The sequence below is a fragment of the Chelonia mydas genome, chromosome 4 (assembly GCF_015237465.2).
Source record: "Chelonia mydas isolate rCheMyd1 chromosome 4, rCheMyd1.pri.v2, whole genome shotgun sequence".
NCBI lineage: Eukaryota > Metazoa > Chordata > Testudines > Cheloniidae > Chelonia > Chelonia mydas.
Window position 1 is genome coordinate 5,365,926 of NC_057852.1, and position 72,089 is coordinate 5,438,014.

Below are 72,089 nucleotides of genomic sequence, written 5' to 3' on the forward strand. Positions count from 1 at the left end.
ATGTTTTACATTCCTCAAATCAGTTTTCAGCCAATGCATGCATAGCTCCTATGAAAAAGTCAGTGTTTTCCCCTGGTCCTTGAATTTTCTGGTTGAAATCATGCTCTTTCATAAACCACATTTCTCTGAGGTAGAACGTATATGTCAAATATAGCCAGACTCCTTTCACAGCCATCTTTTTGACTCTCTTCAGAAAGGTCAAAAGATTTAAAGGTAATGCTCTGCCTACTTACGTGTATATCTTCAGTTTACATTATGGGTATCCTCTTCAGTTTCCCCTTATGGAGTTTTGTAGTAATTTGAAATCTTGCAAAACACAGCTGCCAGCCTGTCTGTTCTGTTGGTTTCATTGAAAAGTCTCATGTTGATGAGATCCTGAAACTTTGGTTGCACTATTTTTTTCCGTCTGTTTTGGAACCTTTGTTGTTCTTCTTCCTGCTGTCTGTTCTCCTCTGGCACTAGTTTGTCAGAAGTAATGTCTTGTATTACAGAGCTTCCTTCTCAGAGAAAGACACAAGATGTGTTCACTGTCAGGCCCTTTAGTATATTGCCAGGTATAGTTGAGGTTAGCTTAAATAGGCTGTTTAGCATTCCATTACAATGAGGAAAGGCTAGACAAAACTGGCCATGTTTAGTCTTGAGAAAAGAAGACTGAGAGAGGAACCTGATAAGTCTTCAGATATGTTAATGGCTGCTATGAAGAGGACTGTGGCCAATTGTTCTCCCTGTCCAATGAAGGTAGAAATAGTAATGTGCTTAATATGCAGTGAGGGAGATCTAGGTTAGATAGGAGGAAAAACTTTCCAACTCTAAGGATAGTTAAGCTCTGCCATAGGCTTCCAAGGGAGGTTGGGGAGTCCCGCTCACTGAAGATTTAAGAGCAGGTTGGACAAATGCCTGTCATGGATGGTCTTAGTTTACTTAGTTCAGCCTCAGTGCAGGGGGTTGGACTTGATGATTTCTCAAACTCATTTCCAGCCCTACATTGCTATGGTTCTATGCTGGCTTTTGTGTATCCCATGCTGAGGTGCCTCTCTATCCCTATGCATTGTACAGAGAGCTGAGGCACTGAACTCAGGCTTTGTGAATGCCAGTGATTTCCTTAGAACAGAAAAGGTGGGTGCTGTGATGCTCAGTGTCGTCACACCAGTGTTCCTTTGTGAATCTCGCTCCTTGAGACTGAGCCACTTTTCAGCCTATTTTGAATAGACACAAACATCAACATAATTTTTTAAAGAGCATAATATAACATGAAGACTGGTAATGCCACTTTAAGTACTGAGACTCCTAGTACAAAAATCAGTCTGGATTCTGCCATGCCTGCTCCGACTGCTTAGTACCTTCCTGTGCAAGGAGTCTAACTGGCTTTACCAGGGTTCCCCTGGGAGTAAAATTCTACGCATCAGGAATGAGTCTAGCAGGACTTCCACCAATAGACATCTCTTGGACTTTGTAATAACAGTGGCACTAGAGCTGAATGACACTCTAACTCAGTTTTGTTTGTTTGAGAGATAATGGGGCAGAGGGAGATGACTTTCTGCTGGAACCTTACTTGGTTTTGGACCAGCTATACAGACTGGGGGGGAAAAATTATCTAAATATTTCAAACTTTGATAGGAAACATGTTCCCCTTTTATGACCTGCTCTTATTGCCACCAAAGAGAGTTACACTTGTTTTGCTTCTTTGAGATAATTATAAACAACCTACTAAATGCTATACAAATCCTAAATGCTGACCATGGATGTATAATCTCATTTATGTTTTCCTTTCAGGGAAGCTTAAGAAGAGCTATACCATGTATAGTCCTATCCTATATGGTGAACGTGGTGTAATAGAATGGAATTTTCAAAAACTCAGCATTGGCCTAACTTTGCTCCCATCGGAGTCAATGGCAAAATCCTCACTGATCTCAATGAGAGAAGAAGCTGAACCTTTAAACAAGGCATTGTTTCTTTGGTTAGGGCTCTCTTTGATCCATACAAAAGACTTGTGGGATGTGGAAATGCTTTCACCCATCATTAGCACTCAGAAAGATGAAGTATTATTCCAAACTTGCTTGTTTACATATTTGACAAGTAGATAAAAGATGTTCTCTTTTCTGTGCAGTTAGTTCGGAATGCCCTGGTCTGATGATACTGATCTCTTCAGAGAGAGATGACCTTCCAAACCAGTGTGCTTGCTACCACATGCTGCTCTGAGAATGTTTCCCTTTAACATATTAAATTAGTTCTAGGACTGGTGAGAGGTCCTGAAAGTCACTTACTCAAAATCTTGCAGCAGCTTAGGAGAATCAAGTGATTTTTCGTAATGAATTTTAAATAAAGTCATAAAGGAAAACCTATCTTATTAAGTGCTTGAAAGGTGCCTGTTCTCCATGCCAGTTCTCTTCAAAATGTACATGCTGAAGGTATAGAAATACATTTTCCCAAAGCAAGCCCTGTCATACTCTATTTAGGAAATTTGTTTTCGGTGGATGTCAAATAGAGCTAGCAACATTATTTGTTTCAAATAAATTCTCGATGAATCCCCATTTGTTTTGATGAATACATCATTTGTGAATTAGTCTTATTGTTGAAGGCCAAATAATGTTTGGAGGATAGTCTCCCCTGCCACCCCCATGCTCTTGTTTAAAATAAGCGATTTTATAGTTCATTGTTGAAATAGATAATGCACTGGATTGGGACTTGGGAGACCTGCATTCCATTCTTGGTTTGTCCACTGGTGACCTTGGACACCTTCCCCTAGGCCTCATTTTCGCCACTGTAAAATATAGGTGACGTTACTGATATCCTTCAAAGCACTTTTAGATCTATGGTGAAAAGCACTGTATAAGAGCTCTCTATTTTTATTAAAGACCCTTCCCCTTCCAGAGTCCTGGGGAGTGTTGTGCACGCAAGCCCTTGCACTTGCAGGGAGACCCATTGATTTCCACCATTGCAGAGCCCCTTGCTGGATCAAGGCCTGGGACATGAGTGCAAATCTTGCTTACTGTGGCAGAAACACAAAACCAATTCCATCTTAGGTAGCTTATATGAAGCCTGTTGATATGTTCAGTTATAGTTGTTATGGAAATGTCCCTAATAAATCAAGGCCCTGATCAGCCAGCCCTTAAGCATGTGAATTGCTTTACTCACACAATTAGTCCAATTGAAGTCAATGGAGCTGCTCACATGAGTAAAGGAGACTTAAGCGTTTGCTTGGTTATGGCCCAAATTTGCTTTCTTATTGGCAGTCTCAGCAGAGTTGTTGATTTCAGTGGGAGTTAGCCATCTAAGTACTATTGAGGATGTGCCCCCTGGAGACAGTTCAGAATACTTCCTGCAGCTGTGAGAGTTTGCTGTTCTCTGTGACCTTTTCATAATGATTTAACTAAAAACATCCTGCAGTAACATCAGGAGTCTCTCCACTATCTCCTCTTCTGGAGCTTGTCCCATTAATATATTTTAAGTTAAACTTAAAAATAGCAAACATTGCACCTACTATATGTATGGAATCTCTCAGATCAACACTACTTCACTGCACTGAATTCTGGAATTTCTACAAATGAAAGCCCTAGCAATGGGACTGCTGCTGTGGGGAAAAGTTAAGCACATAGGCCCTGACCCTGCAAAAATGTATTTCAAACAATTTGTAGTTATTGCAAAACCTATAGCATACCTCTATGCCTATGTCTCCTAAACTATTCTATTCTGGTTCTTATTCCAAATTTCATTGCCATAGTATCTGAGTGACTCAGGGTCACACTGAGTCTCTCAACATCTAAGAGACAAGGTGCGAGTATTATCCTGGAATTGAGGGGTGTTCTACACCAGAATTTTATCAAGGTAATTGCAGCCATACTGTATGCATTCAGGCCCCACGGATTAATAAAATAGAGCGCCACATAGTCTCCGACTCAAGGAATATTTCTAACACACCTCTGAACAGCACACTAACCCACAGAAACCTTTCTACCAACACTACAAAAAGAAGGATTCTGCATGGACCCTCCTGAAGGTCAAAAGACTGGACTTCTACATAGAATGCTTCCACCGACATGCACGGGCTGAAATTGTGGAAAAGTAGCATCACTTGCCCCATAACTTTAGCCGTGCACAACAACGCCATCCACAGCCTCAGGAACAACTCTGACATCAAAATCAAAAAGGCTGACAAAGGAGGTGCTGTCGTCATCACGAATAGGTTGGAATATGAACAAGAGGCTGCTAGGCAGCTCTCTAACTCCACATTCTACAGGTCATTACCCTCTGATCCCACTGAGGGTTACAAAAGAAACTACACCATTTGCTCAAAAAACTCCCTGAAAAAGCACAGGAACAAATCTTCACAGACACACCCCTAGAATCCCGACCAGTGGTATTCTGCTACCCAAGATCCATAAACCTTGAAATCCTGGATGCCCCATCATCTCAGGCATTGGCATCCTGACAGCAGAATTGTCTGGCTTTGTAGACTCTCTCCTCAGGCCCTATGCTACCAGCACTCCTAGCTATCTTTGAGACACCACTGACTTCCTGAGAAAACTACAATCCATCGGTGATCTTCCTGATAACACCATCCTGGCCACTATGGATGTAGAAGCCCTCTACACCAACATTCAACCTAAAGATGGATTACAAGCTATCAGGAACAGTATCCCCGATAATGTCACAGCAAACCTGGTGGCTGAACTTTGTGACTTTGTCCTCACCCATAACTATTTCACATTTGGGGACAATGTATACTTTCAAGTCAGCGGCACTGCTATGGGTACCTGAATGGCCACACAGGATGCCAACATTTTTATGGTTGACTTAGAACAATGCTTCCTTAGCTCTCGTCCCCTAATGCCCCTACTCTATTTACTTTACATTTATGACATCTTCATCATCTGGACCCATGGAAAAGAAGCCCTTAAGGAATTCCACCATGATTTCAACAATTTCCATCCCACCATCAACCTCAGCCTGGACCAGTCCACACAAGAGATCCACTTCCTGGACACTACAGTGCTAATAAGCGATGGCCACCTAAGCACCACCCTATACCAGAAACCTACTACTACTATTCCTACCTACATGCCTCCAGCTTTCATCCAGACCACATCACACGATCCACTGTTTACAGCCAAGCTGTAGGATACAACCACATCTGCTCCAACCCCTCAGACAGAGACAAACACTTACAAGATCTCTATCAAGCATTCTTAAAACTACAATACCCACCTGGTGAAGTGAAGAAACAGATTGACAGAGCCAGAAGAGTACCCAGAAGTCACTGACTACAGGACAGGCCCAACAAAGAAAGTAACAGACTGCCACTAGTCATCACCTTCAGCCCCCAACTAAAACCTCTCCAGTGCATCATCAAGGATCTACAACCTATCCTGAAGGACAATCCCTCACTCTCACAGATCTTGGGAGACAGGCCAGTCCTCGCTTACAGACAGCCCCCCAACCTGAAGCAAATACTCACCACACACCACACAACAAAAACACTCACCCAGGAACCTATCCTTGCAACAAAACCCGTCGGCAACTCTGTCCACATATCTATTCAAGGGACACCATCACTGGACCTAATCACATCAGCCACACCATCAGAGGCTCATTCACCTGCATATCTACCAATGTGATATATGCCTTGTGCCAGCAATGCCCCTCTGCCATGTACATTGGCTAAAGCGGACAGTCTCTACGCAAAAGAATAAATGGACACAAATCAGACATCAAGAATTATAACATTCAAAAACCAGTCGGAGAACACTTCAACCTCCCCGATCACTCAATTACAGACCTAAAAGTTGCAATTCTTCAATAAAAAAAACTTCAAAAACAGACTCTAACGAGAAACTGCGAACTGGAATTAATTTGCAAACTGGACACCATTAAATTAGGCTTGAATAAAGACTGGGAGTGGATGGGTCATTACACAAACTAAAAACTATTTCCCCATGCTAATTTTTCCCCTACTGTTACTCATACCTTCTTGTCAACTGTTTGAAATGAGCCATCCTGATTATCACTACAAGTGTTTTTTTTCTCCTGCTGATAATAGCCCACCTTAATTGATTAGTCTTGTTAGAGTTGGTATGGCAACACCCATTTTTTCATGTTGTGTGTGTGTGTACTTCCTACTGTATTTTCCACTGCATGCATCCGATGAAGTGGGCTTTAGCCTATGAAAGCTTATGGCCAAATAAATTTGTTAGTCTCTAAGGTGCCACAAGTACTCCTCATTCTTTTTGCTGATACAGACTAACACGGCTACCACTCTGAAATATAGTTAAGGGTTAATTAGGACAAGCAGGGCTTCTGGAGGCAAGGTCAAATACTAGCTGGAGGCTTGCAGTTTCTGCTAATCAGAATGGGAAGAGGGGAGGAAAGAGTCAACAAATGATGAGTCTGAAAGCAAATAAGTGGATGGAGACCTTGAGTTTGTGCACCTTTGATATAGAAGCTTATGGCTTATTCTGAATGTTTTGTTGACAAGTAGTGGATTGAACATAGAATTGATGACCCAGTAGGGGACACTATGAGCTGTGTGTTTTGTTCAAATTAGTTATAAAAAGACTAGATAATAGAGTGTACTTTGGAACAGTTCTCTGAAGCTATCCTGAGAGACTTTTTCCTGATACCATACTCCCCGGCAGGGAAGCAACTGGCTATCATGGATCTGTTACTTGGTAACAAGTGAGGTAATATCTTTTATTGTCTCCCCAGCAGAAGATGGTCCAAGTTTTTGAGCTTACACAGAGCTGAAGCAGAGCTCAATATAAGCTTCTCTGTCACCAACAGAAGCTGGTCCAATAAAAAAAATACCCTCCTGCATTACTCTAACATTCTGGAACCAACATGGTTATAACAGCACTGTGACTAACGTCTGTCATGTGAGTTTGATTATTTTTCTCATCCTCTCCCCAGTGGGAGGACTGGGTGTGCAGTGGAGTGTGGTGGTTTTGGTTGAGTTTTCAATGCCCATGCTGCTCTCTATTTATGATAGAGAAGGCCAGTCAGAAGTGCACCTTGCACTGAGAGTGGAAGCTGTGGAGGCTTGTGATGGCCCTTGGTTCCTGGAGGGGTTCGTTCTGCAGGCTGGGACGGGCCCCTGAGAAAGCGTCTCCTGACAGATGAGCTTGAGCCTGGTGGTAGAGAATTCCCTTGTGTCAGAGGAGGGGCATTCTTGACCAAGCTAATACTGACATCCCCAAGAGGAAAATAATGGTCTTTTTTCATTCAAAGAAGTGCGGGGGGGGATAGTCCTCTTGGAGACCCTTCTTGTTACATAAAGTGTTCAAATCTCACCCCCACCCCATGCCTTCTTCCCCCATTCTCTCCATTTTAGCCTTAATTTAGGACATGATCCTGGTACAGAGTTGCCCCTTTATCTCTACCTCTGGCACTAAGGAACAGATTCTCAAGAGTGGAGTTGGATTTTCAAAAGAGTGCAGCTCCTGTTAAAGCACAGTAAAGAAGGGGCCAGATTTTCTGGGAATTCCCAATTTTCTCTAAGCTCTGTTGAAAAGACAACAACTTCTGTAGGCGCCTAACTAGAATCTGCTGATTGCTGATCCCTTTTAAAAATCTGGCCCATACAGTACCTAACAGTGGGGAAGTGGGCTCTATTAATGTCGTTTGTGTAAGTAATTATTGCACTGTGATAGCTGAATAAAACCATCACACAGTGTTTTCCCAGAACTCTCACACAAAAGCAGTACATAAATCCTAGATATTGTCAAATAAAATTACAGAGCAAGAATTTCTAAAATGGATGATTAAGTTTAGGCTCCTGAATTCATTTAAAGACTCCTACATAAGTGACCTTTCATTTCAGTGGGAGCTCCTGGGTGATCAGCAGCTTTGAAAATCTGGCCATTTGCTTACTCGCCTAAATATGGATTTAGTATGGATTTAAACACCCATTTTTTTGAAAATCTTGCCCTTTGTCTAATGATGGGCAGTTTTCCTATCCCACAAAAAAAATTCAAGATTTTGAAAAGTTTTCCCACCCCAAATCAGGACTGAAATTTGAGATCTTAACATTTTGCAAACCAAAAATCTGAAAAAAAAACTTTTCCTCAGGTCAATTGAAATGTTTCATTTTGATAACTCTGAAACTTTTAGTTTTGCTTTTTTAAAAATATAGTTCCCTATAATTAGTTTTAAAAAGTCACGAAGATTGGAATTCTTCATTTAAAAAAATGTCCATTTCATTTCTAAAATTTTGAATTTTTTTCATTTCCCCCCCTACATTTTACAGCTCTAAATTTTTGTTTTCAGATTGAGAAATTCATCACTACCAACCCTTTCCCCATGAAAAGTTTGTTTTGACCAACTGACATTTTCCAACAAAAAAAAAAGTAGTGAAAGTTCTTGGCCAGCTCGAATAATAATCCATCTGATCATGCAAAGGTGGAGTAATAGACCATTTGCTGCTATAAATTCTGGACTGAAACTCTGCTAGGGTAAAAGGATGCCCTGGATCTTAAACTTCCAAATTCTTAATATTTGATATAATACATTGGCACTATTCTGTGATTCTACCAAGAGGTGATGGGCACTATGTCAAAATATTCCTTTTCACAAGAGCACCTTCCCTATCAATTTCCTGGTTCCTGCTTTTTAGAGCTGTGAAATCCAGAAGTCATTAGAGTGCACAACAATCACTTTGTTTATAAGTTTGTAGAAACACTAAAGTTACGTCATCTTCTGTGCCAGTCGATGGCCTTCTTCATATGATCTACATATACTTTCATACAGGTTAAGTCCAGAAGGGACTATTGTGATCATCTTGTCCTCTGGCTGAGCTACAGCATATATATAACTATCTTTTTATTATTATTTATTATTCAATTAATTTTCAGGCCAGAAAGGTCCATTAGGATGCAAGCAAGAGAATTCAGCTCGCTCATTCCTGCATCAAGTCCCTGAATTCTGGTTGAGCTCGAGCATCTATATGGCTATATCTCTTTTATGGTGATATTTCAGCTTGGAAAAGAGATGGCTAAGGGGGGATATGATAGAGGTCTACAAAATCATGACTGGTGTATAGGAAGTAGATAGGGAAGTGTTGTTTACTGCTTCTCATAACACAAGAACTAGGGGTCACCAAATGAAATTAATAGGCAGCAGGTTTAAAACAAATAAAAGGAAGTATTTCTTCACACAATGCACAGTCTACCTGTGGAACTCCTTTCCAGAGGATGTTGTGGAGGCCAAGACCATAACAGGGTTCAAAAAAGAATTAGATAAATTCATGGTGGATAGATCCATCAATGGCTATTAGCCAAGATGGGCAGGAATGGTTTCCCTAGCCTCTGTTTGCCAGAAGCTGGGAATGAGCGACAGGGGATGAATCACTCGATTACCTGTTCTGTTCATTCCCTGTGGGGTACCTGGCATTGGCCACTGTTGGAAGACAGGATACTGGGCTAGATGGACCTTTCGTCTGACCCAGAAGGGCCATTCTTTCGTTCTTATAGTGAAAGACTTAAGATTTAAGAATCACAAACTATTTAGCTTATCAAAGAGAAGGTTACGAGGTGACTTGATCACTGTGTAGAAATACCTATATAAAGAGAGGTTTCAGAGTAACAGCCGTGTTAGTCTGTATTCTCAAAAAGAAAAAGGAGTACTTGTGGCACCTTGGAGACTAACCAATTTATTTGAGCATAAGCTTTCGTGAGCTACAGCTCACTTCATCGGATGCATACTGTGGAAAGTGTAGAAGATCTTTATATACACATAAAGCATGAAAAAAATACCTCCTCCCACCCCACTCTCCTGCTGGTAATAGCTTATCTAAAGTGATCACTCTCCTTACAATGTGTATGATAATCAAGTTGGGCCATTTCCAACACAAATCCAGGTTTTCTCCCCCTCTCCCCCCACCCCCACACAAACTCACTCTCCTGCTGGTAATAGCTTATCCAAAGTGACCACTCTCCTTACATTGTGTATGATAATCAAGGTGGGCCATTTCCAGCACAAATCCAGGGTTTAACAAGAACGACTGGGGCGGGGGGGGTAGGAAAAAACAAGGGGAAATAGGCTACCTTGCATAATGACTAAGCCACTCCCAGCCTCTATTCAAGCCTAAGTTAATTGTATCCAATTTGCAAATGAATTCAAATTCAGCAGTTTCTCGCTGGAGTCTGGATTTGAAGTTTTTTTGTTGTAAAATAGCGACTTTCATGTCTGTAATCATGTGACCAGAGAGATTGAAGTGTTCTCCGACTGGTTTATGAATGTTATAATTCTTGACATCTGATTTGTGTCCATTTACTCTTTTACGTAGAGACTGTCCTGTTTGACCAATGTACATGGCAGAGGGGCATTGCTGGCACATGATGGCAAATATCACATTGGTGGATGTGCAGGTGAACGAGCCTCTGATAGTGTGGCTGATGTTATTAGGCCCTGTGATGGTGTCCGCTGAATAGATATGTGGGCACAGTTGGCAACGGGCTTTGTTGCAAGGATAGGTTCCTGGGTTAGTGGTTCTGTTGTGTGGTATGTGGTTGTTCGTGAGTATTTGCTTCAGGTTGGGGGGCTGTCTGTAGGCAAGGACTGGCCTGTCTCCCAAGATTTGTGAGAGTGTTGGGTCATCCTTCAGGATAGGTTGTAGATCCTTAATAATGCGTTGGAGGGGTTTTAGTTGGGGGCTGAAGGTGACGGCTAGAGGCGTTCTGTTATTTTCTTTGTTAGGCCTGTCCTGGAGTAGGTGACTTCTGGGAACTCTTCTGGCTCTATCAATCTGTTTCTTCTCAATCTGCATTCTTACAACTACAATACCCACCTGCGGAAGTGAAGAAACAGATTGATAGAGATTGATAGAGCCAGAAGAATTCCCAGAAGTCACCTACCCCCAGACATTCTTGTTAAACCCTGGATTTGTGCTGGAAATGGCCCAACTTGATTATCATACACATTGTAAGGAGAGTGATCACTTTAGATAAGCTATTACCAGCGGGAGAGTGGGGTGGGAGGAGGTATTTTTTCATGCTTTATGTGTATATAAAGATCTTCTACACTTTCCACAGTATGCATCCGATGAAGTGAGCTGTAGCTCATGAAAGCTTATGCTCAAATAAATTGGTTAGTCTCTAATGTGCCACAAGTACTCCTTTTTCTTTATATAAAGAGAATATTTCTGACAGTAAAGGGCTCCTAAATCTATCAGACAAAGGCATAATAACATCCAGTGGCTGGAAGCTAAAGCTAGATAAATTCTGGCTAGAAATAAGGTGAAGAATGTTAACAATTGGGGGGGCAATTATTGGAACAACTTACCAAAGGATATGCTGGGTTTTCCAGCACTTGAAGACCTTAACTCTGGAATGGATGTCTTTCTAAAAGATGTGCTTTATTCAGGAGGTCAGACCACGCCTCCATTGGTGCTACTGTGGCTACGCTGCTATTTATACTTGTGTTAGCTCTCATCAAGACAGCACAAATATGTGATTCCCCAGCTTTTGTACGCACCCTTGCTTGTAGTGTAGACTGAGTAAACCTGGCAGAGCCATGTAACCCAAAGGGCCATTTTGCAGTTGGCAGCTGCTGGCTGCACTCATTTCCCTCTTTTTCCTCCTGTAAGTTCCGGTCACGTTTTCTCCTATGTTCCCCTCTCTTTGTGCCGTCTCCTCAGAAATTCTCATAAAGGGTATCCAACTTTGTGCCAGCTGAACCTATGCCATGGTGCATGCATTGTTTTAGCGCCTCATGCTAGATTTCAAACCCAGGTGGCTGAGGTTAAAGGGGAAGAGAGCTACATGCCATTCCACATCTGGGCACAGTTGTTCTGTTCATATATCTTAGGCAAGGAGCTCATGTTTCACTTTGATTTTGCTTGTGGAGGCTTTTGCTTGTGGAACAACTTTTTAATGTCATCCCTATTAAAAAAGCACTCAGAGAACCTTTCCTAAGTACTAAGCTTTGTAGCTTTCTTGCCAGTTACCTTGTTCGTGCTTCAGTAGAACATAAAAGCTCCATCCTGTCAAGAAAATGAAATGTCATGGTAATCAGCATATATGAGACAGCTTTCCCATCCAGTACCCTACTGTTTGAAATCAGGAGATGTAGGTTCTGTTCCTAGATTTGTCATTAGTCTGCTGTGTGACTTTAGGCAAAAGTGCCTGTTCCCCCTTCCTCCTCTCTGGGGCAAGGACAATCTCTTATTGTATGTACAGTGCCTAGAAGAACAATGGGGTGCTGATAGCAGTTGTGGGTCTCAATGGACTGCTATAATATGAATTATTATAAGGATGGGGTATTAACAAGCATTGCAGTTTGTACATGCCCAGCCTTCACACTTACATTGGAGAGCACATGTTCACCCCTTCTCTTGCACACGTGTATCTGTGCAGAGAAATTGGAGGTACATATGAACACCCTTCAGCATATGCACTGCTGAAAATCTGACCGTATTTTGTGGTCCATGGATGTTTGGAGAATTGTGTTGTTTTTGTCCATGCACCACTGAGTTCATCTAGGATCTGGTCTTCTCAACTGATTTTTTTTTTTAAAATTACATTTGGGGATTGGTCCTGCTTTGAGCAGGGGGTTGGACTAGATGACCTCCTGAGGTCCCTTCCAACCCTGATATTCTATGATTCTATGATTTCACAACCATTCTGTTTGTTTCCTTTAACTCTTGTCGGGAAGGCACCGATGAGCAGTGCGCACTCTCAGGCAAACAAGCTGCGTCTTTCGGCTAAATGCAGCATGTCCAGGGCAATTCTCCAGCCCCATCAAAAATGCCAGGAAACTGCTGTTTCCCAGGCTGCTGCTGCTATTGCTCTAGTCTCACTTGCCAGTGGAGCCCATTATTATTGTTTACTGGTTTTCACTGTGAAAAGTGATCTCTCCAGCCAAAGCACTGAATGACCCTAACCTCCCAGTAGAAAATCATCCCTGTGACAAAATTCAAGAGCCTGTGTTGCCCCTCATGCTATAATCTTAATCCTTGGTGTTCGTGAGTACGTGAGTATTTATACAAGAAGAGATCTGACAGTAGAGAGCTATTTAATTTAGGAAATGAGGGTCTAACAAGTCCCAGGGGCTGGAAGTTAAAGCTTAAAGAGCGGCTGAAAAGCAGGCTTTGCTTTTGCTGAAGAAGTCAGGGTAATTCACCATTGAACAACATCCTTGAGGGTATGATAGACTCTCCATCCGTTGGTTCTTTAAGTCGAGACTGGATTTAACCAAACTCGTTGGCAGATCATGTTGTGACTTGATTTCCCCCAAAGGGCTAGTGGGTGGCACACAGTCTAGGGTATCTCTCAAGCATTGGAGACCCTGTGTGCTGTTTGCAGCTCTGGTTTGACCTCTCTGTGGGCCAAAAAAAAAAAAAGCCAAAACATGTCAACTTAAAACTCCCCCGAAACACAGCCTGTCTTGAGGTGGGGGCATGTTTCAGGAACCTCTCGTCAAACGGCCCTGAATGTGGATCATTGCCTGAACCCTGCACTTCCGAGGCTCACCCAATATCAAGGCAATTGGAGTGCATTTTAGAGCACCTAGAGCTGAGTTTTAAACAGAAAGCTGGTCGTAACCTTCAACTGCAGCCAAGCTAGCTCTCTGCTATAATGTTCTAGTTCTACCACATTTTATTGCTGGGTGGAATTCTGTCCGCTTCTGATGCAGGAGGTCAGAGTAGGCGATTATGGTCCCTCCTGGCCTTAAAATCTACAATTTTTTCTTTCTCTTCAAATTCTGAGTAGGTTTAGTATTTCTCTACAGGTTTGTGGGGCTAAAATCTCCAGCACAACAGGATTGAGCTGTGTGATTTTTTTTTTTCAAAGCCATTAATTGAAATCTGTGCAAACTGCAATTAAAAAAACAATACCTCTATTGGCCAAATTCCTCTGAGCAACACTTTTTCAATCCAATTGATTTCACTGGGTGAGAACAGATCAGAGATTAGCACTGATGTGCCAGTGCTCTTCCAAATCTCTATGGTGTGCAGAAATATCTTGAGAATACAGGCATCTTAGTACAGGCACAAAAGGCCTGTACTGTGGTACCAAACAGGGCTATATTATGGCTTTTAAACTGCAAACTACCATGGTGTATGTATGAAGGAGACTCTGGCAGTCTCAGCATTCCTATGGAGGACCTGGAAGAGTATAGACTGGACTGGGAGTCCTGCACTGGGTGAGCAATGGTGAGTGGCCTGAAGGAGCCAAAGCTGAAGTCCTGACCATACCCTTTTGGAAGATTAGTACCAGGCAAGGACTTGGGCTGTGGCTCATCCTTTCTCAGGGTTGTAAGTGGGGGGAATGTCTTTGCCCCTACTCCCTGCCCCTTGTGCTCAATATCTGTCCTTGAGTGTGTGTGTGTGAGACAATCTCAGATAGGGATGCTATTGTTATATGCATGTATTAGAGGTTTCTCTGGGTCACGCTGTATAACATTTTAACATTTCCTTCTCTTGTTGTGATGCTATTAGGAAAATGTATTATTGGCTCTGCAGAGCCAACAGTGGTAATGCTGTAGCTGTGAAAATGGAGTACTGAAGAACTGTCTTCACAACGTAACATCACATTTACAGAATGAATCAGGAAACCAGCATTAGGAACAAAATGGGCCATAAAAACTGAACACAAAGAGTGCTATTATTTGGTCTCCGATGTATGCGCAAATGAGGTGTGGAGACAGTCACTGATTGGCTGTGATCACAAGTAAGATTGGCCATTGAGTAACTGGTCCAAACAAGCACACTTTGCTCAGCATCCGTGAGAGTCAGAGTTTTGTCAGACAAAGGCCTGCAGTTCCTAGAGGTGAGGAGGCTATGTGGGGTTTTTCTCCTGCTAGATGAAGGCATTAAAACAGGGTAGGCTTTGGAGGCTGGATCCTCTGCTAATGTGAATTGGCATTGCTCATTTTATAGTCAATGAAGCTATGCTGACAGAGAACAGCTGAGGATCTGCTCCTCTTCTAAAGCAACTGGCACATAACAACAATTCTCCTACAGCTAAGTAGCAAAGCTGAGACTTATGAATCCATGAAATCTCAGTTCAGTTCCTAGTAGGGATGGATCCCTCGCCAGACCTTCTCTGGTCATTCTGCTGTGCTCCCTGGAGCAACTGACCCTCCCTGGGGAGAGAGCATCCATTAAATAAAAGCGAATTCTTCCTTTTCACTCCTAGTTCTTCCAACAGGAAGGCCACCCTCACCTGCTGGAGAAGCTCTCTAGTCATGCACATTTCTGACATCACAGCACTGTCTCCAGGACTGTTTGAGGCAATAGGTATAAGGAATGGAACGGGAAACCCACTGAGCACTAGTCCCACACTGATACCTATGGCTAGGACTTCTGTAAGCATCAGATGGTAGCTAACGGGGAGGGGGTAGACATTTCTTTCCCATTCCTGTTTCTTCTTGAGTATTAGGTTAAACACTGGGCACCTCTCTCAGAAGAAATTAATAATGCATGTGATTTGATAAAGAGACTACTTTGACTTCAAGAGTGACAAGAGGTGGGTGCTTAGTCTAACATTGTAATTGGTGTAAAACAGCATAGCTCTATCGACTTTAGTGGGCCTATGCCAATTTACACCAGCTGGAGATCGGGCCGAGGCTGGGTTTTGTCCTATTCATTATCTGTTTTAAGAATTTTAGGCTTTCTCCCTTCCCCCAAATCAACCTGAAACTACTATATTGGCTGCTTGCAACCAACCAACTGCAGATCTACTCTACTGAATGCACTGAGACCATCCACTCCAGGAAGCATATGTAGCATTTTGGCTGGATGGGACTCTGAGGGGAGGGGCACCTGGCTCATTAAGTGGTCCCCAATTTCCAAGCCTTTCTTTCAAGAAGAGACGGCAGTGACAGGAGTCTAGAGCAGTGTTTCCCAAACTGTAGGCCACAGAAAATTTCTAGATGGGTTGCAGGCCTGGTGCAGAGAGGAGATTCTGGGGTCGGGGGTGTTGAAGAGTGAGGCCACCCTGCAGTGGCAGCTCCTGTCCTGGCTCCCCGCTCTGGACATTGCAACCTGGTGCACAGGATCACAGTACTTATCAGGTTTGGCCTGGTTGCCCGTCTGTTATGATAGATGGGCAGCTGGACCAAATTTTAGTGAATAGTGTTGTGATCTGGCATGCAGAAGGGCACTGGGCCAAATCTGAATGGTGCTTGAAACCCTGTGCGCCAGGTCATAACACTCAGAGCAGGGAGCCAGGCCCAGCCCTGAGGCTCAGGAGCCACCACTGCGGGGCGAGTGTGGGCAAGATCACACTTTAACCCCTGCCCCACCCCAGACCTCCCCTCCAGGATGGGATTAGGCTGGTAGTGCTGTGGTGGAGGGCACTGCTGGGGGTGGTCATTGCCCTCTTGGCGAGGCGAGGAGGAGGAGGTGGTGGAGAAAGAGAAGGACACTGGCCTGTGATTTTGGGGGCCCTCCCCAAATATGGAGCCTTGGTGGGTCACAAAAAAGACAAAATTCAGTTGGTTGGTCACCTTACTTAAAAGTTGGGGAACCACTGGTCTAGAGGATGCCTGAGGCTGGGTGGGAAGGGGGAGGGAATGTTCTGATAACGGAGAAGGAAAGAACTGTATGCAGGTGAAGACTATCCCCACTCCTTTTCCTCATATATGAATGCATAGTAAAGCTAGTACTTCCTCTCAGGGCATTGATGGCAACTAAAAGCACTATTGCAAAGCGATGTTATCCTGCTTGAGCGAGGCTAATATACAAACCAAGGGCCCCTTTAGAATGGGTCTGAATAGGACTGAGCAGGGGAGTGAGACCCCCATTCCATGTGTCCTCATCAGCACTCTGCCATATGGCAGCAGGAGAGCAAGTGGGTGAGACAGGCAGAGGTTACACCAGCCAGCCAGCACAGCTTTGCTGGCATGAAGGGAAGAAGAAAACTGTGCCTTGCAAGGGGCAGCAGTAACGTACACTTCCTCGCAGGGTGCAGAGTCCTGGCCCTTGCTGGAACAGAGCTCAGTCTAGCCCTAAATTAGAGCCTTCTTCCCACTATCCCTGACTGAATTGGGGCTGGGCTGTAGGAACCTGCAGAACTAGAACCTTGGGCTGGAGGTTCTGGGCTGCAGATACTCCTTCTGCATCACCACTGGGGGCGTGAGCTGGGTTTCCACTGGAGGGCTCTGTGAAGCTAGGCTCAACAGAGTGTACTGCCCAGCAGTGTGCCAGTATTTAAAGTAGGAAGACTGTATTGTGCTAGCCGCTTAAGGGGCCCAATCAGGGATCAAGGCCCCACTGTGCCAGGTACTGAACAAACCCAGAACAAAAAGACAGCCTGTCCCCTGAAAAGTTGTCATAAATATAAAGGGAAGGCTAACCACCTTTAAATCTCTCCTGGCCAGAGGAAAAACCCTTTCACCCGTAAAGGGTTAAGAAGCTAGGATAACCTCGCTGGCACCTGACCAAAATGACCAATGAGGAGACAAGATACTTTCAAAGCTGGGGGTGGGGGGGAAACAAAGGGTTCTCTCTGTCTGTGTGTTGCTTTTGCCGGGCCCAGAGCAGGAATGCAGGTCAGAACTCCTGTAAAGCGTTAATAAGCAATCTAGTTAGATATGTGTTAGATTCTGTTTTGTTTAAATGCCTGATAAAATAAGTTGTGCTGAATGGAATGTATATTCTGGTTTTTGTGTCTTTTTGTAACTTAAGGTTTTGCCTAGAGGGATTCTCTATGTTTTGAATCTGATTACCCTGTAAGGTATTTACCATCCTGATTTTACAGAGGTGATTCTTTTACTTTTTCTTCAATTAAAATTCTTCTTTTAAGAACCTGATTGCTTTTTCATTGTTCTTAAGATCCAAGGGTTTGGGTCTGTGTTCACCGATGCAAATTAGTGAGGATTTTTATCAAGCCTTCCCCAGGAAAGGGGGTGTAGGACTTGGGGGGATTTTGAGGGGGAAAGTTGTTTCCAAGTGGTCTCTTTCCCTGTTATTTGTTAGACGCTTGGTGGTGGCAGCAATAAAGTCCAGGGACAAAAGGTAAAATAGTTTGTACCTTGGGGAAGTTTTAATCTAAGCTGGTAAAAATAAGCTTAGGGGATTTTTCATGCAGGTCCCCACATCTGTACCCTAGAGTTCAGAGTTGGGAAGGATCCTTGACAAGAGTTTACAATCTAACAAACCCAAAAACTGCAGCACCACAGTCTTTTGGAGCAGAAACATCCTTGGTCTGCTGGCCTAACTGACATTGTTTTGCATTGAGCAGCATTTATTTTTTAAGTGGCCAGCAGATATGATGCTAGACTGTAAATTTATTTGTAGGAAGCCTTGACTTTCAGAATGAGAGAGTCTGAAGCTAAGCAGAGTTTATGAAGTGCAAAGCCAGGCTAATGTAGCTGCACTCTGCCAGTTTCTGTCAGCAATAGGTATGCACAGAACCTGAACAAAACCAAGATCCTGGCCCCACTGAAGATATCCTGCCTGCCATGATCAGCAGATGAAAATTCCACCTAAGCTGTATAAACCCAGCAGGATCCATCTGCTGAGCCATCTGTGGGACTACTCACTAAAATTATATCCCATCTGTTGTTTCACTGCCATTATGTTTGCCAGCCTTGTCCTCACTCCATTATCGGAATATTTTTCTTTTCCCCCAGGCCTCCTCTGTACTCTTTTTGGTCACTGCCTTCCCAATCTGGAAAGGAGGCGCATAGCTACATTGACTTCAGTGGGGCCATGTGAATTCATGCCAGCCGGAGATCTGGCCTGGGGTGGGTGTTTGTTTAATTATTTTAAAATTTGAGGCTTTATTCCTTCCTCCCATCCTCCATCAGCTTGAAATTAGTCTTCCTGGCTGCTTTCAGCCAGCCAACTGCAGCTTACCATACTTGATGCTCTGAGACTGCCCTCCCCACAAAGTGTATACGAGGAAGGGCAGGTACCTGGTTCATTAAATCAACCCCAAGTTCCATGCCAGGCACTTGGGAGTGGAGGACCAGGAGTGTTCATCCTGGCCCAGAGAGCAGACTTGGCCAATCCTCCAGCCTTGGGGTCAGTCACCACTCTGGGGCCAGCTCATCTGTCTGCCCATGTCAGGGCCTGGCTGTGGGTCCTGCTGTGTCCCAGGCAGCTGCTAAGTTGCCATGAGGAGATGAATAGCTGTCTCAGGGTTGAGCAGGGTCACGACATCAGGAAGTCGGGGTCAGGTGCCAGGTTACAGACACCAATTGAATAGCAGCGTCAAGGACAAACCAGAGTCAGAAGCTGGAGTCTAGGGTCTCCCACGGGAAGGTTAGGGTAGGCTTCTGCTTAAGGGGCAATCAATCCTTTCCCTTCCCTCCCCCTTCACAGGGAGGAGAAGGACCATGCAGGCCGCACCATCCATGGCACTTGCTTTGGGGCATTATGCATCCTTACTGACACAAGGAAGTCCCAGTCCCTGGGCTCCCTCATGGCTAGGCAATCAGGTGAGCTTGAGATCCCAAGCTGTAGTGTCCACACTGTTCATCTCAGCATGCTGGTGTGAATCTGCCTGCTCGGGCTGGGAGGCTTGCTCCCAGCTGCAATGTAGACATACCCCATACTTGGTGACACTTTAGTGACACTTTTTTGATTGTACAAAATGTGAGTATTTCCATGCAGGCAGCATTCCCTGCTCTTTCCCCTGACTGGATGAGGCTAGGGTTTGTACTCTGCCGGTGTGTCAAAGAAGGCTGTGCATTACAAATGCTGCTTGGGCAGCACTTTGAAAACAAAGGGGCCAGATCTCAGATGGCATAAATCAGCCATACTTCCTTCCTCCCACTTGTTTTTCTTATCTGTTTAGATTGTAATCTCTTTGGAACAGGGGCTGTGTTTGTACAGCACCAAGTACAGTGGGGCCCCAATCTCGCTTAATCTCACTACTTGTATTACATCAGTGCCTAGACAGCGATAGCAATATCTTTGGGAGGTCTTAAACTTAGTACAGCATCATTATGGGCCAGGGATCATATATAATTCCATGGGTGGGGGGACAGCAGTTCCTTCTGGACCCAGCAGAGAAGGAGATATACACAGAGGGAACTGACACAAATGCTGCTCTGTGCTGTTCTTGCTGCAAAACTGACACTAACATGAAAGTGAGGCTTTGCACTGGGGAGGGGAGATGGCTCAAACATTTAAAAGGACAGGGCATCACATTCCTCCACCCTACTTTAAAAAACTTTCCCCAGCACACAGGCGTTATTATTTGAATTGCTAACATAAAAAACTATATAACCCAACTAAAAGTTGTGAGTGGACTACCACCTTGCAAGGGAGTACTCTGCCTTGGAATAGCAACTCACTAACTAACCAGCTTCCATTCAGCTGCACACCTGGGGTTTCACGCTCTTGGGATAACAGGGGGATGGTGGTGCAGCAGCATCCCAAATAACAGGAACAGTCAGCGGTAAGGAAACAACTGGAGCTGGTACTAAAGTCATTGAAATGAGGGGTTGTAACAGCAGGAGGTTTGATCACAAGAACAAAAAAGCCCTACTGGAACATTCCTGAACTCCAATATTTGTCGAGGCTGTGACTGGTCCATATGTTTCCATAAAATGCCATTGGATAGTTTTACTATGAATGAAACAGGTCCCATGCACTTTACAATTTCTCCAGGTACCCATTTCACTTCGGAGCTGTAGTTGCAAGTCCACAGTAAAACAACAATGAGAAGTCTCATGTTGTCCATCAATTTGCATAGCTTGAGATTTGGCTACATGTGAGGCAATATCAGGATGTAGCAGGTCCCAACAGGTACACAAAGATTGCTTCAAGACAAGAGTTACTGGTGACTCCTGGATAGTAGCATGTGGTATATTCCTGTAGGCAAGCAAGAGAGTGTCCAGTTTCGGCTGATGACTCACAATAGAGTGTAGGCTCTTAAGGCATGCTTCCATTGAATGCATCCGATGAAGTGAGCTGTAGCTCACGAAAGCTTATGCTCAAATAAATTTGTTAATATCTAAGGTGCCACAAGTACTCCTTTTCTGTTTGAACAAAGCATTCAGCTACTCTGTGGCAGGATGGTATAGAACTGAGCTGAATTAATTTGAAGCTCGGAACCTCCAGTTTTTCAGAACTGAGGTCTATTATCACTCGCCAACTGTCATAGCAAATCAAATTGTCTAGTCAAGCTACAAAAATGTCCAGTGGTCTTGGTCTCTGTAGTAGAAGTCATTCTGGAAACTTTTGGCCTTTTTGAATGGGCACAGACTAAGACCAAAAACCTATAACCATCTAAAGATCCTGAGAAGTCCATGTCAATGCATGTCTAGGGAGTATAAGGCCATGACCAAGGGTGTAGACTAGCTGGGCCAGGATCATGCTGTATTTGCTGTCATGTACAGCACTTCCCTCTCAATATTCTTGTCAATGCCTGGCCATCAGACATGACCCTGGGCTATGGCCTTCATCCATACAATGCCAAAATGAGCTTTGTGAAAAAATTCCAAAACATGAAATACACTGGCTTATCACTGAAATGATTTTGAAATGATCAATTGCACTTCACAGAAGATGCAACTATAATTCACAGATAATTCACATGTAATTCATGGTGATGTACTCCCTTACAATTTGTGTAAACTGGGGATTCTTTTAATCTAACACTATACCTTGTAGTACCATCCACCTCACAAGAGAAAGCACATTATCCTTAGTGGTTTCTTTTATGTCTGTGCTAGTGATGAGTATCCTATCCATCAAACTGATATACAACACTTAATCTGAAGTTGCTTGAGTCTGCGAGAGCTTGGCTGTGCCAGGCACAACGTCTGAGTCTCTGTATGGCATTGAATAGTACAGGAATGAGCTGAAAGTGGCAATGCCTATTGTTGCACATGAGCAGCAGCTAATGACAGAATTCCATGTTTCAATCAAACCACTGAAAGTAAGGGGCGATAATCCTTCAGCAAGGTAAAATGTCTACCGTACAGATAGGTATGAAACTGCCAAATTCCAAAGATAACCCTGAGATCTTCTATGTACAGTACTTCCTTGTGTAAACTAAACTGATGTAAGCATGATGACAAAACGCTAATGAATCGGCCATTAGCATATTGTGTTGAAGCAGGCTACGGGTCTTTTGAAATGCTCTGGTATATGGCCTGTAGGTTAGGAACCCTTGTTCCAAAGAAACTTGTGACAACATCTGGTGATAGGTAGGTGCAGAAATTAGCAAGATGGCAGCTCCAGTATCAAGCTCTGTTCTTGTAAGAACTTCTTCAATCAAGGGCATGATCCAGATGCCATCTCTGACTCTAGCTTTTGATAACTCATGCGGTGCTATGTTTTGATCAATGTGACTAGAGCTCTTCTCATGTTTCACATTATGAATTCCCAACTTCTATCCTTTCAGTAACACCTCCAGAAGGCTACCTCACAAGGAGAGTGCTGGCATATACTAGTTCAAACTGGATTCTCCAGAGACCAGGAGACAAAGAAAGGAGTTTGGGATAAATAGCCTGATATTAAACAGACTTGGTGCGTTCATTCTGATCCAGCAGATGGACAGGACATTCTTCCAAGAGGGGACCCCAATCCTTCTTGGGAAAGGTTGGAAGGGCTTTGGAATTCTGAGGTCCCATAAGACTGATAAGCTTTTAGCAAGTGTATAGGAACTTTTATTATTTTTTTGTTTGTTTGTTTGTTTTAAATATTTTCTCTATAATGCTCTTGCTTATAAAGGGCTGTGCGGTAACTTGTGACGACTGGCAATTAAAGCTGTTCATAACCTGTGAAGATAAAGCAAAGCACAGAGTCTGGCCTGTTCAGGCAACCTGGCTTGCTGGGGATATCACAGTGTAGACAGGGAATTGTGCAGTCTGAGAGAAATGGCTGAGGAGCCGGGAGCCTAGAGTGGGAGCCCTTGAGGGACCAGGGAGGGAAACACAAGTGTGGTTGCCCTGAAAAGTAACAAGTCGCTCCATTGAATTGAACTGGCTATGGTGACTTACACCAGCTGAGGATCTGGCTCATTGCTTTGCTTTGATTATAGCTACAAAGACTGGAGAAGATCCCTTCCTAGTCCAGGAGGAAGCTCAGATGATGCGGTAATCCCTACTATAGTAGGAGAGCTCATGAGGGAGGCAGAATCTGCCCCTCCCCCAGCATTTCAAAGGTGTGGTAGGGACCATGTCCTGACCTCGATCAGCATTAGGGATGGGAAAGGGAAAGGAGACAGCAACACATCAGAAGAAGAGAGCAAGAACCCTGGGGGCTGGCCCTGTTAGCAGCAGCCCTACTTCTAGGATGGGCTCTGTGTGCATGTACCAGTTTCCATGGCAGGTGCAGGGAAAGCATGGAACTTCTAGGAAGGCAGAAGCATCCTTAACAAATGTGCTGTGCCAGGCCCGATATCAAGACAATGTATCCAGGCACAAGAACCTGCAGAGACTAGAGTCGTTCTGCAGTTTTCTTTTTAACATTACAAAAACAACACACACTGATCTGCTGGGCAAGGTGGTATCAAATGCCAGCTGCAGTGCCGTAATACCTACAGCTCATCAGTGACCTTAACTGAAATGAGCATTTTTCTACATCTGTCTCTCTCTAGAAAATGGAGAACAAGCTTGAAATAAAGGGTGTCAACTGGGCACTTCAAGACATCAGTATTGAATGACTGGTAAATAGAAAAGGATTTTAAATACTGCCAAACTTAAATTCCATTGGTTTCATCATGGGTATACTATTAAGTATCCGTGCGTATCATGGCACCTTCGAGATTAAATTTATCAGCTCTGCAATAGCTGTAGGGAAGCTGGGAGGTGAATTACTGACAGAAAGAGTTGAGCTCTGGTGTGATAACTGGGCATACAAATTTACCCTAATTGTGAGTTTAATTGTAAAATGCGAATGAACATTCCTCAGATGTCACAATAACCTGAAACAATAAATGTTGATGGGAAAAGGTCCAAAAGGGAGACAGGCTGAATTAGTCCAAACAAAAAGGGCTCCTGATCATTCAAGGACAGTGTTAAGATCATGCCTGGGAAATAAGAACAGTGAGTTCAAAAATCAGTTAGCCCAAATTGATGTTGTACATTAGGCTATTGACAGGTTTCAGAGTAGCACCCTAACACTAACCCTAAATTGGTTAGTCTCTAAGGTGCCACTGGTACTCCTTTTTATTAGGCTATTGGTATACAAAATAAGGTGGGCATGAGCTATCCCAGCCTTCACTCCCTTTTTGGGTCCTTAAAGAGACTTGTGGAAAAAATTGGTACTGGAGTGAACTTCACCATCATGACTGCCCCTTTCGCTGTTTCCTGGGACCCAGGGCCTCCTTCATCCTAATCCTAAGAGATGTCCAGATCAGACTGGGTCAGAGAGATGGACTCAGATGACATCACAAACTCTACCAGCTCTGGATGAATTCCCAAACACCCCTCGCATGTGAGACTGTCTCCACACCCCGACCCTGCAGTCAGTGCCTTTCCTTACCTACCTTATTTCTTCTTTCCTATCACTCTCCTTTTTCCTTCTGTCTAGTAAGGATCTGGCTTAGCTGGTCAAGTCTGTATATGTTATAACACTGCTATGAGCCGGTGACCAAAAAAGCAATTAAAAATAGTGCCCTAAAGAGCCCGATGCTGGTTAAAGTTTGCTAAGTCTCAGAGGGGCTGATAAGACCATGGGCTGGGCCTGTGTTTTTCCAGCAGCAAGGCTGCAAGTGAGGGTCAACACCAGAGACAGAAGCTGCATTTTCTCTTTGCTGTTCTTTTCTCTCCCATTTTGTGTTTCTTGTTTTGTCATCTTAGGACTTCAACAACAACAACAACAGCAATAACAGTGCCAGCCCATCTCAGCTAAGCTCCTTTCCCCTAAAAAGGACAGTTATTACCATCTTTTATACCAATTAACAGGCTGCCAAATGGGGGTGGTGTGTGAATTCCTTCTAAAAACTCTCTACAGCTGAAGGGAACATCAGGAGTTGTTAAAAATGACAGCTTTATTTAATAAGTTATATTTTAGATACTTTAGCTGTTTTCCCTTTTCTGTATCTTTAATAGAGGGTGTGACAAAGCTCTGTCCTTGCCTCCGTGGGTCCCGCGTTTCCTGGCGGATTTCGCTAGCCTCAGAGGCTCACTGTGACCCGCCACGTAACTCTTCTTTCTCTAGAGACAATGGTCACAGTCTACTAAGCCATTTTCATAATAAGCCAGCAAGGGAGGTGAGGAGAAGTTATCCTTCCTTGCACAGTCTCTGTTGTCTCCCAGTCTCAATGATTAATCAGGGGGCAAATGTGTGGGGGGAAGCCCGGGCCCGTCCTCTACTCCGGGCTCCAGCTCCTAATAGTATCAGCTATGGTAGCTGACCTTTTAGAAACATGACATGTACAATTCTCTGGGCTACTTCCCCCACAGCAGCCCTCACTTCCTCAAGCTCCACTTCACCCTTACTTCAGGGCTTCCTTCCTTGTGCCTGATATGGTGTTTACTACTCAGCCTCTCCAACAGCACAACTTCCTCCCACACCTCCTGACATGCACGCCCACCTGACTGGCTGGGAGGCTTTTAACTAGTTTCAGCCAGCCCCTGATTGGCTTCAGGTGTCCCAATCAACCTAGCATTCTCCCTGCCTTCTGGAAAGTTCTTAATTGGCCCCAGGTGTCTTAATTGACCTGGAGCAGCTTCCATTTCACTTAACCTGGTACCAGGGATTTGTTTAGCCTGGAGCTAATATATCTATCTCCCACTACTTTTCTATAGCCATCTGGCCTTGCCCTGTCACATGGGTTAACATGATGTTTAATGGTGTGTTTTCCATGGTATTAAGCTGGCTGAGAACTCTGCATACCAAACCTGAACCTTGTTTAATATTGCTTGATGTTGGACAGTAACTGGATTATGTTAACACCTTTGACTCTTTGGGCCTAAGTATTCCATCTAAATTAATACAACAGATCATACATGCAGGATCCAAGAGATTACTAATGAGGGCTTAGTCCTAAATCTCTTGCAGTGCCAGGAGAGAGGAAGGCACAAGACAGAGCAATGGTAACACACAGGAAGGTGGGTGGTGAAAAAGACAAAGCTCTGAAATATTGAAGAAGGACCTAAAAACAGTTGGAGTGGCAGCAGGATTAAGTCAAGGAGTCTCAAGGTGTGTCTGGGTCAACTCAAGCAGGCCTGGCCTAAGCCTGAAATAATGTACAGATATGATGGCAGGTTCACAGATTCCAAGGCCAGAAGGACCACTGCAGACATCTAGTCTGACCTCATGTATAGCACAGGCCAGAGAACTGCCCCAAAATAACTCCTACCACAGATCTTTTAGAAAAAAAAAACCCATCCCATCTTGATTTTAAAATGTTCAGTAATGGAAAATCCACCATGACCCATCCGTGCTGTTGCAACCCCATTGCTATTTTTAGGCATTAACTGGAGTAGAGCTAGCATGTGTCTCTGTTACGAATTACACCTTGTAGGACACGCACACAACTGCTGCGAATTATACCTGGTAGGACACGCACACAAGTGCTACGAATTACACCTGGTAGGACACGCACACAAGTGCTACGAATTACACCTTGTAGGACACGCACACAAGTGCTGCGAATTATACCTGATAGGACAGGCACATCAATGCTGCGAATTATACCTGATAGGTCACGCACAGTTCGAATCTAGGCTGAGGCACAGAAATAAAGTCCACAACTGCAGAGTTCCCAAAAGACACTAAGTTTATTACGCTCGAGCGTGGTGCCCCCCTGCTAGCCAGGAGGGGACCCTGAATGCAAATTATACAAAGATTATATACCTTTTAGCAAAGCATGTTGCCCTCGTGCATCGGAAACCTTAGTCAATAAACAAACCCTTGTCTTATTTACCACCTATTCCTGCTTGGTGCATTCCTCGTGCTATACCAGTATGTTAATTACACAGCATGGTCCTAGAGCCATGCATCAGTAACTTTTATTATCAGGATGGGAGGCCTCACATCAAGGCCAAGAGACAGGGAGTTAGAGACTGACAAAAACCAGATACTGGGAATCAAGGCAGGCTGGAGACAAGGAGGAGGATTTTCACAGGGATTCAGTATCTAAGGATTACTCCTCCTGGTGTATGATGTGCTGGCATTTAAACAATGGTGGGCCCCAAACCAAAATGGAGTCACATGTGCTAACTTTTGCTTAACAGTCCTCCCTTTTTTTTTTTTGTACGTCAGTAAGCTATATCGGGGCTGAGTAACCGCACTGCAGGGTTAGCAACTGCCGACAGCACATACTGCAGCATTGTAGGCATACAAAAAATAACGCAAAAACAATAACAGTCAAAAAAAGTAAATACAAAATACGCCGTCCCCAAGTCCCCACATCCGGTAGCCATGAGGTGAGCCAGTCCCAGACCTCCTGGAATCCGGCGCTGGTAGGGTTGAGGCTGATGTGGTGGAATAGGGCTGCCTGTTGCTTGAGGATGTGGATGTCAGTTTCCACCCTATGGTGCTGATTTACAAAAACACAACAGCTTGAGTTGACCAGAGCATAAACCCCGCCTTGATTTGCAAGGAGATAATCCAGGGCTAGGCGGTTTTGCAATGTAGTTTGGGATAGCTGAGTGACTTTAATTTGAAGGGCAGATAGAGCATCTGCAGTAGCATTTGCCATTAATTCCAAAGTAGCTGAAATGTTAACTATAGCTTTTTTCAGCTCACTTACTCCCAACCATGGCAGAAACCAATGCACAAAGGAGTGAAAGCCTTTGGGCCGATAAGAAAGGGGGTTTAAAGGAATACTTCGTCAGTCCCTCCATACTTGATTGCGGATCTTTCCCCGGGTCAGGTTCTGGTGTACTGTCACGGCGGGTACTATAGCCCCTAAGGTACATGTACCACACCATTCTGCTGGGAGAACCTTATAGGCTGTGTGATTGCATAACCAATACCAGCCAGACCCCTCGGGGACTGGCCACGGGGTTCTGGAGTAGGTAGAGGGGCCTCCCACACCAGAGCTGATTTGGGTGGTGTCCTTGCACCCCACAAAATTTCCTACAAAAACTGTATTTTCTATGCCCTTACGTCGTGACACACATAAAGCATAATTACCCTGGGCCACCATATCAATAGACCATATTTGGATTGTAACATTCCAGTTAAATGTAGTGTTTGCCCATAGCTTAGTTTGGAGTGTTCGATTAAGGGGGATAGGTACCCCTACCAACAGGACCCCCTGACCTAAATATGTGGGGGTATGAATACAAATCCAACACTGCGTTCGATTTACACCCTGTTTGATAGCACGGGTTAAATTCAAGAAGCTATTGCCCTCCCATCCTTGTACTGGATTTGGGAATAGGGAGAGGACCCCCCAGGCAAACCATACCAATGTCGACATCCTCCCCTGTACCATACAAAAAACACTACCCCTAATGTAAGTTCAATAAACAGGAACACAAAAAGTCCTGGTGGGCTGTGAAGGTCCCAGTAGCTGGAAAGCTCAGTCCATGGGTTGGTTGTAGTGTTTATTCGTGAAGTGGCTCGTCTGCTGGCTCGCCAGGGTTAGGTGGGGGTTCTGTTGCCAACTTGACGTAGCTATGGTGAATCCAGGAACCTTTACCTGCAACTTTTAAAGCAGAATAAGTACATAACAGAACCTGGTACGGCCCCTCCCACCGGGGTTCCAGGGGGTCGGTGCGGGGGATCTTTTTTACCATTACCCAATCCCCTGGCTTAAAGGAATGAACCTGTAACCCTAAGGGTGCGGTTTGAAACAACTGAGCTTCAGACTTGTTGTCAGTCAGCTCCTTTTGCAGTCTAGCAACATATCTGGCCAAAGTTTCATCTCCATCCAAGAGGCTAGCATGTACAGGAACATAAGTTCCCGGGACTAAAGCTGGTCTTCCAAACAGCACCTCAAATGGGGACAGGCCTAGGGGCATGCGTGGCGTTCGTCTTATATGCCATAAAACTATAGGCAAGGCTTCTGGCCACTTAAGTCCAGTTTCCTTACAAAACTTTGCTACCATTGTCTTTATTGTTCGGTTCATGCGTTCCACCTGACCTGCAGACTGGGGGTGGTACGGGGTGTGTAATTGTCGAATAATCCCCAAGCACCGGTACAGTTCCTCCAAAATCTTTGCAGTAAAGTGTGAGCCCCGATCTGAATCAATGACTTCAGGGACACCAAACCTGGGTACAATGTCTTTCATTAAGAACTTGACCACAGATCTTGCATCTGCCTTTCTGGTTGGTATTGCTTCAGGCCATCCGGAAAGTTGGTCCACTATAACAAGGAGGTGGTGAAACCCTGAGCATTTAGGCATTTCTGCATAGTCCATCTGCAAGCTCTGAAACAGGAAGTTTGCCCAAGGTCTCCCCCCTTTTGAGTTGGCATCGAGCCGAGTCTTAGCAGAGAAGGCCAGCCAAGTAGGGCAGGAGCCAAGAACTTGCTTTACCGCGGGATAAACATGCGGTGCTGCCCAGAACTTTAGTATGGCAGCCACCGTGCCCTGAATACCAGCGTGACCCAGGGAATGAAAATAATGAGCAGCTGTGAGTAGATAACGATGGGGGAGAATAGGTTTGTTCCCGATTTGCCAAACCTTATCGGAGCCCTTAGATCCCTCCCAGCGTTTCCAGTTGTGCAGCTCCTCCAAGGATACGTCAGCATACAGCAGTGTCCAGTCAGCAGGTGGGAAGGACACATCCGGGGGAGGGAAGTAGAAACCAGAAGGGGCTGTAGAGCTGCAGCCTTTGCGGCTGAATCAGCTAACGCATTGCCCTGAGACACAACACTGTTAGACTGCCTGTGCGCATAACAATGAACCACCGCCACCTGGCCAGGGGCCTGAATAGTTTCCAAAAGGGCAGAGATGAGAGGGCCATTAGCGATTTTCGTGCCTGAGGAGGTTAAAAATCCTCGTTGCTTCCAGAGCTGGCCTGTAGCATGACAAACCCCAAAAGCATACTTAGAGTCCGTATAGATGGTAACAGTTTTCCCTGAAGACAATAAGCAAGCCCTGGTAAGCGCGTGTAACTCTGCACCCTGGGCGCTGAAGGAAGGTGGTAGGGGGGCAGCCTCGATAACGTCTGCCTGAGAGGTAACCGAATAGCCCAAGACCTGGTAGCCATCTAAATAGTACGAGGACTCATCTGTGAAAAGAAGTAAATTGGGCTCAACTAAAGGGGAGTCCGCTAAATCCGGGCGGGGCTTACCATCCTGCGCGACGACATCCATGTATACATGGTGAGGGGTACCGTCCTCTGGGAGGGGTAGCATTGTGGCTGGATTGAGGACGTTACAGCGGCATAAAGTAACGTTGTCAGCGGCCAACAGGATTAGTTCATATTTGTGAGCCCGCTGTGGAGACAATGCCTGTGTAGAATGCTGTTTTAAAAGAATTTTAACCTCATGAGGGACCCAAACAGTCAGAGGGTGCCCCAAAACAATAGGTCGTGACCGTTCAACCATGACAGCAGCAGCAGCAACAGACTGTACACAGGAGACAGAGCCCTGAATTACAGGGTCCAGTTGTACTGAATAATAGGCTACGGGGCGTGGGCGACCCCCCAGGTATTGCAAAAGGACGCCGCTAGCCACTCCCTGCCGTTCGTGAGTGAAAAGAGAAAATGGTTTACCGTAATCCGGGAATCCCAAGGCGGGCACAGAGATCAGAGCCTTCTTGATGGATTTAAAAGCATTTTCCATTTCCGGGGTCCAGGAGACAGGATCGAGGGTCAGTGTTGTAGTAGCTTGAACTAACGGTTTTAGCAATTTCCCGAAAGCCACAAGCCAGGGTCGGCAGAACCCCGCAGCCCCCAGGAAAGCCCGTAACTGCTTTTTTGTAGTCGGACGCGGGTAATCCTGGATTGCCCGCACCCTATCAGGGGATAGTAAACGCTCCCCAGGCCTAATTACAAAGCCCACATAAATTACCTGATCTAGGCACAGCTGCAACTTGGATGGAGATGCACAATGACCCTTATTAGCTAATGCAGTAAGCAAAACAACAGAGTCAATTAAACATGCGTTATGATCTGAGGCAGCAATTAGCAAATCATCCACATACTGAAGCAGGACAGACGAACCAGGCAAAACAATGTCTTTTAAATCCTCGGTGAGAATCCGGGAAAAAATAGTAGGGGATCCTGAGAACCCCTGGGGAAGACGCGTCCATGTTAGCTGCTGACCCTTCCAGGTAAATGCGAATAAATATTGAGAATCAGGGTGCAAAGGGATACTGAAAAATGCTGCACACAAATCTATGACAGTAAAGCAAGTGGCTGACTGAGAAATTAGCATTAGAATAGTGCTCGGATCAGGGACAACTGGATGGGGGGCTATAACATAACCATTTATAGCCCGTAGATCCTGAACAAATCGATAGACTGAACGCCCGTCTGGTCCCGGTTTAGGCTTCCTTACTGGAAGAATGGGAGTATTACAGGGCGAACTGCAGGGGACTAAAACCCCCTGAGTCAAATAGCTGTCAATAAGGAGTGAGATGCCTTCTTTCGCCTCCCTCGGCAAGGGGTATTGTTTTACGGACGGAGGCGGTCCGCCCCCTGTTTTCAGACTCACTGGAACTGCTGATTTAAGAAGACCCACATCAGTAGGATTTGTGCTCCACAAAGTGTGGGGAACACTGGACAATTCAGAGGGCACACCAGGAATAGGGGTAACCGATGCCATAAGAGAAGCAACCGCCGAGTCCGGGACGGACATGCGGAGCCCCTCGGGGGCACAATATATGTGTGCCCCCAATTTGCCCAGCACATCCCGCCCGAGGAGGTTCGCGGGGCCCTCCGGCATTACAACAAACCTATGTGATAGCTTTAAAGAACCAAGCTCGATAGGGACAGGGTAAGATAAAGGAGCCGGGCAGGGATTACCTTCTATACCCTGCACCCAAACCCTGGTATCGGACAGAGAGCCCGGAACAAAAGTTAAAGTGGAGAGGGTGGCCCCAGTATCTACTAGAAAAGGCACAAGGTGTTCCCCAACTTTCAAATAAATTTGTGACTGTAATCCCAAGTCCCATTCCAACTCTCCCAAAGTCCCCAAAACCTCCGCCTCTAGTCACTGGGGGTTAACAAGGTTCTGGGGGGCGTTAGGGAGAAAAGAAGGATTAGCCTCTACCTGGCTCTTCCAAGGAGCCCCTGGGGGAAGCAGGGGACACTCCCTCCTCCAGTGCCCTGGTTGTTTACAATAATTACAATTTCCGTCCCTCATTTTATCCTAACCTCCCCCTCCTTCTGTCCCCCGTTTATGCCCCCTTCCCCTCATCTCTCCGCGCCCTTGCCAATGCTAGTTTCCCGAAGGAGCCTGCAAGGCAGCAGCTAACATACTTACCTCCTCCTTCTTCTGTTTACGTTTTTCCCGTGCTTTCTCCTCGTCCCTGCCGTTAAACACAAAGGTGGCCAGGCGGACAACCTCCTGGAGGGGTTTTTCTGGCCAATCAGGCACATGGTTAGAAAAATATTTTTTTATATCTGATGCTGCCTGATCAACATAAAAGGAGACCATCACAGGACGGTTTTCCTCCGCCTCAGGGTTTATACCGCCCCCGTATACACGAACTGGTTTGGACAACCGGGCCAAAAAGGCGGAGGGGTGCTCAGTAAGCTCTTGCTGACATTCACGAATTTTAGACCAGTTAGCCGTTTTACTACCAGCTTTACGTACAGCTTCTAAAAGGCCGTCTCTACCCGCCTTTAAAAGGCCCATTTGAGTAGGCACATTAGGATTCCAATTGGGATCAGTCAGGGGCCAAGAAGCCCGGGTACTATCCTCCCCTGCCCAGCGCCTATTAGCATCCAGAATGGAATATTTCTTGTCAGGGGTAAAAAGTGTGTCCAGGATTACCTGGACATCTCCCCATGTAGGATTAAATGCGGTAAATCAGACCGAATGGTTTGCAGAACCTTCTCTGGATCATCACGCAGGCGAGGCATCTGCTGTTGCCATGTTACTAAATCGCCTGGGCCAAAAGGGCGGTGAACATAGGGAAAAGCAAACCGTTCACTCCTGTCCGTACCATGAGTAACAAGGGGTTGCTGAATGAGGGAAGCTTGCAGAGTAACCGGTTGGTCAATGGTGGGCCCGCACGGGCAGGGGGGTGGCGAGCAAGGAGATGATAGGCATAAGTCAGAAAGCAGAGGGTAAGCCGGGGGAGGGGCAGAAGCAGGCCGGGGAGGAGAAGAAACAGGCATAGCGCAGAGCGGGGCTGAAGACCCCTGAGATAGATAGGAAAAGGAGGAGGAAAGAGGACGTCCTTTCGCACGCGCATAAGCCCAGTTGTCCCATACATACCAATAATCCATCTGGGCTGGAGCTTTGTCCTCCAGCCTCCTTTTAAGCGCTGTTAATGTATCCCCAGCAAAGGACCCACCCGGTGGCCATTCAACAGATGTTTGAGTTGTTAGTGCTGGCCACTCAACCTTACATAAAATAACAGCTTTTTTCCTACCTAACCCATGGGTGCCAGAAATATTTCCCCAATTCTTGAGAATTTCAGCCAAAGGGGTCCCCTTACTTACACTCTGCCCAGAACCCATAATGGGCTACCAAAAGAACACAAAATGTGCCACCTTATCGCCTAAGCGACGGCTCACACCCCCCCCCTCCTCGGAGTTCTCAAAGGTGAACTCACCCTGTGCCGGCTGGAGCTGTCCGAGAGGAGGAGTGTAGTCTCGCTTGTTGGGGCGAGCCTAGAGTCCCTTCATGGTCGCCAAAACTGTTATGAATTATACCTGGTAGGACACGCACACAAGTGCTACGAATTACATCTGGTAGGACACGCACACAAGTGCTACAAATTACACCTTGTAGGACACGCACGCAAGTGCTACGAATTACACCTGGTAGGACACGCACGCAAGTGCTGCGAATTATACCTGATAGGACACGCACATCAATGCTGCGAATTATACCTGATAGGTCACGCACAGTTCGAATCTAGGCTGAGGCACAGAAATAAAGTCCACAACTGCAGAGTTCCCAAAATACACTAAGTTTATTACGCTCGAGCGTGGTGCCCCCCTGCTAGCCAGGAGGGGACCCTGAATGCAAATTATACAAAGGTTATATACCTTTTAGCAAAGCATGTTGCCCTCGTGCATCGGAAACCTTAGCCAATAAACAAACCCTTGTCTTATCTACCACCTATTCCTGCTTGGTGCATTCCTCGTGCTATACCAGTATGTTAATTACACAGCATGGTCCTAAAGCCATGCATCAGTAACTTTTATTATCAGGATGGGAGGCCTCACATCAAGGCCAAGAGACAGGGAGTTAGAGACTGACAAAAACCAGATACTGGGAATCAAGGCAGGCTGGAGACAAGGAGGAGGATTTTCACAGGGATTCAGTATCTAAGGATTACTCCTCCTGGTGTATGATGTGCTGGCATTTAAACAATGGTGGGCCCCAAACCAAAATGAAGTCACATGTGCTAACTTTTCCTTAACAGTCTCTGTCTACCCATGATGGGAAGCATACTTCCAGCTGCTGTGTGTACTTTAGAGATTAATGCATTTTCCCCTGCAAAAGTTGGGATGACCTGAAGTGAGCTGTAGCTCACGAAAGCTTATGCTCAAATAAATTGGTTAGTCTCTAAGGTGCCACTAGTCCTCCTTTTCTTCTTTCAGAAAGTATACTGCATTCATTGCTAGCTCAAATTGTTCTCAAGATACTGGCTGCTACAATCACGTTGTAGCTGAAATGAAATGAAAAGAAAGAAATCAGAATAACAATATTAATCTCTAGTATCTTATTATAGAAATTAATATTATATGCCATTAGAAAAATGAGAATCCCAGCTATGTAATGATATATTTGCTTCATTCCCTTTGGCTTCATGGGAGATCTGATTACAGCGTGTCATCGTTCTTTCAAACTACCAATGTTTTGCTGACACTGGCCCACTATAGAAAACAGCAGGGCTTGGCCCAGATTAATTTTCCCTTCCTATTATTGGGTTGCACTTCTATTCCAGTTTTGGTTACTTTAAAATTTCTTAAACTTTTAGTTTACCTTGTATCTACTATTATGACATGACAATCACAGGGTGTTAAAAGATGCTTGATTTTCTCAAGAGTTTATTTTAATTGTCTGACAGCTGTTATAGTCAATGTCATAGTCACAGTGAATTCTTCAGACTGGGAAAATGTGGCTCTCATCACATAAATATGGGAATGTGCCTATGTATTCATAAATATTTGAACACATTTATAGTGATCAAACTTTTTGAGTGATTTTACTTTGTATGAAGGCATTGGAAGTACTAGATAATATCTGGCATTCTTGGACATCAGCATTAAGTGTAATCTTTGTACCTGAAGCAAAAAGTTCCATCATTTTAACTTCATTTTAAAAATACCCTTGATCAAAGAATTCTGATCTTAACAGTACAAATGGATGGATTGCTATCTGCTGGAAATGAACTGCTACCTCTGATTTTAAAAGCATGCATCTCTAGTAGCTCAGCTGAAGGATCACAGCTGTTGGCTATGACCTGCTAGTTGACTAATAAACTTCTCTCTATGTATTCTAGCCACTAGATGCCATTGGAAGGCATGAGATGCACTGTCCGAGGGATGGGGGTTCCACGACCACTGCTCCCAAGAGAAGGAAGAGGGTGGTGGTGGTCGGGGACTCTCTCCTCAGGGGGACTAAGTCATCTATCTGCCGCCCTGACTGGGAAAACCGAGAAGTCTGCTGCTTGCCAGGAGCTAAGATTCACGATGTTATGGAGAGACTGCCTAGACTCATCAAGCCCTTGGATTGCTATCCCTTCCTGCTTCTCCATGTGGGCACCAATGATACTGCCAAGAATGTCCTTGAGCAGATCACTGCAGACTACGTGGCTCTGGGAAGAAGGATAAAGGAGTTTGAGGCACAAGTGGTGGTCTCGTCCATCCTCCCCGTGGAAGGAAAAGGCCTGGGTAGAGACCGTCGAATCGTGGAAGTCAACGAATGGCTACGCAGGTGGTGTCGGAAGGAAAGCTTTGGATTCTTTGACCATGGGATGCTGTTCCAGGAAGGAGGAGTGCTAGGCAGAGACGGGCTCCACCTAACGTAGAGAGGGAAGAGCATCTTCGCAAGCAAGCTGGCTAACCTAGTGAGGAGGGCTTTAAACTAGGTTCACCGGGGGAAGAAGACCAGAGCCCTGAGGTAAGTGGGGATGTGGGATACTGGGAGGAAGCACGAGCAGGAGAGCACGAAAGGGGAGGACTCCTGCCTCATACTGAGAAAGCGGGATGACCAGCAAGTTATCTTAAGTGCCTACACACAAATGCAAGAAGCCTGGGAAACAAGCAGGAGAACTGGAAGTCCTGGCACAGTCAAGGAATTATGATGTGGTTGGAATAACAGAGACTTGGTGGGATAACTCACATGACTGGAATACTGTCATGGATGGATATAAACTGTTCAGGAAGGACAGGCAGGGCAGAAAAGGTGGGGGAAGTTCCATTGTATGTAAGAGAACAGTATGACTGCTCAGAGCTCCGGTATGAAACTGCAGAAAAACCTGAGTCTCTGGATTAAGTTTAGAAGCGTGAGCAACAAGGGTTACGTCGTGGTGGGAGTCTGCTATAGACCACCAGACCAGGGGGATGAGGTGGACGAGGCTTTCTTCCAGCAACTCACAGAAGTTACTAGATCGCAGGCCCTGGTTCTCATGGAAGACTTCAATCACCCTGATATCTGCTGGGAGAGCAATACAGCAGTGCACAGACAATCCAGGAGGTTTTTGGAAAGTGTAGGGGACAATTTCCTGGTGCAAGTGCTGCAGGAACCAACTAGGGGCAGAGCTCTTCTTGACCTGCTGCTCACAAACCAGGAAGAATTAGTAGGGGAAGCAAAAGTGGAGGGAAACCTGGGAGGCAGTGACCATGAGATGGTCGAGTTCAGGATCCTGACACAAGGAAGAAAGGAGAGCAGCAGAATACGGATCCTGGACTTCAGAAAAGCAGACTTTGACTCCCTCAGGGAACTGATGGGCACCATCCCCTGGGAGAATAACATGAAGGGGAAAGGAGTTCAGGAGAGCTGGCTATATTTTAAAGAATCCTTATTGAGGTTACAGGGACAAACCATCCCGATGTGTGGAAAAAATAGTAAATATGGCAGGTGACCAGCTTTGCTTAACAGTGAAATCCTTGCTGATCTTGAACACAAAAAAGAAGCTTACAAGAAGTGGAAGATTGGACAAGTGACCAGGGAGGAGTATAAAAATATTGCTCAGGCATGCAGGAGTGAAATCAGTAAGGCCAACTCACACCTGGAGTTGCAGCTAGCAAGAGATGTTAAGGGTAACAAGAAGGGTTTCTTCAGGTACGTTAGCAACAAGAAGAAGGTCAGGGAAAGTGTGAGCCCCTTACTGAATGAGGGAGGCAACCTAGTGACAGAGGATGTGGAAAAATCTAATGTAGTCAATTCTTTTTTCACCTCTGTTTTCACGAACAAGCTCAGCTCCCAGACTACTGCACTGATCAGCACAGCATGGGGAGGAGGTGACTAGCTCTCTGTGGAGAAAGAAGTGCTTCAGGAGTATTTAGGAAAGCTGGATGAGCACACGTCCATGGGGCCAGAAGCACTGCATCCGAGGGTGCTAAAGGAGTTGGCGGATGTGATTGCAGAGCCACATTATCTTTGAAAACTCACGGTGATCGGGGGAGGTCCCGTACGACTGGAAAAAGGCTAATGTAGTGCCCATCTTTAAAAAAGTGAAGAAGGAGGATCCAGGGAACTACAGGCCAGTCAGCCTCACCTCAGACCCTGAGAAAATCATGGAGCAGATCCTCAAGGAATCAATTCTGAAGCACTTAGAGGAGAGGAAAGTGATCAGGAACAGTCAGCATGGATTCACCAAGGGCAAGTCATGCCTGACTAATCTAATTGCCTTCTATGACGAGATAACTGGCTCTGTGGATGAGGGGAAAGCAGTGGACATGCTATTCCTTGACTTTCACAAAGCTTTTGATACGGTCTCCCACAGTATTTTTGCCAGCAAGTTAAAGAAGTATGGGCTGGATGAATGGACTATAAGGTGGATAGAAAGCTGGCTAGATTGTCAGGCTCAATGCGTAATGGTCAATGGCGCCATGTCTAGTTGGCAGCCGGTATCAAATGGAGTGCCCCAAGGGTCAGTCCTGGGGCCGGTTTTGTTCAATATCATCATTAATGATGTGGAGGATGGTGTGGATTTCACCCTCAGCAAGTTTGCAGTTGATACTAAACTGGGAGGAGAGGTAGATATGCCGGAGGGTAGGAATAGGATCCAGAGGGGCCTAGACAAATTAGAGGATTGGGCCAAAAGAAATCTGATGAGGTTCAACAAGGACAAGTGCAGAGTCCTGCACTTAGGACCTAAGAATCCCATGCGCCACTACAGACTAGGGACTGAATGGCTCGGCAGAAGTTCTGCAGAAAAGGACCTAGGGGTTAAAATGGACGAGAAACTGGATATGAGTCAACAGTGTGCCATTTTTGCCAAGAAGGCCAATGGCATTTTGGGGTGCATAAGTAGGAGCATTGCCAGTCGATCAAGGAACGTGATCGTTCCCCTCTATTCGACATTGGTGAGGCCTCATCTGGAGTACTGTGTCCAGTTTTGGGCCCCGCACTACAAGAAGGATGTGAAAAAATTGGAAAGCATCTAGCAGAGGGCAACAAAAATGATTAGGGGACTGGAACACATGATTTATGAGGAGAGGCTGAGGGAACTGGGATTGTTTAGTTTGCGGAAGAGAAGAATGAGGGGGAATTTGATAGCTGCTTTCAACTACCTGAAAGAGGGTTCCAAAGAGGATGGCTCTAGACTGTTCTCAGTGGTAGCAGAGGACAGAACAAGGAGTAATGGGTCTCAAATTGCAGTGGGGGAGGTTTAGTTTGGATATTAGGAAAAACTTTTTCACTAGGAGGGTAGTAAAGCAGTGGAATGGGTTACCTAGGGAGGTGGTGGAATCTTCTTCCTTAGAGGTTTTTAAGGTCAGGCTTGAAAAAGGCCTGGCTTGGGTGATTTATTTGGGAATTGGTCCTGCTTTGAACCGGGGGTTGGACTAGATGACCTCCTGAAGTCCCTTCCAACCCTGATATTCTATGATTCTATCATGCTAACAAAAAGCCACTTTTGCCTGCCTTTTATAACTTTTATAACTAGGTGTGATGAAGAACAGATTGTTGGCAAATAGATTTTAAAAACATTACTTTAATTTCTTGGCACTCAAGATCCCCCAGCTCACTCCCCCAATATTTAAAATCAATGTTCAAGTACAGTGATGTGTTGCACTTTCCCTAACATTTCAGATGTACCAGGAATATGAGATACTTGTGTCTTTGGGGAATTATTTTTAAAAATTGTTGTTTAAAGAAATACACACACAAGTGTTTAGGCTTCTCCAGCTATAGTTAGGCATCTAGGACCAGATTTTCAAAGGTATTTTGGTGCCTAGAGATGCAGATAGGCACTGAGTGGGATTTTCAAAGGTGCCAAGGACCCAGACCCTCAAAGGTATTCAGGTACCTAACTCCTATTGATTTCAGTGGCAGTCAGGTGCCTACATACTCTTTAAGGATCTCATTTATTTCAGTGAGAGTTAGGCAACTATACCCTTGTGTAAACCCCTGTAGGCACCTATCTCCATTTTTAGGCATCTAAATACCTCTTAAAATTCTGCTCTATCCTAATATGTTGTTACTATTCTAGAGTAACATGAGCCTGATTATATTCTTACCACATCACTGGTTTCCTGTTTCCCATTGCAACGTACATGAAGAAGAACTGACCCAACCCTACCATGATAATCCTTTAACAGCAATAAGAATTTCCATAGCTGTTAGTTTTCAGTTCATTAGGGACTGAGGAAGTACGAAGTGCCACCATCTTTACCTTAGGCACTTCAACTCTCTGTGCCTATTTAGGAATTATTGTTAATATAAATTGTATTTAACCATGACCCCTTCTTGGGGACGCACGTAATCTGAATTTTTGAGCTACCTCCCAACATGGGAAAGGCTCTAACAGAAAGAACCATGTCGTTTACCGCTTTCTTTGTGAATGGGAGCCATTGTTTGCCCTTTTCCCCCCAATAAGCAAAGACAGGTTTTTTATGAGTGTGGAGTTTCCTGAAGTGGAGGCTCTGTTCGGCTGCAAATCTTTATTCAGCATTAAGGTGGCAGGCGTTGAGGCTGTACCAACTATTGATGCTACCTCAGCTGCTGAGAAGAAGGCAGGGGGTCAGATTTTCAAAAGAGCTCAGGTCCCACAGAGAACAATGAAGAAACCTCAGCCCCCGCCCCCCCCCCGCCCTCCCTCCCAGTGGGAACAATGGGAGCTGCTTGGCACTGAGAGTTATTTAAAATCCAGCATTGGCGTTTTGGACACCTTACACATTTACTGAGTCAGGTGCATCTGAACTGCAAGCTTTGGCTGCAGAGTCTGACTTCTCATAGCAAACTGTGTGGTTTATCAGCAAGAAATGTTCGGAGTCTTTCCAGTGATAATGCTGGTGGAAGAGAGGTCATCCATGCTCATGGCCTAGATCCATTACAATTCATTGGAAATGTTTTCTTGCCTTATTTTGTATAAATCATTTTGAAGCAAAATAAAGGCAAACAATTCTGAAAAGACAAAAAGATGTTGAGTTTCAAAGAGAATCTTTGTATGTGTTACAGCTCAAAGGGGAGTCCTTGAAGTCTTGTTTATACCTTCTCTCCAGTTGTCATAGATTCCTAGATGCCAAGGGTAGAAGGGACCATTGTGATCATCTAGTCTGATCTCCCATACAGCACAGGCCAGAGAACTGCCCAAATAATTCCTAGAGCATGTCTCTTAGAAAAACTTCCCATCTTGATTTAAACATTATCAGTGCTGGAGAGTCCACCAGAACCCTTGTTAAATTGTTCTAATGGGTAATTACTCTCACTGTTAAAAACTCTCACTTTATTTCCAGTTTGAATTTGTCTAGTTTCAACTTCAATCCACTATATCATGTTAGACCTTTCTCTGCTAGATCAAAAAGTCCATTATCAAATATTCCCCCCCCCCCCCCCATGTTGGTAGATTTATAAAAGGAGAGTTTGTGGTGGTGCACAGAGGTGGGCATATACACTTGTAAGGTGCTTGGTCTTGCTAAGAGGATGCGTACCATAGAAAGCCAGAAGGAAAGCATAGAACCATATATGAAAATATTAATAGCATCATATGAAGATTTGTTCATAGAGAATGAGTGCCTTCCAGCAACATACAAGATACATTTAAGAGAAGACACAGAATCGGTGGTACATGCCACACAAAAAGTTCCACAAGTCTTAAGAACATGGCTAGAAGAAGATCTGCAAAACATGACAGCAAATGGTATCATTCAGAGACTAGAAGAAACAACAGATTTGGTTCACTCCTTCATAACAGTAGAGAAAAAAGAAGGGGGACTACAGCTGTGTATATTCATACAAAACTATAAAGAGAGAACACTTCCATTTGCCTACAAGAAGTAAACTATTTGTCTGAGATGGTAGGAGCTAAATTCTTTAGCAAATTAGGTGCATCAACAGGATTTTATCACACAGAGAACTCCTAGATCTGTATTTTCAGCACACCATTTGGCAAACAGTGCTTCCTAGGATAGTCTTTTGGACTATGTTAGTTTCTAGAAGTGTTTCAGTGTATGAGTCAGATGCTAGAGAGTCTAGCAGGTGTGAAAGTGTATGTAGATGACATGATAATTTTGGGCAGCACTGCCATTGAACGTCAGGAACAAGTGAGGAGGGTACTAGAAATTGTGAGAGCTAATAACCTTAAACTGAATAAAGCCAATGTCAATTTCAAGTTATGGAAATAACTATAATTGGGAGAGATGGACCTCAAAGGGAATATTGCCTGATGAATCAAAGATTCGGGCAATATCGAACATTCTGACACCTGAAGATGAAAAGGGAATTCAAAGACTGCTAGACATGTTGAATTGTGCCCTCAGGTTCATACCTAACTGTAAGATCTCAAAACTCATCGAAAACATCTCCTCCACAAAGGGCATGGATGCCAGACCACGAAAAAGCGTTCAATGACTTAAAGCACATTCTAACATCAGCTCCAGTGCTGCAATTCTTTTGACCCACTGAAAAGCATCTAACTCTCTTGAGGAGAGGACTGGGAGTAGCACTATTACAGTGTTATGGAAATGATTAGTTGCCAGTCTCATATGCATCTCTGGCTATGACAGCCACAGAGAAAATGTGTGCACAAATTGAAAAAGAGGTCTGATATATGGATGGACAAGGTTTCATGACTTTCTCTCTGGCTATAGCTTCAGAACAGAAACTGATCACAAACCACTGGTCGCAAAACACAAAAAGGGACTTAAGGAAGCACCACCTAGGATACAACCTAGTTCTGCGTGTGGTCGGATGTGACCCTTGAGTTCCAATCTGGACCTCAAGAGCATATGATCCAGCTGACAATTCACAGCATGATTATCTAGAAAAAACAGTAAACATACATGTGAACATGATAAAAGTATCATACACTGTATCTCTGGGCATATGGGATGGATTGGAGATAGAAACAGCTAAAGATAAAAATGACAAGCAGTGATACAAGTAATAAGTAAAGGAGGAAACCATGACCTCTTCCCACCTGCCTATTACCACTACAGAAATGAGCTTTCAGAGATCTCAGGAGTCCTCTTAAGGGGGACACAGATCATGGTTCCCACAATGATGATAAGGAAAATATTGGAATGAATACATGAAGGGCACCTGGGAATGACCGAACCAAAAGGAGAGCTGGAGAAGTTGTATTCTGGCCAGAGATGAAGACTGAAGACATGGCGTGCAGGTGTGGAACATATCAGATGGACAGAGTTTCCCAGCAGAGAAAAACCCAATGATTTTGCACAAACAGTTTGGAGTTCCACGGGTCAAAATTGGAATTGACATGCTCAACCTGATAAGAGATGGTCACCTGGTTATAGCAAGACTATTTTACCAGTTTCCCAGAAGTAGTCACACATGAAAATACTCCCACAATCACAGTTGTCAGGCACATTAAATCTGTATTTGCACATCATGGAATTACATGAACAGTAATAACTGACAAAGAGCCACAATTCAAGGGTAGGGAATATGTGCATGTGACAGGTTTCAATTGGTCCACCGAGCAGCTTGGGGGCGGTGGGGAGCTACTGCGTCACCGGCAGGCCTTGGTCACACCTTTCCGTCACTAGGGAATTAGCGGAGGGAGGTATGCTGGCCAGAGTCAGTGGCACGCCCCTCAGGCAGGGGGAGCGCTGGCAAGAGTCTGTGGCGTTGTCAGGATTCTGCTACCCAAGGCTGGTTGGCCGGGGTAGGGGAACACAGCCCCCCCCCCAACTCCATTGCTTTCCAGCCCAGGGCCCTGACAGTGGCAGGAGGAGAGGGTCCCACCACTGGGTCAGCGGGGAGCCAACTGCAACACGCTGACCAAATAGACCCACCGCACTGTGCAGTTCTGCCCCTGGGCTACTTCCTAGCCGGTCTCTCGAGCGGGTCCCTCTGGTCCCTCCATCTCGTCAGGGTATTCAGCTGCTGGCAGCTCCAGCTCCCACTCCACGTCACGCTCACACTGGCCCAGGTTACTGCCTGGCTCCTCCAGGTTCTCCAGGTACTCCTCCAGGTACTCCTCCAGGTACTCCAGGTACTTCTCCAGTTCCTCCAGGCGGCTGGCAGTCCTGGTAGCCCCAGTCCTTCCTCCAGGTCAGGTTTCTCCGGGTCCAGGGCCTCCCCTGGCTCGGCAGCAGGGTCTGAAGGGAACAGCCAGCAGCCTGTGTCTCCCTCCCTCCCTGGTGCTGCCCTGACTGGGCCAAGGGCCCTGCCTTTTGTACTTCCTGTTCCACCCCTCCCTTTCTGGGGCTGGAGTAAATTTGGTCTGGCCCTGTCCACTCAGGCTGAGAGGGTGGCTCTTTACCCTCCGGTTCAGAGGGAAGCCACCCTGGCTCCCTACAGTGCGCTTCGCTAAAATGTATGACTTTCATCATGAATCATCAAATCTCAGATAACCTCAAACCAGTGGATTAGCTCAACGTGAAGTATGTATAGGGACAAACTTGCTCAAAAAAGCAAGAAGAAAAAGCAAAAAAGAGAAGAAAGTTACCTATTGAACTCCTCTACAACAGATGTATAAACACTAGATTACCAGGTATGGGACTAAAAACAAAAAGGATGACCGAGGACTCGGTGATAGTGAGGAAAAGACTGGGAAAGTACAAACAGACACAATTTTACAATGAAGGGGCAAGACCTCTTCCACAAAGCAAAGCCTTGGGGAGAATTTGGCAAGATAGAGCAATTAAAGAACAGTAATCTCGCTCTTACTTGAGATCACAGACCAAGGCGAAATCATACAAAGAAACCATAAGCATACGCTCAAGATACCTGAGAGCTTGGCTGAGACATGTGAAGTGAGAGCACAAACACAAGTTGAAAACAATTCACAAGCTGACCCTGTTAGTGACCATGAGACTGAATTGTCCTTTACAGAGGATTTGCAGTACAGCCGGTGGGGAAGACTGCTGCAGCAAGTGTTGTGTGAGAACAACCTGAAGGGCTGTTAAATCAGTGATAATATTTGTAATTGCTTGATAGTTTAATTGATTTGTGTTTTCGTTCAGTCTGGGAATTTAGAAAGGGCTCTAACAAAGGGAAGATGTGCTACAGAGTTAAGCCCTCCAGGAAGTATAGAGATGCCACCTTCCTATATGCTTTTCACGCCATCTTTGATTTCCTGTGCTATACTTCCATCTGAAGGCAGAAACAAAGAAACCCAGAATGAGGAAGTCACAGGCTGCAGCTATGCACAGTCGTAGACACTTTATCTCATTTCGGTACATAAACTCTTTATTATGAACAGGAACTATCTTGACACCGGTCTGCTCATCAGTAAGATACTATCCTAATAACTCTGCTAGTGGCTCTCAAGCCCACACTACAGGATAGTGTGTTTAGATAATGGAGCCGATTCTGCACTGTGGTGACTCCTGTGTTGTTATGTATCCACATACAAAGAGGGTGTAAAACCACCGTCCTGATCTGGCAGCATTTTAAATGTATTTTTGCATTTGCTGTGAAGAGATGTAAATGACTACATAAGAGGCAAAGCATGGAAGAATCACACCTAATAAATACTGCTCAGCTCTATGTTTGGTGAACTAGTCAGGACCTTGTTGTTCTAGTGTTTGAGACATGTAGGAGAGAGCGGCTGGGTGTTCTGCTCTCTCCCCTCCTTTCTTTAGTGCTGTCAATAAAAAAGAATCTTAAAATTGTACCCTGGTGAAAAAGTCTTTTAGTACAAAGGTGCCTTCATGTTGTGTGGTGTATCCTGTAGACAGATGTGCCTTTTAATGGCTTCCATCTCCCGGTGACTCTCTGAGGTGTCAAAAATCTTCTTTTTTTTTTAAAACTAAATTCAGCAATGACACCTCAGCTGTGTTCTCATGTGGAGGCCTCTGTCTCTGAGTGGCCATTAGAGAGGCACCTGCCTTTTGTACATTTTGTACATTTGTATCTGCCTCTCGTACATTTCCATGAGCAGATGTGACCTCCAAGAGCTAAATTCCTTCCTTCCTCTTCCCTCTTTTTATGCTGAAGTTGGATGCCATTTCTTTCAATGAGCATCCCAAGAAACAGGTATGTTAAAAGAATTTAAAGTTGCAAAGTCAAGCACTCAAAAGTTAGGAAATTCCAGAATTAAGGTAACCCATGCAACCTTAATTTGGCATACTTGTGTATATACATAACAGTAGTCCTTTAATTATATGATCACATGGTCTTTTTTTCTACAGGACCCCAGCCTCACCAGTTGAATGAATAGATACTCAATCTTTCTTTTTGTCCTCCTCGGACAGTGTTTGGCCTGTGGTCTTATTTACTAGCCACCATCCAAACCCCGCACTGAAATCAGCATTATTAATTTCCTCATGAGCCTTTCTACGACACACATCATTAAAGTATCTGAGAGCTTCACAAATGTTAATGAATCTATGTCCACAACTCCCCATGAAGTGAGGTGGGTTGTTCTGCCTGATTCAGCCCAAAGATTTGAATGTGGGTCTCTCACACCTGGGCTATTGGCTCTTTAGGGGTGGGACTCTCTCAGTGTCTCCTGTTGGAGGTGTTCCATGTCACAGAAATAATTAAATATTCATCGGGCCAGAGAAAAAACTAGTGTGGATGACTCTTTGGCCCAGTGGTTCGGGCACTCATGGAATATGGAAAAGATTGGTTCAAGTTCCTGTTCCAATGAATATCTAATAATTCAAAATGAGTGTTGAACTATAACATACTGTTTTTTAAAGAAAATAGAATTCATAGTTGACACAGGCGTATACTCCCAGCTATCATAGTTTGTTCCAATGGTTAATCACACTCACTGTGAAACAAATGTCTGCCTTATTTCTAGTTTGCATGTGTTTGGCTTTAATTTTCAGCCACTGGTTCTTGTTCTGCCTTTCTGTAGTAGATTAAAGAGCCCCCTAGTACCCAATATTTTCTCCCTGTGAAGGTCCTTGGACATTATATGTCATTTGAGCCACCTGAGTTCAGTTCCCCACCCCATCACAGACTTCCTGTGTGACCGAGGACTAGTCTCTGTGCTTCAGTTCCCTGACAGTAAAATGGGATAAGAGCAATTCTCTACCTCACAGAAGTGTATAAGGAGAAACACGTTACAGACTAGCATGTGCTTAGATAGCATGGTACCTAAGAAAACAGGGAAGGGTGAGGATGGGCAAAATTATTCACAGCCCAGTTTGGTTTTTGGTGTTTCTTCCTTGTCATTTGTTATGAAATATTATTATTGCCTGGCCTTCAGCCTCTGCTGTGTATAGTCTAAGACACGGTTCTTATCTTGTAAACAGGAAGCACTGCCACATTTTCATTCTAATACCAGTGGAAAGGGATTTGGGCCCTTGTCCATCCACCACATTCTGTTATGAAACCTCTGCAGTACTTGAGTTTCACCAGGGAACAACGTTCGCCTGAACTCTCAGCTTTCCTTGCTTTTGGCGCTTAAAATTAGACCCTAATGTCACTTGAACATATTATATTCGTACCCAATTTGTTATTGATGTTTGGTTCCCACGTCACATATTTTTGTCATGTTTCTCAGGGCCTCACTGTCTCGCTTATGCTAATGTCTCCATTGATGGGGTGTGATTAGGAGCTTTCCTCCCAGCCTATGGTGAATGCGGTAGAAATCTCAATAGAAGAAATGGAAAATTACAGCTAATGTGTAAAAACCTCTTGTGCCTTCCTGCTCTCTTTCTACTGCCAAAATGCAACTAGACTTGCCTCTTTGTATTTATCAATTTAGACATCACCAGTTATTAGGATACGGTGTCAAATTCTCCAGATTAACTCAGTCACCAAGCTACTGATTCTTCATGTAATAATTTATCTAGGAACGAACTCCTTCATGACTATCTTGACTTGATGTTGTGGAATCCGTTATGAGATGCTGGAGTTGTGATGGGTGCTGTCCCTACAGATACAGAACATTCTGTCTTACCTTTCCAGTGGTCAGAAAAGAACTGATCTCCCTGAGTGGGCTATTTCTTTGTTCTGTTCAAGTTTTCATACTATGCCCAGTACCATGGTATCTGAGTGTCTTCCAGGAGCATGCCAAGTGATGTAACTAGCATTTGTCATGTGTGGTTTATTCTTTCTCCTTTCCTCTCCCCAGGGGGAAAATGGTGTGAGGATTTTTCTGGGTTTTTTTACATCTCATGAGCTGTATTTTTGTGATTGATAAGCAAGGTCTGAGACGTGCACCTTGCAATTTGAATGGCCTTTTTTTTTGGCAGCTATATCCTATTGTAAATATAACTGATGTGCAGTCTACATGAGGCACTCAAACCTAAGAGAAAGGACTTGGGTGTAATGAACACAAGGAAAATTCTTTATTGGGGTTGCTGGACCTGTAGGTCCCTAGTTTCAAGACTGAGTTTGTGCTGCAGAGTTACCACAGTATTGTTCAAATCCTGGCCCAGATTAAGCAATCACCTCATCTGCAATACAATACACTGCTATCTGAACCTGAGCAGGTGGGGGGAGAGTTGCAGATGTGGCAGGTAAACAAACATCCAATACAATCATTCACCACCTTCTAACAAGCAGCAGCCCATCATTAAATCATAGAATCATAGAATCATAGAATATCAGGGTTGGAAGGGACCTCAGGAGGTCATCTAGTCCAACCCCCTGCTCAAAGCAGGACCAATCCCCAATCAAATCATCCCAGCCAAGGCTTTGTCAAGCCTGACCTTAAAAACTTCCAAGGAAGGAGATTCTACCACCTCCCTAGGTAATGCATTCCAGTGTTTCACCACCCTCTTAGTGAAAAAGTTTTTCCTAATATCCAACCTAAACCTCCCCCACTGCAACTGGAGACCATTACTCCTTGTCCTGTCCTCTTCTACCACTGAGAATAGTCTAGAACCATCCTCTCTGGAACCACCTCTCAGGTAGTTGAAAGCAGCTATCAAATCCCCCCTCATTCTTCTCTTCCGCAGGCTAAACAATCCCAGTTCCCTCAGCCTCTCCTCATAAGTCATGTGTTCCAGACCCCTAATCATTTTTGTTGCCCTTCGCTGGACTCTCTCCAATTTATCCACGTCCTTCTTGTAGTGTGGGGCCCAAAACTGGACACAGTACTCCAGATGAGGCCTCACCAATGTCGAATAGAGGGGAACGATCACGTCCCTCGATCTGCTCGCTATGCCCCTACTTATACATCCCAAAATGCCATTGGCCTTCTTGGCAACAAGGGCACACTGCTGACTCATATCCAGCTTCTCGTCCACTGTAACCCCTAGGTCCTTTTCTGCAGAACTGCTGCCTAGCCATTCGGTCCCTAGTCTGTAGCTGTGCATTGGGTTCTTCCGTCCTAAGTGCAGGACCCTGCACTTATCCTTATTGAACCGCATCAGGTTTCTTTTGGCCCAATCCTCCAATTTGTCTAGGTCCCTCTGTATCCTATCATCCTAAATGATGATACCCACTTTCATTGTCTGGTACCTCAATCTCTCCAAACAACTTTAATGGACAAATGAAACAAAAGTATGGTCCTGAGCACACTGTCCCTGATCCAAAACCCATTAAAAACAGTGAAAACTGGGAAGAATTAATAGGGGAAGCAAAAGTGGAGGGAAACCTGGGAGGCAGTGACCATGAGATGGTCGAGTTCAGGATCCTGACACAAGGAAGAAAGGAGAGCAGTAAAATACTGACCCTGGACTTCAGAAAAGCAGACTTTGACTCTCTCAGGGAACTGATGGGCACCATCCCCTGGGAGAATAACATGAGGGGGAAAGGAGTCCAGGAGAGCTGGCTGTATTTTAAAGAATCCTTATTGAGGTTACAGGGACAAACCATCCCGATGTGTAGAAAGAATAGTAAATATGGCAGGCGACCAGCTTGACTTAACAGGAAAATCCTTGCTGATCTTAAACACAAAAAAGAAGCTTACAAGAAGTGGAAGATTGGACAAATGACCAGGGAAGAGTATAAAAATATTGCTCAGGCATGCAAGAGTGAAATCAGGAAGGCCAAATCACACCTGGAGTTGCAGCTAGCAAGAGATGTTAAGATTAACAAGAAGGGTTTCTTCAGGTATGTTAGCAACAAGAAGAAAGTCAAGGAAAGTGTGAGCCTCTTACTGAATGAGGGAGGCAACCTAGCGATGGATGATGTGGAAAAATCTAATGTACTCAATGCTTTTTTTGCCTCTGTCTTCACAAACAAGGTCAGCTCCCAGACAACTGCACTAGGTAACACAGCATGGGGAGGAGGTGACCAGCCCTCTGCGGAGAAAGACTAATCTAATTGCCTTCTATGACAAGATAACTGGCTCTGTGGATGAGGGGAAAGCAGTGGACATGTTATTGCTTGACTTTAGCAAAGCTTTTGATACGGTCTCCCACAGTATTCTTGCCAGCAAGTTAAAGAAGTATGGGCTGGATGAATGGACTATAAGGTGGATAGAAAGCTGGGTAGATCGTGGGGCTCAACAGGTAGTGATCAGTGGCTCCATGTCTAGTTGGCAGCTGGTATCAAACGGAGTGCCCCAAGGGTCAGTCCTAGGGCTGTTTTTTTTCAATATCTTCATTAATGATCTGGAGGATTGCGTGAACTGCACCCTCAGCAAGTTTGCAGATGACACTAAACTGGGAGGAGAGGTAGATATGCTGGAGGGTAGCGATAGGATACAGAGGAACCTAGACAAATTAGAGGATTGGGCCAAAAGAAATCTGATGAGGTTCAACAAGGACAAGTGCAGAATCCTGCACTTAGGACGGAAGAATCCCATGCACCGCTACAGACTAGGGACCGAATGGCTCGGCAGAAGTTTTGCAGAAAAGGACCTAGTGATTAAAATGGACGAGAAGCTGGATATGAGTCAACAGTGTGCCCTTGTTGCCAAGAAGGCTAACGGCATTTTGTGCTGTGTAAGTAGGGGCATTCCCAGCAGATCGAGGGACGTTATCATTCCCTTCTATTCTACATTGGTGTGGCCTCATCTGGAGTACTGTGTCCAGTTTTGGACCCCACACTACAAGAAGGATGTGGAAAAATTGGAAAGAGTCCAGCAGAGGGCAACAAAAATGATTAGGGGACTGGAACACATGATTTATGAGTAGAGGCTGAGGGAACTGGGATTATTTAGTCTGCGGAAGAGAAGAATGAGGGGGGATTTGATAGCTGGTTTCAACTACCTGAAAGGGGGTTCCAAAGAGCATGGATCTAGACAGTTCTCAGTGGCAGCAGATGACAGAACAAGGAATAATGGTCTCAAGTTGCAGTGGGGGAAGTTTAGGTTGGATATTAGGAAAAACTTTTTCACTAGGAGGGTAGTAAAGCAGTGGAATGCGTTACCTAGGGGCGTGATGGAATTTCCCTCCTTAGAGGTTTTTAAGACCCAGCTTGACAAAGCCTTGGCTGTGTTGATTTAGTTGGGGATTGGTCCTGCTTTGAGCAGGGATTTGGACTAGATGACCTCCTGAGGTCCCTTCCAACCCTGATATTCTATGATTCTATGAAAAGGCTTCTACTGACTTCAGTAGGCTTTGGATCAAGCCCATGCTCAGCATGAAATGCTGCTGCTAAGAAATCTGATAATGGGCTAAAAATATTAAAGTGCCCTAGGTGCAGATTCTCAAAGGTACAGAGGAATCTAACGTCTGCTGAAATCAATTATGTTTAAGGATCTAGGCCTGTCAAGGTTCCTCCTCCACTCTGAACTCTAGGGTACAGATGTGGGAACCTGCATGAAAACCTCCTAAGCTTACTTTTACCAGCTTAGGTTAAAACTTCCCCAAGGTACAAATTAATTTTATCCTTTGTCCTTGGAATATCCACTGCCGCCACCAAACTCTAACAGGGTTTACTGGGAAACGTAGTTTGGACACGTCTTTCCCCCCAAAATCCTCCCAACCCTTGCACCCCACTTCCTGGGAAAGGTTTGGTAAAAATCCTCACCAATTTGCATAGGTGACCACAGACCCAAACCCTTGGATCTGAGAACAATGAAAAAGCACTCAGTTTTCTTACAAGAAGACTTTTAATAGAAATAGAAGTAAATAGAGGTAAAGGAATCACCTCTGTAAAATCAGGATGGTAGATACCTTACAGGGTAATTAGATTCAAAACATAGAGAATCCCTCTAGGCAAAACCTTAAGTTACAAAAAAGACACACAGACAGAAATAGTCATTCTATTCAGCACAGTTCTTTTCTCAGCCATTTAAAGAAATCATAATCTAACGCATACCTAGCTAGATTACTTACTAAAAGTTCTAAGACTCCATTCCTGTTCTATCCCCGGCAAAAGCAGCATACCGACAGACACAGACCCTTTGTTTCTCTCCCTCTTCCCAGCTTTTGAAAGTATCTTGTCTCCTCATTGGTCATTTTGGTCAGGTGCCAGTGAGGTTACCTTTAGCTTCTTAACCCTTTACAGGTGAGAGGATTTTTCCTCTGGCCAGGAGGGATTTTAAAGGGGTTTGCCCTTCCCTTTATATTTATGACAAGGCCTAAGTGATGTAAGAGCCTAAATCCCATTTTCAAAAACTCCTGAGTCATTTGGGTGCTTTGGAAAATGCTTCCAAATCTCCCTTAAGAGATCAATGCAAATTTACAGCAGCTAGCACAGGAAACAAAGTCATGTATATTTCTAACTTCTCATGAGACAGTTATTCCCTAATCTCCCTAATTTTGATTAAAAGAAGAGAGAAAAAGTCGGCTAAAGCTGTCACACTGATTCTTCCCTTTAAAAGGACTTATTTTTGCAATTCTTTGGTGTGTTCTTCTACTAAAGCCACACTCCTATCTTTGCTTTTGATACCTTACCAAGATCTTCAAGCTGCTGGCCCCCATCTCACCTTTATTAAAAGAAATCACAGTGGACAACAATGAAATGGAATTCTTGCCCCCTGTCTATTTCCCCCACACTCACACACTTTGTTTGAAGACACATGGCATCCCTTCAGACCTTCAGATTTGCACCTCCACAGAACTGGAGGCCGGGAAGTTGAATGTATCTATTAAAGCTCCCCTTCCCCCACATGTATTTCTGCCAATAACTCGTTCAGCCATATGAAATTCATTTTCATCTTCATACTTTTCATATGCCCTCTGCAAATCTGCTCTCCAACTATTGTCACTGCTGGGATGAAAAGCTGTGTGTAGCAAATGGCTCTGTTTACTTGTAGAACTGGGAAGCCAGTTCTTGAATTACTGTTCAGTTTTAATGGCAATATGTAGACAATGTTGACTTCAGGCATCAAACTAAACAATTTAATAACACCACTAGGCTAAGGATGATTATGTCATGTTAAAAATGCAGGGTGGTCGTCTGCTTTCAGTGTATCATAACTTACCCTGTAATGTTTTCTCTCTCCTGTACTCACAAGTAACAAAAGAAAAATAAACCAGAATTAATTTACAAACTCTCCAACACGAATGTATGTAATTAATAGTTCCCACTATACATTGTCTCAGAATTAGATTGTACATGAACATTAGTGAGCAAGACTGTAAGATGTCTCTCCAATTTTCCTGCATTGCTGGAGTGCAAAGCACCAGTGTCACTGCATTTCTGTTAATGCACGTAGCCTCAGCTAGCCCATGCCAAGGAACAAAACGTTTTCTATCTTTCTGTGTAGCCCCAAGGATAGAAAACCTTTACCTGATTCATAAAAAATGAACTAGATGGATCCAGTTTCACCAATTGACTTCACTGTTTGGAAGCCTGATGACAATATGTAAGGAATGACTCAGACAAGGGAGCGAAGCCATACATTTAAAACAACTTTCTGGAAAAAAAGAACATCTGCAGTCTGAAATATAAAAGAAACTCCACCACTCTAGTGTTCCCCCCCTGGGTAATGATGGCAACATTACTCCGCAAAAATCAGGAGGAGGAAGAAATATTTTATGAGTTAACTGATGTGCTGCTTTTCCCATTATAGTATTAGTCAGAAAGACTGCCACTCACTTATTGTCTTTTGCAATTTTGAAAAATGTATCAATTGCTTTATAAATATTACTAGTGTTTTATGTGGAGACCTGCCCTGAGAATGTTAAATGGGAAAAATACATCTTACCAACTTTGGATGACATTCTACCCAGGCTGGCTGGTGGTACTGTATTCTCTAGTCTAGACACTGCAAGTGGTTTCTGGCAGATTCCACTGGAAGAGGAAAGTGCCAAATTAACAACCTTGGTTACACCTTGGAGGAGATACTGTTTTAGGAGATTACTTTTCAGGATAGCTTCAGTGCCAGATAATTTTCAGAAAAAGATGTCTGAACTTCTTAGTGGACATGAAGGCACAGTAGTCTATATGGATGGCATCCTTGTGTATGGAGCTACTAAAGCTGAGCACAGTATGCCAGTGGAGAAAGTACTTAACACTACCTCTGCATGGCAATTTAAATTAAATTATGGGGAAGTGGAAATTGCAAATTTATGCAGATAGAGATTGAATTTCTGGGCTAACTTGTTAGTCAACACACTATTACACCAAGACAAAAAAGTAAAATAAAGCCATAATAGATCTTAAACTCCAACAGAACATATCGCAACCCAGACAACTTTTGGGCCTGATTACCTATTTGGAGAGATATTTACCTGATTTGGTCATCATTTTACAGCATCTAAACAAGCTGTTATGAAAACCCTTAGCCTGGGACTGGATCAGGGTAAGGCATTTAAGCAAGCAAAGAAGCTGGTAATGGAAGCACCAGTCCTTGTTTTCTTTTACCCAAACAAACAAACAGTTGTTAGCACAGGTGCAAGTAGCTATGGACTGGACAGCAGCAGCACGATGGGAAAATCACTCTGGTTGCCTTTTGTTCACAGACTCTCACAAATGCAAAGAAAATGTACACTCAGATTGAAAAAGAATGTTTGGCCAGCATGTGGTCATCTGAAAAAAATTACCAATACCTTTATGGGCTCGGATGGTACAAACTCATCACTGATCACAAGCCTTTTGTGTCACGTATTAATGTGAAGGATCTTGATCCCTCCTGCATTGTCAATGTTTACTAATGCACATGCTCAAATTCAACCTTATAGCTGAGTGTTCGCATGGGAATAAACTACTTGTCACTGATGCTCTTTCCTGCTATGCAGAAACTGTCTGAAGACAAAGAGTTAGAAGCTGAGATCCAGGCCTTTGTTGGGGCAGTGGAGAGCCATTGTCACATTGGAAAACCCTTTCTTGAATCCATTCGACATGCTATAAAGGAAGACATAGAATTGCAATGAATCCTGGGGTATGTAAGATGTGGCTGGCCTGCACAGAACAAAGCCAATGCAGAGTTAGTCAGAAATGTCTTCGGTGAGAGGGAATGGCTGGGGAAATCCTAAGGCTTTCTAACACATGGATCCATAAATAGTCATTCTCAAGAAGCTCTGACAGGAGTTGGTACAAAGAGTCCACCAGAAGCACCAAGGACAAAGTGTTGGGAAAGAGCAAAAGACTCAATATGTTGCCCAGGCATTAGGAAAGATATTCAGGACAGGGTCTCACACTGACAGTTGTGTGACGAGAATAAACCTAGCCAGCGGAGAGAACCTCTTATAACAACTAAGCTGCTAAGTCTCTCCTGGCAAAGATTGGCAGCTGCTCTGTGTGAGATGTCAGGGAAACATTTCTTAATAGTAGCTGACTTCTACTCAGATTGGTTTGAAATCTTACAGCTTCCTACAACATCTAGTGCAACAGTTATAATCAAATTGAAGGATATCTTTGCAAGCCTTAGTAACTGACAATGGGCTACAGTTCACTGCAAAACAATTTGAGATGTTGGTAGATGAGTGCGATTGTGAGCACATAACTATGAGTCCATATTACCTGCAAGCTAATGGAATGGCAGACTGCGCTGTCAAAACTGCTAAAATTATAATGAAGCAAAAAGACCACTTAGCCTTATTTACCTATCGCACACCTCCTACTACGCCAACCAGTGAAAGCCCTGCCAGGCTGTTAATGGGTCGTCAGCTCTGTTCTGTGTTACCCTCTTTACTGGATCTGCTGACACCAGAATGGCCAGATTGGAAGCTGTCCAGAAATATGATGCGTAGGCTAAAAAGTCTTGTGAGGAATTTTATAATCACAGATATTCTACTAGACCTCTACCGCCCCTACATACAAGTGACCAGGTGAGAGTAAAATTAGACAATGAAGCTAGATGGAGTATCACCTCTGGGGTACAGCAACCCAGTTATACACCCTGTTCTTGTGTAGTACAGATTGGGGAAAGAGACTTTACCAGGAGTAACTGGAGAAACCTGTGAACTATTGCCCAAGGACCGAAACAATCTCTGCCAAGACCACCACAGATGAACTTAGATATAACACCTGAACAAGGCAGCGAAGCTCCAGAGAACCTGTGTGGTAGCTTCATACCTGACATCATTATGCCACAGACTGGGAATACCTGGGGAGGTAGAATTGCTATGTGATCTGGCAGAGAGGTGAGGCCTGTCCTCAGGATGGATTCATGGACACAGTATGAATTCAGGTATATGGGGCAGAATGATCTCTGCCCTCTCCAGGGGGACTCATGGTCCCAAGTGTTAGACACTGTTATTAAAAATGTTAGTAAGAAAAATATATTCAGAGAAAGATGAGTTCATTTTTAATATTTTACATTGGTTTTCTGAACTTTAAAGGAATTAATAAAAAGGGGGAGATGCAGAATATGTTTGTTATAGTGGGCTGTTCTATAGGGCTTTTGTTGAAGCTGTACTATTTGACCTATGACCCCTGGGTCTGCTGGGACAGGTTATTTTATTATTAAAGTAAGTTCCTCACAGATAGCTTGTGACTGTGTGGGTTTCTGCTAGGCCTGAGCACAAGTTAACTGAACCATGAGGGTGAGGGGAGGAAAACTGTATCTGTATTTTTTCACTCTATCTCTATCTTTTTACTGTACGCTTTTAATGTGAGCAGGAAAAAGAGGGCAGACTAGATCTCCAGCTGGTGTAAATAGGTGTAGCTCAATCCCGATGTGAATTTATACCAGCTGATGATCCGGCCCACTAACCATAAAATCAGGCTAAACAGTGTGTAGCAGGCAGCTGGCATGCTTCCTTTCCCCACACCAGATGAAACACCCACACAGAACTAGTGCTTAACATAATCCAAGAAAATTATGAAACCATACATCAAAATATTTTGCATTTGTATATCACCTTTGATCCAGGGATCTTAAAGCACTTCCCAAGCATTAAGGGCTAGATTGTGCCTGCAATCCCAGCCATGAGAAAGGGGCAGTGCATAAACTGCTATGACTCAGAGACACTCCTTGAGTCATCATTCATTCCCTGATTCCTTCTTTCAAATTTACCCTTGACCTATACCGTCAATACATTACTAACCTGCCCTGGTACTGGCTACTATCGCCAGTGAACAGGGGTGGAGCATTGGAACCAAGAGTCTGCCCATTTCTGGTACCTCCCTGCCAATTCCCTCTGCCCACCTGCTCCAAAGATGGAGTACATGAGTGAGTGCTCATATGCACCTGGATCTAATGTCTGGATAGACTACATAGGGGCCTAGGGGAGTCCTTCCATTTATTTTACTCCTTGTGAGATGTATAGTCTGAGCCATAATCCAGTCCTAAGTGAGCCTCACACAATATTCCTGTAAGGGAGGCTGAAAATGGTATGGTATTAGCATGCCATTTAGATCCAATTTGAGCAGGTGTGGTGGTCACCATTAAAATGTCAGTGTTTGCCACAGAGTTACCGCAGCTATTTGCAATTTCTAGTGCAGTGAAGGACTGCATTGTAGAGGGTTTGGCACACAATAAACACAGTAGTGCTCTGCCAGGTTCAGGTAATACTATTCTCCCTTGTGGTCTCTGATAAAAATTCAACATATACCCCAAGTTATCACTCAGTAGTTTCTTAGATATCAGGTGTCCCCCTATACTCAGAATAGGCAGTATTTAACCTATGTGATGTATGTTGATACTTCAAAAGTAATCTCTGTACTTTCAGGTTTCTTAGTAAGCAAATGTAAGAGATTGCTGGTTAACTCCACCTGAAATTTCTGCATTAAAGTTGGACAGAGAATTGGGTGACATCTAATAGAGTTTCCTTTGGACCATGCTCATGCCCTATTCTATGCTGAAGAAGACCTCAAAGACTCTGGAGAAGCAGATGAGGCAATTGCAGTGAGGTCGTGGGTGGCAGTTGAGGACTCTTTACAATTCCCTAGGATGCTCTCAGCCGCTGGCAAGTTTAAGCTACTGCTGAGGAAAATTATCCCCAACAGCTACAGCTGGAGGCTGCAAATCAACAGAACCCATCACAGATTTATAGAGACACAGCTGAAGGGTTGTGCCTGTGGAGCAAGAAGGATACTTTATTTATTGCTTCAAGGTAACACATTTACTGAGACGAATGATCTGCATGAGAATCAGAGTGATTTAAAAAAGAATTTGGGTGCCTTGCTAATTATCCCTTTCATGTCCACAGCCCTAGATAGACTTGGAAATTCATGTAATGCTCTAGAGAAGTACTGCTTTTGCACCCGGGTCCAGTCCCACTCTCTTGTGCTGGGATCCAACTACTGAATCCCACATGCTACCGAGCTCCCTAGGTCAGGTAGTAACTGATCACTGCTTCCTAGCTCTGGGTCTCGCAGACGCTCTCCCAGGTGCAGACCCTGTGCCTAATGCCTTTCTTCAGCAGTGGGACTCCCAAGTCCAATTGCCTAGATGCTGGAATCAGTGCCTTAGCCTACTCAACCCCCAGTTGCTCAGAGATGTTCCCCCTAGAGTCCACCTGGCTGTGGGAACTCTGGTTTCTAGTTAACCCTTCCAGGGACCATGTGGTAGTAAAGGAAGGAGGCACAGGCTTAGCAATGGAATTTCTTAAACACACACACACACACACTATTAAAAAACACAGGAGAGTTACAAACCAAAGGAAAACAAAACCAAAACAACTCCTAAATGCAATCCTCTTCAGTTCGATTTCACCCCCTTTTGGAAGTCCCTGACTTTGATCTATATGCTCAGGGGAGGCAAAGTTCCTCCATCCTCCACTCTGTGAAGTGATTATAGAGTTCCTGGTCCTCCACAATTACCAGAGAGGATCAGGACATGTTGCAGGGGGAGAGTTTAATAAATGTAGGAACGTCCTAGTGAGGGAGTTCTCTAGTTTCTGCTTAAAACACGGTTCTTAGTGTCTCCATCCTCCCACTACATGGTGTCAGATTTGAGTGAATCCCTCTCTCTAAAGAAGGAGTAAAGGAAAGAAAAGAAACTACCAGAGTGATGAATGATGGAGGAAAGTGGGAAATCAGGCAGGAGACCTGTGGATGCTACAGTGGGAAGGAGGCAGAGCCCTGGTCTCAGTGCAGTAATGGAGCCCATAGCACAAATGGATCTGTTAGAGAGGTTTGATTTTGGCAATTCAGGCAGCTGGCCTTTGTGGATCCAGAGATTTGAGCCATTCTGGATGGTTTCTGGTCTAGCAGAGAAAGCACAAGAATACCAGGTAAATGCCCTGATATGTGCCATGGGTGGTGTTACTGCTGATATCCTATGTTCTCTATGTCTCACTGGTGAAAAAAAAGAAAGAAAGAATACTCCAAAGTGAAAGAGGCTTTTGATGTCCATTTCATTAGCAGATAGATTATTATATATGAAAGGGCCAAATTTAATAGGAGGTGCCAGAAACGAGGGGAAACAGCTGAGACTTTGATTATTGCTGTTCATAGCCTTGCTGAACATTACAAATATGGACTGTTACAAAAAGAATAAAATATGAGACAGGACAGTTGGTATAATATATACCAGTTTATCTGCACAGCTTCAGTTAGACCCAGATCACACTAGCCACAGTTATAGCAAAAGTGGGACTGCAAGAAACCATAATAAAACAACAATGTGACTTACATGCTAGCAGCACAGGGGAGTCTGCATCAGACAATATTGACATGGTAAAGAGAAAGGACACAAATTTGAAAGAATCAGTCAGACCTTATTTACCATATAAGAACAGTGCACAACTAGAGAGTGGGAGACCAAAGAAACCTATTAGAAGAAAAGCTTGGAAAAACTGGAAGATTTGGCAAGACACCAAGCCAAAGCTGGCAACAGTGTAAAAGAGGCAGAATGTAGGCGATGCCACAAAATGGGACATTTTGCAATTGAATGCAGGTCACCAAGTGTAGTGGAAAAAATCCAAGACTGAATGTTATCATCAGATGACAGTGCATCCATATTCAAGGGGGCTATATCATCAATAAAACAGACAGCACATTGGTACACAAGCATGAATCTAAGTGGTCAAAACCTTAAATTTAAAATTGACACTGGGCAGCAGTAAGTGTAATTCCAAAGAGAGATTATGATTGATTCTGGGCTGGAGAGCTGCAAAGACCAAATAAAATTTCACATGGGGCTGGTAACACTGCATTGAATGTTTCTGTCCAATTCCCTGGTAATCTGGAGAAAGGATGGAAAGTTCTTCAACAAATAATATATGCATTACAAGTACTGACAACTCCCCTACTAGGGTTGCCAACAATACACAGACTACACCAGTGGTTCTCAAACTTTTGCATTGCTGACCCCTTTCACACAGCAAGCCTCTGAGTGCGACCCCCCTTATAAATTAAAAACACATTTTTTATGTTTAAAACTATTATCAATGCTGGAGGAGAAGCAGTATTTAGGGGTGGAGCTGACAGCTCGTGACCCTCATTGTAATAACTTCACAATCCCCTCAGGGGTCACAACCCCCAATTTGAGAACCCTGGAGTATACCTAGCAGACAGAGTGGAATGCATTAATGGCAGAAAGCAAACTATACAGGAGATGTATTGACACAACTTCACAGTGGTAAGAAAGCTCTCAGGGGAAGACAAAATAAAATTGGTGTCATTAGTGACTTCCTTTCTGCTCTCAGTCCCACACCACATTCATATTCCCTGTTAGGGAACGTCAAAGAAGAATTTAAAAGAATGAAAGATATGGGGGTTATTTCCAGATAGAACCCACTGTGGGGATGGATGTAGAACCAAACCCAAATGGCAAAAATCCAGATCTGTATGAGCCTTACACAATTTACTAGAATGTGTGCAGAGGAAGACACATGTCCCACAGCAGACCCCACATTAGTCAGTTATAAAAAGCCAAAGTCTTCTCAAAGTTAAATGCTATGACAGGCTTCTGGCAAATTCACCTCAATAAAGAATCTTTAACATTAGAATCACAGAATATCAGGGTTGGAAGGGACCTCAGGAGGTCATCTAGTCCAACCCCCGGTTCAAAGCAGGACCAATCCGCAAATAAATTGTCCCAGACAGGGCTTTGTCCAGCCTGACCTTAAAAACCTCTAAGGAAGGAGATTCCACCACCTCTCTAGGTAACACATTCCAGTGCTTTACTACCCTCCTAGTGAAAAAGTTTTTCCTAACATCCAACCTAAACTTCCCTCACTGCAACTTGAGACCACTACTCCTTGTTCTGTCATCTGCTACCACTGAGAACGGTCTAAATCCATCCTCTTTGGAACCCCCTTTCAGGTAGTTGAAACCAGCTATCAAATCCCCCCTCATTCTTCTCTTCTACAAACTAAACAATCCCAGTTCCCTCAGCCTCTCCTCGTAAGTCATGTGTTCCAGTCCCCTAATCATTTTTGTTGCCCTCTGCTGGACTCTTTCCAATTTTTCCACATCCTTCTTGTAGTGTGGGGTCCAAAACTGGACACAGTACTCCAGATGAGGCCTCACCAATGTAGAATAGAGGGGAATGATCATGTCCCTTGATCTGCTGGCAATGCCCCTACTTATACAGCCCAAAATGCTGTTACCCTTCTTGGCAACAAGGGCACACTGTTGACTCGTATCCAGCTTCTCGTCCACTGTAACCCCTAGGTCCTTTTCTGCAGAACTGCTGCCTAGCCACTCAGTCCCTAGTCTGTAGCGGTGCATGGGATTCTTCTGTCCTAAGTGCAGGATTCTGCAATTGTCCCTGTTGAACCTCATCAGATTTCTTTTGGCTCAATCCTCTAACTTGTCTAGGTCCCTCTGTATCCTATCGCTACCCTCCAGCATACCTACCACTCCTCCCAGTTTAGTATCATCTGCAAACTTGCGGAGGGTGCAGTCCACACCATCCTCCAGATCATTAATGAAGATATTGAACAAAACCGGCCCCAGGACCGACCCTTGGGGCACTCCGCTTGATACCGTCTGCCAACTAGCCATTGAGCCGTTGATCACTACCCATTCAGCCCCATGATCTACCCAGCTTTCTATCCACCTTAGAGTCCATTCATCCAGCCCATACTTCTTTAACTTGCTGGCAAGAATACTGTGGGAGTCCGTTTCAAAAGCTTTGCTAAAGTCAAGGAATAACACATCCACTGTTTTCCCCTCATCCACAGAGCCAGTTATCTCGTCATAGAAGGCAATTAGGTTAGTCAGGCATGACTTGTCCTTGGTGAATCCATGCTGACTGCTCCTGATCACTTTCCTCTCCTCTCAGTGCTTCAGAATTGATTCCTTGAGGATCTGCTCCATGATTTTTCCAGGGACTGAGGTGAGGCTGACTGGCCTGTAGTTCCCTGGATCCTCCTTCTTCCCTTTTTTAAAGATGGGCACTACATTAGCCTTTTTCCAGTCGTCCATGACCTCCCCCAATCGCCATGAGTTTTCAAAGATAATGGCCAATGGCTGTAAAATCACATCCGCCAACTCCTTTAGCACCGTCTGATACAGTGCTTTCAGCCCAATAGACTTGTGCTCATCCAGCTTTTCTAAATAGTCCCAAACTACTTCTTTCTCCACATAGGGCTCGTCATCTCCTCCCCATACTGTGCTGCCCAGTGCAGTAGTCTGGGAGCTGACCTTGTTTGTGAAGACAGAGGTAAAAAAAGTATTGAGTACATTAGCTTTTTCCACATCATCTGTCACTTGGTTGCCTCCCTCATTCAGTAAGGGGCCCACACTTTCGTTGACTTTCTTCTTGTTGCTCACATACCTGAAGAAACCCTTCTTGTTACTTTTAACATCCCTTGCTAGCTGCAACTCCAAGTGTGATTTGGCTTTCCTGATTTCACTCCTGCATGCCTGAGCAATATTTTTATACTCCTCCCTGGTCATATGTCCAATCTTCCACTTCTTGTAAGCTTCTTTTTTGTGTTTAAGATCAGCAAGGATTTCACTGTTAAGCCAAGCTGGTCGCCTGTAATATTTACTATTCTTTCCACACATCGGGATGGTTTGTTCCTGAAACCTCAATAAGGATTCTTTAAAATACAGCCAGCTCTCCTGGACTCCTTTCCCCCACATGTTATTCTCCCAGGGGATCATGCCCATCAGTTCCCTGAGGGACTCAAAGTCTGCTTTTCTGAATTCCAGGGTCCGTATTCTGCTGCTCTCCTTTCTTCCTTGTGTCAGGATCCTGAACTCGACTATCTCATGGTCACTGCCTCCCAGGTTCCCCTCCACTTTTGCTTCCCCTATTAATGCTTCCCAGTTTGTGAGTAGCAGGTCAACAAGAGCTCTGCCCCTAGTTGGTTCCTCCAGCACTTGCACCAGGAAATTGTCCCCTACACTTTCTAAAAACTTCCTGGATTGTCTGTGCACCGCTGTATTGCTCTCCCAGCAGATATCAGGGTGACTGAAGTCTCCCATGAGAACCAAGGCCTGCGATCTAGTAACTTCCGTTAGTTGCCGGAAGAAAGCCTTGTCCACCTCATCCCCCTGGTCCGGTGGTCTATAGCAGACTCCCACCATGACATCACCCTTGTTGCTCACACTTCTAAACTTAATCCAGAGACACTCAGGTTTTTCTGCAGTTTCATACTGGAGCTCTGAGCAGTCATACTGCTCTTTTACATACAATGCAACTCCCCCCACCTTTTCTGCCCTACCTGTCCTTCCTGAATAGTTTATATCCATCCATGACAGTACTCCAGTCATTTGAGTTATCCCACCAAGTCTCTGTTATTCCAACCACATCATAATTTCTTGACTGTGCCAGGACTTCCAGTTCTCCCTGCTTGTTTCCCAGGCTTCTTGCATTTGTGTGTAGGCACTTAAGATAACTTGCTGGTCATCCCGCTTTCTCAGTATGAGGCAGGAGTCCTCCCCTCTCGTGCTCACCTGCTCGTGCTTCCTCCCGGTATCCCACTTCCCCACTTACCTCAGGGCTTTGGTCTCCTTCCCCCAGTGAACCTAGTTTAAAGCCCTCCTCACTAGGTTAGCCAGCTTGCTTGCGAAGATGCTCTTCCCTCTCTTCATTAGGTGGAGCCCTTCTGTGCCTAGCACTCCTCCTTCTTGGAACAGCATCCCATGGTCAAAGAATCCAAAGCCTTCTCTCCGACACCACCTGCGTAGCCATTCGTTTACTTCCACTATTCGAAGGTCGATACCCAGGCCTTTTCCTTCCACGGGTAGGATGGACTAGTACACCAATTGTGCCTCAAACTCCTTTATCCTTCTTCCCAGAGCCACGTAGTCTGCAGTGATCTGCTCAAGGACATTCTTGGCAGTATCATTGGTGCCCATGTGGAGAAGCAGGAAGGGGTAGCGATCCAAGGGCTTGATGAGTCTCAGCAGTCTCTCCATCACATCGTGAATCTTAGCTCCTGGCAAGCAGCAGACTTCTCGGTTTTCCAGGTCAGGGCGGCAGATAGATGACTCAGTCCCCCTGAGGAGAGAGTCCCCAACCACCACCACCCGCCTCCTTCTCTTGGGAGCGGTGGTCGTGGAACCCCCATCCCTAGGACAGTGCATCTCATGCCTTCCAATCGGCGGAGTCTCCTTCTGTTCCTTTCCCTCAGAAGTATCATCTAATCCACTCTCCGTATGAGTACTTGTGGAGAGAACATGAAAATGGTTGCTTACCTATATCTGCATTGTTGGTACATGGACTCTCCTCTTTCTTCTTCTGGAGGTCACATGCTGCTAAATTTCTTCACCGTCCTTCTGTCCCTGCTGTGCAGCCTGCTCTGAATCTTCAGAATGTTGTGCCCGTAGAAGCATATCCTGACGTCTCTCCAGGACATCTTCAGTTTCTCTTATGCAACGCTGGGTTGATACTTGTTTCTCCAGTCCTTGAACCTTCTTTTCCAATATAGAGACCAGCTTGCACTTTGTACAGACAAAGTCACTTCTGTCCTGTGGAAGAAAGACAAACATGGCACATCCTGTGCAGGTAACAACAGCTGAATGCTCACCATCCATATTACCTTCCTTCTAAGAGCTTCCTCAGCTGTGGCAGTAACTACTCAGGGAAGCCTGCAAGATGAAAACCTCAGTGGGGGCTCTCCTCAGGCAAACTCTCCATTGTTCACCGCTCAGCTAGTTCGCAGCTGACTGCCTTTTGAAACAGTCAGGCCCATTCAAGGCCCACCTGGAACATTAACTACATTCATCACCCATTTGAAAGGTACTATTTCAATCATCTTCCTTTTGGTGTATCTTCAGCACCAGAACGTTTCCCAAAGAGAATCTCTGTCAGATTGTGTCAGGTTTGCCTGGAATCCTTTGCCATGCAGATGACGTGGTGTTATGAAGCAGAGATAAAAACAGACATGATGAGTGACTACGTGCAGTTTTGAGATGCTTCCAAGAAGCTAGCCTCGATCTGAATGAAAACACTGAATTTGGAAAGGAACAAATAAAATTTATGGGGCGCATAGTTAACAAACAGGGAATTCAGAAAAATTCAGACAAACTGAAGGCATTACTCAGCCTACCGGACATCAAAGATGTTTCTGCTATGAGAAGATTCCTGGGCATGACAAATCATTCTGGGAAATTCTTATCAAATTTAGCTCATCTAGAAAAACCCTTAAGAGATCTCCTTAATGGTCACAATGTGGGGGATCTGGGGTAGCCCACAACAGAACACATTTAATAAAATATAAGAACTACTGACATCTCCCTCTGTTCTGGAGCAATATTTGGTAAGCTATCTAACAACAGTAGCAGCAGATGCATCATCATATAGTTTAGGAGCAGTGCTTGCACAAAAGCAGTCAGAAGGAGAACAGAGATCTGTTGCATACATATCAAGAAGCCTCACAGAAACCAATCTGGAAAAGGAAGCCCAGAAGTCACTTGGGCCTGTGAATGGCTCCGTGCATATCTGTTTTGTTTGAATTTTAACTCAGAAACAGACCATAAAGCCTTTGGTGCCATTATAAGATTTCAACTACAGCTGATGTAATTTTCTTTCAGCATTGAAAACATACCAGAGAAAGCACTCATAGCAGTAGATGCTGAACACCCACCAATGGAACAAGAAAAGGCTGTAGAGAAAGAGGGATAAATACCAGGGAGGGAGAGGCATTAATTAAGTTAAGGGCCAATGTGGACACAAGAACAAATGGATATAAACTGGCCATCAACAAGTTTAGGCTTGAAATTAGACAAAGGTTTCTAACCATCAGAGGAGTGAAGTTCTGGAACAGCCTCCCAAGGGGAGCAGTGGAGGCAAAAACCTAATTGGTTTCAAGACTGAGCTTGATAAGTTTGTGGTGGGGATAGTATGATGAGACAGGGCATGTGCTCCACCTGTGACTGCTAGTAGCAAAAATCCCTAGTAGCCAGAGATGGTGCACTAGGTAGGGGGGAAGGCCCTGAGTTACTACAGAGAATTCTTTCCCAGGTGTCTGGCTGGTAGGTCTTGCTGTCATGATGAAGGTTCAACTGATTGACATATTTGGGGTTCGGAAGGAATTTCCCCCCAGGTCAGATTGGCAGAGACCGGGGTTGAGGGAGGGGTGAGTGTTCACCTTTCTCTGCAGCATGGGGCATGGTCACTTGCAGGTTTAAACTAGAATAAATGGTGGATTATCTGTAATTTAAAGTCTTTAAATCATGATCTGAGGACGTCAGTAACTCAGCCAGAGATTATGGGTCTATTACAGGAGTGGGTGGATGAGACTGTGTGGCCTGGGATGTGTGGAAGGTCAGACTAGATCATCATGATGGTCCCTTCTGGCCTTAAAGTCCATGAGTCTAAGATGTCAAAGTCTACATTGACCTTTTTCTGGCAAAATTTCCAGCATCTGCCAGCTGACTTCTATGTCAGCAAAGCACCGAGGTTCCAGCTGTTCAACCTGATCCATCTGCCCCCCATGATCCATAGCCTGGAGAAAATTTTGGAAGTTGTTGTCTTGGACAGGTTCATGAGAGTGCTACCACCAGACATACGAGGATGGGTCAGACAAAATGACCCCTCCTCCTATGATGAATTAGTTGTCCTCATAGAGAGACACTTAATGGCCAAAAAATTTCTTGGACTACCTGGGAAGAGATGCACTGGATCAAGAGGCCATTCCCTGCCCTGAGGGCCCAGGTTTGTAGAGCACCGGGCAGAACTATGATGGGGAGGAAGGAGGCTAAAGTGGCTGGAGGCCGCGAAGGGACTTGGGGTGGGGGAGAAGGTCATGGAGTAAGGCCCAACAGCCCAAAGAATAGGGGAATGCCCTGATCAGGATATAGGTGTTATGCATGTGGGGAAGTAGGGCATATAGCGGCCCAATGCCCTAATGTGGAAGAGCCCATGCAATGCAATCTGGGGTATCTTGAAGATCCATGTGGCTTGATAAACCTCATAGGAGTTGCAATGGCCTCCCCATAGATACACGCAGCCAGTTAAGATGAATGGCTTAGAGACCACTGCGTTAGTGGACTCTGGAAGTGCCACCATGCTGGTCTCCAGGAAACTAGTGGGGTGGGACCAGCTGTCCCAGGCCAAGCGCACAGGAATATCCTGTGTCCATGGTGATGTCAACTATTACCCCACCATCCCTGTAAAAATTGAAGTCCAGGGGAATACCACAAAGGTGACAGTGGGGGTGGTCCCAAACTCCCATATCCAGTCCTCATAGGATGAGACTTCCCAGGGTTTGTCAGCCTTCTCCCCGTAGATGAGTCAGAGGAGCATAGTGACCCTAGGAGTGATGCAATGACCCCAGTAGCTAACCCCCCCCAGTCTTCCATGAATTCGCCCAGGACTTGTTCTCTACATCTGGGAAGCCCCGGAAGACTAGGTGAGAAAGAAGGGAAGATAAGAGGTTGGAAACGAGAATATTGGCCCAGAACCAAAAGCCTGCATTCATAGGGAAGAAAGTTTGTCCAGCTGACAAGAGGGCGACGCAGATGGTTGATGAGCCAGAAGCTGGGCCCAATTCCCGCCCCCCACCCGCGCCCCGGGAGGGAAACAGGAATAGGTCCACTTGAGTTTGGGCATATTGGACCCTCATTTGAGAATTTTGGACAGTTTCAAGCCAATGATCCACAATGCAATAATATTAGAAAAGAGGTAGTTGACGTGAATGGAGTCCTGGTGGAGGGGAAAACCGGGGCCATACTTTATAATAAAAAGGTACCTATTATACAGAGTTGTCAGAATGCAAGAGCAAGAAGTGGAGCAGCTCTCGGTACCTCGAAGGCACCAGAGGGCAGTGCTGGACCTAGCTCACAGTCATTTGTTTGGGGGCCATCTAGGGGTAGATAAGACCCTCAATCGAATCCTAAGGAGGTTCTTTTGGCCAGGAGTTTATATGGAGGTCTGACAATATTGTGCCTCCTGCCCTGAATGCCAGTTACATGGCTCCCGACCGCACGTAAAGGCCCCTTTAGTACATTTACCAATTATTGAAATCCCGTTTGAGAGGATAGCGATGGACCTGATGGCCTACTGCAGAAGTCAGCTCGAGGCCACCAGAATATACGCGTTGTTCTGGACTATGCCACCCAATACCCAGAGGCCCTGTGAAACACAATGTCCAAAAGAATAGTTAAATAATTAATTCAAATTTTCTTGAGGGTGTGGATACCCAAAGAAATCTTGATGGACCAAGGAACCCCCTTTGTGTCAAAGTTGATGAAGGACTTGTGCACAATGCACCACATGTGGGCCCTAAGAACGTCAGTCTACCACTCCCAGACCAATGGACTTGTTGAATGCTTTAATAGGACACTGAAGAACATGATAAGGAAGGTGGTGAGCCAGGACTGGAAAAATTGGGATACCTTGCTATCTTATCTGATGTTTGCTATAAGGGAGGTTCCCCAGGCTTCAACTGGGTTTTCCCATTTTGAGCTTATATGGTCTCCACCCCCATGGCCTACTGGACATCGCCAAGGAGGGCTGGGAAGAGCAGCCTCACCAGGGAAAAAACATCACTGAGCATGTGACGCAGATGAAGGACAGGATAGCCCCAATCAGCCACATACTGCAGGAACACATGGAGAGGGCACAAGAGGTCCAGCAGACCTATTAAAATCACCAAGCGACAACCCCTTAATTCCAGGTGGGAGATCAGGTAATGGTGCTGGTGCCCACAACAGAGAGAAAGCTCCTGGCCAAATGGCGGAGCGACAGCCTGATTGCCGGAAGCTAGGACAGATCTACCATGTCAACCTATTGAAACCCGGGCAAGACAGGGGAGTTCATCTGATCACCCTAGAGACACCACCCCAAGAAAACAAGCATCAGGGACAGATGGGAATATCCCCTGAATTGACCCCTGAACAACGAGTGGAAGTCATCAATATGATTGGACGGAACCATGACGTGTTCTCGGAGAAGCCAGGCAGGACCACAGACATTTATCATCACATAATCACAGATCCTGTAGTAAAGGTAAATGTTAAGCCATACCAGATCCCAAAGGCGAAGAGAGAGGAGATCAAGACAGAAGTTAGGAAAATGCTGGAGCTAGGAGTCATTGAGGAGTCCCATCGTCAATGGTCCAGTCCAATTGTCCTGGTACCTAAGGCAGATGGCAGTATGAGATTCTGCAATGACTCCCAGAAATTAAATGAGGTATCCAAGTTTGATGCATACCTTATACCCTGGATAGACAAGCTAATCGACTGATTGGGAAAAGCATGTTTTTTGTCCACTTTTGACCTGATCAAAGGATATTGGCAAATTCCACTGACCGAGGAGGCCAAAGAGAAGACTGCCTTTTCGACACCAGAAGGACTGTATCAGTACACTGTCCTCCCTTTTGGATTACATGAGGCTCCCGCAACTTTCCAACGGCTCCTGGATAAGCTGTTACATCCACATGGCAAGTATGCGGCCGCCTACCTCAATGACGTCATCACACATAGCCCAGACTCGGAGATGCACCTAGAAAAGATGGAAGGAGTACTAGATACCCTGAGGAAGGCAGGCCTCACTGTGAATCTCTCCAAATGTGCAATAGGGCTAGCAGAAGCCAAATACCTCAGGTACATTGTGGGAGGGGCGTGGTAAATCCCCAGCTGAAGAAGTTAGAGGCGATACAAAGTTGGCCCTGACTGGTCCAGAAGAAACAAGTCAGAGCATTCCTGGGGATAGTTAGATACTACAGGTGGTTCATTCCCACTTTGCTACCAGAGCATACCCATTGACAGATCTGACAAAAGCCTATGGTCCAGACATAGTGAAATGGACCAGCGCGGCAGAAGACGCTTTTGCAAATCTGAGGACCGCCCTCTGCAGTAACCCAGTGCTAGTAGCCCCAGACTTTGAGGCGTTTATACTACAAACTGATGCCTCTGAGGTCGGGTTGGGAGTTGTACTTTCTCAAATGGTCAGGGAAGAAGAACATCCAGTCCTGTTCCTCAGTAGGAAACTCCTGCTCAGAGAACAAAACTATGCTGTAGTAGAGAAAGAATGCCTGGTAGTAAAGTGGGCCACGGAAACCCTCCATTACGACCTACTCGGATGGAGGTTTACCCTCATCACAGACCATGCCCCCCTGAAATGGATGCACAAAACAAAGAAAGAAAAGCAAGAGTAACAAGGTGGTTCCTGTCGCTATAACCCTTCCACTTCAGAGTGCAACATAGGACAGGGATCAAGCATGGCAATGCTGATTGCCTGTCAAGGGTGCACTGTTAGTCGACCCAAGTAGCCCAACCCCATAGTGCTGAGCGGGGAGGGGCGGGGAGATATGTGATAAAGTCAGGCCAGATGGCTGCAAGAGGGTAGTGGAAGGCAGATGTGTTAGCCCTGGAATGTTAAAGGCCCTTTTCCCTATAAACTGAGAAGGGGTTACCTCAGGTTAATTGGAGACACCTGAATCCAATTAAGGGCTGCCTGAGACCTTTTAAAACCCCTCCTCCAGTGAGAGAAAGGGAGGAGAGAGAGAGAGACACCAGCTGTTACCAGGCTAGTACAGCAGGGCAATAGCTTCTCCAGGGGCAGAGACTGTGCCCCTTCCCACAGGGGAAGCAGACAATCCTGAATGCCGGCTAGGGGAAGGCTGACACCCAAGGACAAACAATAGGATGGCACCCTGTCCCAGTGAGGAGGCAGGAGAAGGTATCACCCTTTGTTTGGGTCTATGGAACTGTTTCCCTTTTTTGAGTAGGGAAGGAGCACCCCTTAGCCTTACTCTCAGGCCTATCCTGAAAACACAACCAAGGGAGCACCGAAGGGGGAAGGCAAACCCTGCCTGAGTGGGACTGATTACCCCAGGCCCACTGTCACCAGAGCGTAAAAACACTAAGGCTGGCAAGAGAAAAGAGATGCCTTGCCACAGTATCAAATGCAATTATTGCTTAATTATCACCATAAAGACAGGGAACAAAGGGTAGCAATAAATGGTAAATTTTCAGAACGGAGAGGGGTAACTAGTGGGGTTCCCCAAGGGTCAGTCCTAGGGGACCAATCCTATTCAACTTATTCATAAGTGATCTGGAGAAAGAGGTAAACAGTGAGGTGGCAAAGTTTGCAGATGATACTAAACTGCTCAAGATAGTTAAGACCAAAGCAGACTGTGAAGAACTTCAAAAAGATCTCACAAACTAAGTGATTGGGCAACAAAATGGCAAATGAAGTTTAATGTGGAAAAATGTAAAGCAATGCACATTGGAAAAAATAACCCCAACTATACATACAATATGATGGGGGCTAATTTAGCTACAACTAATCAGGAGAAAGATCTTGGAGTCATCGTGGATAGTTCTCTGAAGACGTTCATGCAGTGTGCAGCGGCAGTCAAAAAAGCAAACAGGATGTTAGGAATCATTAGAAAAGGGATAGAGAATAAGACGGAGAATATCTTATTGCCCTTATATAAATCCACAGTACACCCATATCTTGAATACTGCGCACAGATGTGGTCTCCTCATCTCAAAAAAGATATACTGGCATTAGAAAAGGTTCAGAAAAGGGCAACTAAAATGATTAGGGGTTTGGAACGGGTCCAATGAGGAGAAATTAAAGAGGCTAGGACTTTTCAGCTTGGAAAAGAGGAGACTAAGGGGGGGTATGATAGACGTCTATAAAATCATGAGTGGTGTGAAGAAAGTGAATAAGGAAAAGTTATTTACTTGTTCCCATAATATAAGAACTAGGGGCCACCAAATGAAATTAATGGGCAGCAGGTTTAAAACAAAGGACGTTCTTCTTCACACAGCACACAGTCAACCTGTGGAACTCCTTGCCTGAGGAGGTTGTGAAGGCTAGGACTATAACAGGGTTTAAAAGAGAACTGGATAAATTCATGGAGGCTATGTCCATTAATGGCTATTAGCCAGGATGGATAAGGAATGGTGTCCCTAGCCTCTGTCTGTCAGCGGGTGGAAATGGATGGCAGGAGAGAGATCACTTGATCATTACCTGTTAGGTTCACTCCCTCTGGGGCACCTGGCATTGGCCACTATCAGCAGACAGTATACTGG